This window comes from Agelaius tricolor, unplaced genomic scaffold (genome assembly GCF_023055355.1).
Source record: "Agelaius tricolor isolate 1412-34295 unplaced genomic scaffold, bAgeTri1.0.p SCAF_2, whole genome shotgun sequence".
Taxonomy (NCBI): Eukaryota; Metazoa; Chordata; class Aves; order Passeriformes; family Icteridae; genus Agelaius; species Agelaius tricolor.
In genome coordinates this window covers 9,406,044-9,478,132 of record NW_027269262.1, presented here as the reverse complement: position 1 = coordinate 9,478,132, position 72,089 = coordinate 9,406,044, and the positions used below count along the sequence as shown (strand labels likewise).

General features: G+C 37.8%; 1 protein-coding gene across 5 annotated transcripts; it reads right to left on the bottom strand.

The window, feature by feature from the left end:
* Positions 1-21,577: 21,577 nt before the first annotated feature.
* Positions 21,578-55,429, bottom strand: SLC35B3 (solute carrier family 35 member B3). 5 transcript variants are annotated; one of them, XM_071452273.1, is made up of 10 exons: positions 55,251-55,429; positions 51,638-51,916; positions 50,243-50,364; positions 48,226-48,380; positions 46,654-46,761; positions 44,516-44,613; positions 41,973-42,065; positions 41,458-41,569; positions 38,475-38,544; positions 27,504-37,485 (listed from the first exon to the last, which is right to left on the bottom strand). In XM_071452273.1, the coding sequence occupies exons 2-10, from the start codon at positions 51,836-51,838 to the stop codon at positions 37,335-37,337; spliced, it is 1,110 nt and encodes a 369-aa protein (XP_071308374.1). In that variant the 5' UTR covers positions 51,839-51,916; positions 55,251-55,429; the 3' UTR covers positions 27,504-37,334. The 5 variants fall into 5 exon arrangements, 4 of the variants coding, with proteins under 4 accessions (XP_071308370.1, XP_071308374.1, XP_071308357.1 ...); XM_071452256.1 differs by lacking the exon at positions 55,251-55,429 and adding an exon at positions 55,113-55,232; XR_011683196.1 differs by lacking the exon at positions 55,251-55,429 and adding an exon at positions 55,113-55,232 and having other exon boundaries at positions 37,407-37,485; positions 38,475-39,012.
* Positions 55,430-72,089: the final 16,660 nt, after the last annotated feature.

Below are 72,089 nucleotides of genomic sequence, written 5' to 3'. Positions count from 1 at the left end.
ATTTTTTCTTCTACCTTTTTCTTCATAGAAGAACAATTATTGCACTTACTTATTTCACTGCTTCTCCCCCCTCCCCCACATTTTCCCTCGGACTACTTCTGCCCTGATGACCTCTTTGAAGATGGTTAAAATAATATTCCAGGCTGACAGAAGAACCAGAAAGGGTGACTGTGAATGAGGCTAAAAAAGATACCCCTTGTGTTTATTGGACTGTGGACAGAAACTGTGCTTGTTCAATGAATAAAAAAAAAAGAATTAGGTTCCCTCAAAACAAGAAGAAAAAGGACCTAGAACACTGTTATCATTCACCACTAATGGCATGATATCTTAAATTGCAGAAGTGAAAGAGAATGTCATCTTGCTTCTACTTACTCTGGTAAAAGCATTGACTATTACTCTGTGTGACAGCATTAAACATCAGGAAGAGTAAAATCCTGCTTTTCTGATTTATTTATTGCCAGTTATGGAATTTCTTTCTAATATGCAGTGCCACTGAGGATAGACTGGGGCAATTTTGTTTAGATATAACTTCAAAAATGTTTTAAAATAATTAACAAAAAATCAATTTCTGATGGCTAACATATATAGATTTTAGAGGTTGATTTTTCTGTGTTCAGAAATCTTCACCTGATCAAAGATGGAAAATATGCTAAATACTCAAAGAGTCCTGTTCTTATGGGCAGGATGGAAGAGGAAGGATGGATTAAGGCCAGTTTGCTGTAGCTTCATTTGCAGAGTTGCAACATGGGGAAGAAGTTCGGGGATAGAAAATAAGTCAGGGAATTCTGCACCTAACTGTTTAGATCTTTGATTGAACAAAGGTATTGTTCTGTGATTGTAAAGATCAGCTGCAAGCTTGTGAATTTTAGTAGTGGTTATATTCAGTGTTTCATGCTGAATACCTCTTGTGTATTTCCTCTGTAAAACTATTTTGTTGGGTTCCACACTGAGAATTAAAGTTTTTCCAACACTCAGAGCAGCTGAGCTAGAGCTCTACTTCTCTCATCAGCTGTTATTCCATTTTTATTATTTTATTACAGTGTCTCACAGTGTGGCTGTATCTCTGCAGGAAATATTGTCTCTTCAACATATCACAAGTATTCCAGATTTTGGAAGCAGAAATACATTTTTCAGAACAAATTTCTTCTTCTAACTGAAACCAGAATCCAGAGTTGTACATGAACAAGAAAGAAAGATAAAAGGTTTCAGACTATGGCTTTTCTTCTCTTTTCTAGAGTCACAGGGTGTGATGAGGACTCTGTCAACTGTCAGTAACAACTCTGCTGTGGCTCACAGCAGAAATATATGGAGAATATCACCAAATGATTTGAGCAAGAGTCCTCGAAGAGCTGGTGCTAATGAACATGAGGAGATTCATAAAGGAAGTGAGAGACTAAGATCAGCATTTGCTAATATTTGTAACAGTGTAAATGTAGCAAATAGAAAAGGGTAGAAGATTTTAAGGTAAGCTAACCACCTAGATGTCTGGGCAATTAAATAGAACAGCATGTTAATTCAGAGAAATAGAATAAAGTTAGAGATGCAAAGAATCACAGAAAAAGTCAAAGAATCAGATGTGGGAGTATTTTGTATATAGAACAGTCAAGACAAAGGAAAGGTTCAGGGCATGAAATATCTTTGATGCTATCAGTCCAGCTGAAATACTAAAACCTGGCAATGCAGACAGTGGCTTTCATCAAGAGGAAATGGAGAGAAAAGAAACACAAAAAGGAAATGCTATTACTGTCTTTAGGAAGCTGTAGTTTAGTTTCACAGAGAACAATCATGTTTAATTTGAGGCACTATTTATCAATCAACAAGAAAGCAAACCATGAAGTCTGCAGTGTTTTGTTATGCAGTTAAGAAAGAATGTAGCAAAAATATGCATTTTGTTACAAATCCCTCTGTCAGGGCTTAGCCTAAGTAAATTACATATATTTTGAACTTTTCTTTAATTACCTGAGTAGTCTGGAAAATCTCTTTCTCTGGTTTGAGATTACAGAGGAGGTTTAAGGTAGCTATTATTGAGATGCATATATTATGTATGACCAATACCAGCAGCTGAAGTTAGAGTGAAGTCCTCCAAGTCCACTCCAAGCCAGCAACAAAACTGCTCTTGGACCCACTTAGCCAAGATTTGACAGGCAGATTCATTTTGGCACTTACCAATGTGTCCATCTAATTCTGTTGGTCTTGGGTGTTCTCTGAAACAACCAAAACAGTACTCACCCAGTGACATGACAGGATGATACGCAGAATGAGGATATTACCATGCCACTTTCCAGAACAGATTAGCCAGGAACTTGGCCAAATGTTTCTTACATGCCTTTCCTGACAGATGCATGCATTTACTGAAAAGGAGTCTGCAAGACAGGGAACACTTGTGCTTGTGACTGAAGTGATTAAGTATGCAGGTGTTTCTTGGATTAGGCCTTTAAAGCAGATCTTGCCTAACAGCCGTAACTGTTATGGATGTAACTCATGAATCAAATGGAATTAGTTGATGTATGATAATGTTACAACACTGGCAGAAGAGAGGTACTTATTTTTGCCTTTGAAGCAATAACAAACACCATAGATTTTAATGTCAACTTTAGCCATTATTATCTCAGCAATTTAATTTTATTTAAATTGTTTCATCTTTTTTCTTTTTGGTTAGTTATTTGTCAAAAGCTACCTTTGACTTTCTTTGGAATAGCCGAATATTCAATGGTTGACTTCAATGGTATCAGGTTTTCACTCACAGCTTCCAGCATGGTTTGAACTGACATGCAAATCCAAATTCAGCTGTAAGATTACAGAAATAGGATTTTTTTAGCCTACAGATTGCTAAACTGCCCAAAGCATGCTACTTTCTTACGTATATGCCTATAAGAACATTTTGAGAGCCTTTATTGTGCCTGGGTAATTCCAGCAGTGATAGAATCAGAGAATAGTCCTTGCAGACAGTGTTTATTACAATATATGTAATTGAAAATCAAAGCCCTAAAAGCTGTTTTGCTGGTGGCTCATCAAAACTTGACCAATGGTACAATTCAATAATTCTGAAATTTATTTTTTCCGCTGGTGTTTATCATCACACTTTATAATTGATACCTGGTACACTTTTGCTGTATCAAAACCTATTGAGTTTTCTTTCTTAAATTCCAAGAGAACTGTTGCAATTCACTTTAATATTAGACTCCAAAGCAATTTTACATTTTTCATGTCCAAGTCTTGAAATAGTTTCTTGATAGTTAAATTGGGAGTAACTGCAGCCACTGCAAGGTTCTGAACAGATCCTAAGGGGTCACTGCACTACTAACTACGCTTAGACATCAAACTAGTAGTTACTGAATTGTACTGGTAGCAATTTTATCACTGCAGAATTTTAATGCTTCTAAAAAACCCACAAGTATCTGGGGATAAACTGTGCCACAGCTATTGAGGTACAAGAGTATTCCTAAGGATGGTTCTTAGGCAAACTTGGTAGCATGGAGCTGGGAATAAAAGCTGGGCTGCACTAAGGCAGCTCCATCTGCCACCTTGTTTCTCAACTAACATTTTTCAGGTGACCCTGTCAGGGCACCCATCCTAGAAATAAAGTGCTGCATAGGCAATAGGAACTTTTCAGGTTTTTTTGAATTGGCCTGGTAATAGTATAGCTACACTTATTGCTACAGGTAAGTGGGTGTGGGGAATTGCTGTGCTTTAGCCTCAGTAGCATGATCTATTTCAGAAACTATGATTAAGAATAAGCACAAAACTAGGATATTTTCTACCTGACTTTAGTGGGAATATTTTTCTTCTTCCCCTGAAAAAAAAAAAGACACACTGTATTTTGTTACCTAATATTGAAGAAGGTTCTTCTCCTCTGCTCAAGGCATTGGAATTTGGAACAGGAGCCACAAGACAGCAGGTGGAAGGGAATATTTAGGATCAGTGTTATCCAGAGTTACAGGCAAATGCCTTCTCAGATGTTATGGCCATCTGTGTAAAGCAGAAACCCACTTGAAAATGACCATAAAGGAATGATCACAACAGGTATGTAAGAGGAAAGCAGTCAAACTTACGAGATGCAGTTCTGCTAAACTAATGGGAGCTTTATCCCTTTGTTCAGGAATAACTACAGTTCTCTCAGTGTTATCTCAAAAAATGATTGAGTGAAGTTTGTACCTCATTCTGACAGGGCTAATGGGAAAAGAGGCAAGCAACATATTTTTAAATGATAGTGCAGTAAATGGAAGTGGATCTGCTCGTGTAGTAATGCTCTATTAATTAAGATCATCAGGAGGCATGAGGAAGGAGAAGTAGAAGAGACGGAAATGTTTAAAAAAATTATTCAAGGTATTATTTATGAGCTCTATTTCTAGGAGTGCTGCTAGTGTGGTACCTCTCTCAAAAATAAATGATGGAGACTGGTGCTGCATAATGGAACAATTTACAAATAGAAATGAAAGAAATGTTTATAATTTTGACCTCAGCGACTCCAGTAAGATCAGTCCTTTGCTGCTTTAATATTGTTTCACAGTTTGTGCTGTTAAATCAAAAGGTTATCTATAATACATCTGGCACTATTAATGCAAAGGATCAGGGGTATTCAACAGACATTTATTCATTATTAATATAGATAATAAAGGATCATTTATGAGGTTACAGATGAGATTTTTATCATCAAAAGCTTAAAAAGGGAAATGTATTTTTGCTCTAGGACAGAGATGAAAAGAGTCAGTAATGGGAAATGTAAAAGTCAACATGAAACTGTCAAATTCATTCTTTTCCTGAAGACAGCTAGGACTTGATGGCACTGAATGAAAAACAAAATAAAATTAAATGTTTTTGCTGTAAAACTGCTTTATTGACAGGGAGGGGCTTTCAGTGGCAGTGATGTTTTTCCCTCATACAGCTGAGCTTTCCAATGCTTTTTAAGAAGACCTAGAGTGGGAAAACATATCTGTGTCTCAAGAACTTCTGGAAGCTGTTTGAAATTGAACTTGACAGAGTGGAAGTCACACCTATAAGGCCCCTTCATTTTTAGGTATGGACATCCCACTCATATGTCTTGTGTTGTAGGTGTGTAAATCTGTGCCTTAAGGTGGTACAATTGCAGTTAGTAGCAGAAGGGTATGCATACGTGAAACAGAAGTAACAACAAGAGAAAAATATTGAATTTTTTGCTGTCTTGTAGTTGCTGATACTAAGGAGGTAGAACAATCCCCCAGTGTTACTGAGGTAGCTTATGAAGTGACTGAACTTGATCCATTGAGCCAGTGGACATTTCTTAATATCACAGGACTCATAACATTAGTGCAGACTGCCCCCTGCATTCCCAAGGCTGTAGTTGCCTAGTGAAGTATTGCCTGCTTGAATGGTGAATGCAGGGATATTCAGAGTTATGGCTAAAATTCTCTCCTCGTTTCACCTATCAGGCTTATCTAGGGCAGTTGCTTGAATCAGCTTCTAGGGTTCTCAGAACATTCAATTATCTTGTTTCCCATATGATCTGCAATACCCAAGGGTGGATTTGGAATCTGATGAAGTTGTTTCTGATCTGAGGATATGGACTGACCAGTCTGCTTGATATAACCTCAAATCCTCACTAGGAATAGTGGTGGTAGTAAAATAGAAATAGTTGCATTGGAAAATTAATTTCATTACTTAGATACTTTGTGTTGTCTAGAGTTTGGGTACAATTCTGAAAATCCTCATTTGCAATCCCCTTTTCCCTTGTTTGCTTAGGCCTTTTTCATCCCAGAAAAAAAAGAGTCTGTATTCACCTTGCTATTTGTGAGATCTTACAGAAATTGTGTAGCCTTTTCTCAATCTTGGCAGGCATTATAGAAATGAACAAATATGAGTTATGTGAACCAAACTGGTTTGTTTGTTTGTTTTTAGATTTCTGCTTTTTGCTCACAATTTCATTGAAAAAAATGTTTGAAGGATGTGGAAAACCAGCCCTTTTTGAAACTTGATGCAATAGAGAAAAAACAGCATCATTATCTGATGTGAAAACTGGATCCACTTTCTCCTTCCTCCAAACCAAATAAGGTTTGAATGTTTTACATTTGAAACTGTGAATAACACTTGAATATAAAATAAATATTTTATAAGCAAACAAATTAATTTTCCCTGAAGGTGAAGAAGGGAGAATAATTCCTGGATGAGCTTGAGAACTCAGATTCTTCATCACTTGTCAGAATTTGTTGCAATATGATGTATCACAGGGGGTCAATGAGAAATGGACCAGAACACAGTGGGAATTTCCTTGTCAAACTTACTTTCTTTTAGTCCGCATTCCAGCCTCTAACTCAAACATGATGACAGGTAAGCCCTGACTAATCCAACAGAGCCTTACAAGTTAGCTCCCCAGCTTCATTTCAGCCTTCTATAGATATTACTGTTACCACAATGAGCTAGCAGGATTTAATTTGCACAGGTTTCATTTAGCTGCTGTCCTGCAAAGTCCACTGAACTGAGTTACTTATCTGAGTTACTGGAAAAGCAGCTGTAAGGTGACCACTCTTCAGGTTCTGATGTGGGATTTTTAATCCTTCCACAACTTGTAAAATCTTGTAAGATTGGTCTTCCTTGAATATATGACACAGAACAAAAATGTTTGTAAGCAAACATTTGGGTGCAGGACATCCCTGGTATTGCTGATGAGTTTTAACTTTTGATTATCCATCAGTTTATGTAGAAAATGGAACATTTTGAACAAAAAGTCAATTTAGACAGTTCATCGAGTTTTATAAGTTCCTTCTCCTTTCTCACCTCAAGTCTCTAACAGGAATAGATTAATATATTACAGAAAGTCATTGTTAGTCCCAGGTGCAGCACATTTTGCCAATGAACAGCTACTTATCTAATTAAAGAAATCACCTTAGCAACATCTGTAGTCACTCCTGGATGCTGATGGAGACCTGTGAATATGCACAGATGACCTTCAAGCTGCAGAAGCCATGAGAGGGCATCAGAAAGACAAAGAAGCAAAACAGCTGACAAGTTTGAGAACAACGTGGGCTAAAGTTTTATCTGGGCAGTGCCCTGTATTTCAGTCATAAAACATTAAATCCTACATGATATGCCATCCTATCTGGCAGTACAGATGCCAACGTCTTTTCTAGCAAAGGAGCTTCTTAAAATTCATGAGAAGCAATCAGAAAGACTTTAAAGTGAGAAGAAAGTGATTGATACACTAGGCAAATACATACCTGCCCAAGTCATTAACATTAGGGAGGGAGAAAGGATACCATGGTTCACAGAGAACATGCAGTTTATAGAAATATCTCTGAAAGCATTCAGCTAATTAAAGGCCTGACACAGGAAAGTATTACTCACATGAGTAGTCAAAATGGTAATCAAACCACCACTGTAAGGACAACTCATGAGTAAAGGTCTGCTGTCAAGACCTGAATGAAGCAAATGCGTGAAAAGCCTGCACTGATGATTAAATCCTGTGCTTGTTAAAATGTAATAATTCCAGTGACAGGGAAGAGATTTGATTAGTGTGCTTGGACAGGAAGGCATTATTATGGAGGAGTGATTTATAGTATAGAGAGGCACAAAATTTGCAGATTTTTTTTGTACATATTTAAACACAATCTAAGGGTATTCTTTTTTACAAAGTAAGGCCTTGTACAATTGAAAGCATTCTTTGATTTTACTGAAGTGGATAGAAATTTCTACAGGTTTCTAGTAAAAAAAAATATATCTTTCTTGTTCGTAAATGTTGGCTTGGTGGTTTGATCTATTTATTTTCCATATTAAATGAAGTTCATAAGGACTTTGCTTTTGAATAATTGAGACTGTGCAGATAGGTGGCATAAGATCTGTGCCAGAGTGACTTCTTGTGCTGTGGATTATGAGGAATAATAGTACCTGATAATTGAGTGTAAATTTCATGAAAAAGTCAAATGTAGTCCACTTAAATCTCTGGGAATCTTTCTGCTGCTGTGGTAGACTTTTTTCCAAGTCAGCTGATCTACTAGATCTTCAGACAGTATTTTCTTCTACATTTAAATGTAAATTAATAAGCATTTACTCTGTTATGTATCTCCAATACAACAGCTGTTGGGATATTAAAGGAATAGGAACAAATTCAAAGCAAAGGAAAGAGGAATAGGAATTCCTTCTGTACTATGGAAGCTTGAGGTTCACGTGGAGTCCCGGACTGGACAGGCTCATTGAGGAGAAATCTGGTGATGATTTCATAAACAGAAACTACCTCTGACTCCAGAAGTCCTAGAGTTGCAAATTTTCAGAAAACTGAAGTATATTCAAGACTAGTATTGTTTCATACTTACTTTATTCTTGTACTTTTCCTTATGCATCTACTATTTATCGCCTTCAGAAAAAAGGTATTGGATTAGATGATCTTTTGATCTGACTTAATATAGCTGTTCTTTTGGTCTTTTCTCCTTTTCTGGTGTGTTGAGATAATTTTTTTCTTCTCCCCTGGAGCTCTTGGCTAAAGAATGCCCAGCCCTCTGGGAGCAGTGCACGTGCACCTTGCTCATTGCATGGGGCTGCTTAATGCAGTCAGGCTCTTCAGAGACTTCAGCTGTCAAAATCTTTCCAATTCTTGACAGCAGACTTCACAGAGGGTTTATAGAGATTTGAGAATTGATCAAATTTGTGCTAAAGGCATATATCTAGTATGTTTTTCCCACTTTCCAACTTTTGCACTAGAGCATAAAATGTGGGGCATATAATCAGCGAATAACTGCAAGATTCTTTTATTAGAACCAGAAAACCACATTTTCTCTCAAAAATATTTAGCCCTTTTTGCTTTAAAACTATTAGTGAGGCAGATTCTTGCCCTGAAAAATCATTTCATTACAATTACTTAATTAATTAAATAAAAAGGTGATGCAAAAATGAAAAATATGGTCTCATACTGGAAGGTGTTGGACAGATTTAATAACATATGTCACAGGTACCCCCTATACTTTGAGTTATGCTGGTTTCTAAACCATACAAGTTAGTCTGGACTTCCAGGGCTCACAGTCTGTAGAACAGTGCAGTTTAAATTGCTTTTAGTTTAGTTAACAAGATACAGAACTGGGGTGAAGAAACTACAGACTGAAAACAAAATAAAATAAGCAGAACAGGCTAAGCTTGTGCTGTTCATGACCATCCAATACCTTGAATCACGCTCAGCTTCAGATTCATAAGGTAGGATTACAGAGAGGTACTCCTATGGTAGTTCTACATATTAATTTCTGTGAGGCTGGGTTGAGGGAAGAAGAGGAATGAACCCTCTGAAGCCATTTTTGGGGACTACATGCTCGTGAGAGATTGGACATTTTGCAGGCTACCCAGAGCCAGCAAACACAAACCAATTTTGCCGTGCAGAATCCCTGGTCTGGCCAGCCAGCCCACAATACACAGATTCACAGCCCCAGGCAACAGGAGGATATGATGCAGGTATGAAAGTCACACTATATGACATGGTGCCATAGAAAGCCAGGCCTTTTCACAGCTGCAGATTGTGAAACTTCTGGCTGCTCACACACCTCAATGGAGTCCTGTAGTCTAGGGTCAAGTCTCTGTCTCTTTGAGAGGGATTCTGAGTTTGTAGCCTGTAAGAAGGCTAGTAATAAATTTCTCCTAGTCCTTCTCTTTGTAGTGGCAGCCTGGTTTTGGTGGGAACTATTCCTTAATGGGTGTTAATGTAGCGTAGGTCCCATTATGATTATGATTTTATGTGAGGCCAGAAATACAAGTAAACTAGTGACTACATGATGGTAGTAATATTTTCTGGGTAGTTAAGAAGAAGACAAATAAAATATCCAGATCTGATATAATTTATTCAAATGGTTTTCACTGGAAAAATATCTCTTGATGTGCAGTTGCTGTGGCCTAATCTAACCTTTTTCTTGTGAAATGCTGTTAAAACAAACAATGGTTCAATCAGCTTTGTGTAGACAAATAGGTGGCAGAACCCAGAGAAGTTATAAACTCTTTATAACAGAAAAGAAAATCACCTGTGTGGAGAAAAAAAAATTGTTTGTTTGTTTGTTTGTTGATTTTTTTATTCTGATAACAGATAAAACAAGAACTTGTTTTGTAAAATACTGTAGTGCCCTACTGAGGTATATGCAAAATTAGGAGAAAAGCAGTCATTCAGTTAGTTCAGTTCTCTTTTCATTCTAAGTCAGGATCTCAGTTTTCAATTTCAAAGGAACTCATTTTGGTCCACAAACCAAACAGAATTTGGACAGTATATCGCACTGGAATAAGCCTCTGTGACAAAGAGGTATTCAAAGCTCAGTGAAGTGAGAAGTATATTAAAACAGGTATATCCAACATATCCATGTGCATTCTTGAGATATATATCTATATATTTTTTATTACTAATACTAATAAAGGCAGGGCACGGGTGCAGCAGGCCTTAGTTTCTGTCTTTGGGGACTTTCATCTTTAATATAGTCTCTTAAAAATACATGCATTGCTACATTTTTCATTACCCTTAATTTTTTCATCAATCACGTTAATTTATACAGGGGGCACTTAATAATAGCTAATTAACACTTATGACTTTTTAAATTAAAAGACCTTTGGAGAGATTACTGCTGATTGCGAAAAGGTTTTTGTTCCTCCCATTAAAAAGAGAAAGAAAGAAAGACTGAAGATCTGGCTCGGGTGTATGAGGGGAACTTCTCTCTTGCTTCATTGATCATACAACAAATGAAAACAGCAAAGGCCTGTGCAAAGGCAATACTGCTATTAGCCTACACTCCTGAAAGGTGCCTTTATTTTAAATGATTATTAAGAAGCATATATATTATTCAGAGTGACCTTTAAATAGCTGAAAATTAAATTATAATTTATTGGGGAGATAGCTAAACCCATGTAGCTATTATTATAAAAAAATCCCCATGATGTCATGTAATGTCCTGAAAATATATTTTTATTATTACCAAATGAAATGAAGAGAGAAAAAGCGTTGAATTTTGACAGTGGATTATTGCAATCTCATGGATTGCAATAATATTTTTAACAACTCCCCTGTTATTACAGTGAGAAATAGACCATGTTTAGTTTTTGACTGCAATCACTTTTGTATATATCAGAGAGCTGTTGGGATTCACACCGCTTTCCTTCTCTAATAATGACAGTATGATTCCTTCCTTTTAATAAACAAATGTGTCCCTCGAAATTGAGCATACGTGCTAAACACTTCCAGTGTTCTCTAAATATCAATGATCTGGCCAGAAAACTTTGAAAGCATCAAGTGAGGACTTTTTTTTCTTTTTTTTTGGTGGTTGCTAGTGTCATTGTTATAATAACTATTACTATAATAACAGCAATATTTTATTATGATGATGATGATGATTTTATCCCACCAATTGGGATAAAATCCAATCTCCATTGGATTTTATCCCACCAATTGGGATAAAATCCAATCTCCATTCCCTGACAGAGCCCACAAAAATACTCAGTGTCTGGAACACCTCTAAGATTCTACCTCAATCTGGTGATGACAGGAGGGAATCCAGTCTAGAAGGACAATATTCCATCTGTGAGGTAACCTCTGACCACCTCCCTTGCAATGGCCTCCCTCCAGCTGCCCAGGGCCCGAGGGAAGGCTGTCAAACACACACAGTGCTTCCTCCCAAGTTCACCCTTGGTCATGATGTACTCTTTACAGGTGAGCATATCTGGCTGCCAGTAGCAACGACTGTTTTATGAATATCTTTTCTAGGTAAGATGAAAGCAGACTCTTACAGTATAAAAAGACCAACATCACCCCTGTTTGGGAGTTTCACTCCTTTTTTTAGGCACACAGCAAAAGGTGCCACCCTGGTGGCAGCAGCATTCTGTAGGCCACATCTCACAGTAAGGCCTGTGTTTCACACAGTCTGCCTATCATGAATTCAAATCACATGGGGTGGTTTGCTGCTGTACCTCAGACTCAATAAAAATTGAAGCTAATTGAAATGACATCAATTGCTCCTTGTAAGGTTTTCCCTCCATATCCTTCACCCTTTGCAGCCCTCCATCGGACTCTCTCTAATACCTTTATATTCTTTTATATTGTAGCACCCAAAACTGCCCCCAGCACTGGAGGTGAGGCTGCCCCAGCTCAGAGCAGAGCAGGGCAATCCCCTCCCTTGCCTGCCTGGCCATGCTGTGCCTGATGCCCCCCAGGACAGGGTTGGCCCTCCTGGCTGCCAGGGCACTGCTGGCTCATGTTCAGCTTGCCACTGACCAGGAGCCCCAGGTCCCTTTCCATGGGGCGGCTTTCCAGCCTCTCATTCCCCAGTCTGTCTGTACATCCAGGGTTGCTCTGCCCCAGGTGCAGAATTTGTCACCTTCTGCAGTGTGATGCCATTTCCTGTTTCACCTATCCCAACCCCCCAGGTGTGCCAATCTCTCCTTTCCCCTCCCCCTTTGCCGTCCTGCTAAGAGCTGTCCATCAATCTTAACATTCCAGGAGGGTCGTGGTGTGGTTGGCAGAAGTTCAAAAGATGCCCCTCAGGTCCGGGCTCATTGGCCTGTCCAAGTGTCTTTATCCCTTGAGCCTTCCCCTCCTCACACCTGGTTGGCCCTCAGCTGTCCCTTCCCCTCCCCCTGTCCCCGGGGCTTAAAAGGAGACGGGACCATGCGGTTGGCATTCTGTTGGGAGCTGTTACAAGATTCAGAGGTCTATCATCCTGGAATAAAACTCTGGGTTAAAACTCTACGATAGAATCCTCTCCTGTTTCTCTTCACCATCGCCTGAACCTTTTCCACCAGAGGTAAACTGAGTTTCTACTTTGCCTGGATTTGTTCCAAGTGCCCAGCTGCAGCATCCAGCCAGCCAAAGGTATCTCTGAGGTGAAAACACCACAGCTGCAGCCTTTGGTCCAGCAGCAAGGGTCAGACGAGGCCAGGCACGTCCCACCCGGAAATATTGGGATTAATGTTCCATAACCTTCCCTTGTGGAATCTCATACAGCTGGTGCTTGCCAATTCCTCTAATTTGTTAAGGTATCTTTGCAGGACCTCTCTGCCCTTGAGGAAGTTGACAGCTCCTCCAATTTAGTGTTATCTGCAAAATTAGTTAGTATTTCTTTAAGTCCCACATCCAAGTTGTTTATAAAGATATCAAGGAGCACAGGGCCAAGGATGGAGCCCTGCAGAGCCCCACTAGGGACTGTGCTACACAAGGTGATGTCTCAGCTCTCTCACAGCTGCAAAGTGGAGGAAGGAGACAGCCAACAGGGGTGCCAGTTCAGAGCACTGAATGCCTGTTTTCCCTTTTCAATCAAGATTTTCTGCAGTAAAGGAGTACCAAGTCACCAAAAAAAAAGATGGGAAAATTATTCTCACATGCCAAGACAGTCTTAGATGTGGAGCAGCAGGAGTCAGCAGTAGTGTTAACAGAGGCAACATGTACCAGCCCAGCTGAGCAATGGGACTTGAAGTGTGGTGGGGGCATTTGCTCAGTTCTCATTCAAGGAAGGAGGCCAGCCTGTATCAGGCATCAAAGCAGTGTAACAGAAGAAACTCCTGTGAGAAGGTAGTAAGGCAGTGCAGCATGGCTCTGAAATTGCCTCACATCTCGATGAACTGGAGCAGGATTTACATATAAATGATGTCAAACAAACATATTCCCCATAATGCTTTGCCAGGAACCACCTCAACATTATTCATTTTGATATCACTCCACGCTGTGAAAACATGCATGAGCCAGAAGAGCTTTACTGTGTTCTACAGGGTAGAAAAAACAATTATAAATAAAACCAAAAAGCAAATAGTCATAATTATATATTGGCAATTTACTTCATAATGGCCCACATAGTTGCAACCAACATTCCTTATGTCAGAATTTCATGCTACAAGTGCCCTCACAGTTTAAAATAAAACTGCTCTGGTATGCTCTGTTGAATTACCAAATAACTGAATAATAATAATTTAAAAGGAATTTGAAAAAACTAAGCTTTAATTTACAATGATTTGCAATTGAACACTGAAATTTTTATATCTCTTAGGTTCTTTAATCCACATTTCTCAAAGGTTCCTGATTTTTTCTCTCCCTACAAACAGACAAATATTTTTGCATCATTATCAGTAGCAGCACCAGTGATTCATACTTACTTTACTCTCTCAGAAAGCCTTACATGCTCTGCAGATTGAAGTGTATGAAATTCTGACCCTGCATATAACAACAGGCACTGGATACATCATCTGTTACAGATCAGGAAGAAGGACATATGTTTAATCTCAATTTTCTGCAGAGAGAAAGGTTATAGCAATACTTAACACAACTTGTGACAACAAATATTCAAGGGAAGATGGAATTCATGGTTATTGGTAGTGTGTTCTTGAGAATGGATTTTTTCCCCATACTATCTTCATAAGTAAAGAGCAAAGACACTTTGCCAACTAATTCATCTCTCTACTTACCTTTTCAACAATTTAAAATCATCATCCCTTGTTTTTTATATGAAACTAATAGACATGGTGAAACCCCTGTTGAATTTCATATAGTCTTTGGCAAATCTTCCCTTTCTGGGATTAAATCTCTTCTTTGTCTCTTTTTGGGAAGCATATGGACATTTAAGGTTTAGAGTGAGTAGACAGTTAAGCTTCAGAGGCTTAAACCACATGTTTGACTCAAAGTGGAGTTTCTCCGAAGGCTTGGCTGTTTTCCCCGGAGACTGAACATCTGTTTGATCTCTACTGGAAGACTATGCGCTGTGAGATCCCCTTAACTGAAGATGTCCAGAGCATCTATATGCTGCTTCTGGGGCTGTGTGAACTGCCTTGTCCCCAGGAAGCACTGCTATCATGGCAGTGCATAAATCAGAACTGGAACTTTGATGTAAATGGGGCTGAATCCATTAATTGCTTTAAAAGTCTTTGTGATTTGCATTGTCCCAGAGGACATGCAGTTATAGTGATTCAAAGATCATACCATGCTTTGATGTTGCCAGGGCTGGATTCATTATTGCCTGAAATTGTAAGAACAAAGCTTTACATGGACACTGGAAATTAGCTGGGAGCCAGTGCCAGGATGGGAACCATGGTATTTCCTTCTCCAGGCTTAATGAGCCTTGGAAGACCCTGGCACTTTTTGGGTACACAGGAATTTAGTTTCTTTTCTGGATTGCTGTCAACCTGGTTTGTGAAGTATCAGGTTAACAGTCTGTGCACGAGTCTGCCTTATTGCACACATGAGGCAGTCTCTCTGAACATCTTTTAGCTGTAAATCACCTTTCAGCTCTGTGCTTAGAGTCTCCAAAAGCTACAAAGATATCTTTGCTCACAGATAGATCCTTAAACTTCAGAGTTCAAGTCCAATTGTTCAGAAATTGTACTCAGACTTCAGAGTCCAAAGCTGAACAGTATGTGCAAATTTTAGTTTAGCTCTGTGGACCAGAAAAACAAGTCTATTACTTTCCCAGGATTCAGTTATTCATTATACTGTGTAGAAAGCTAACACACATGTAAGAAAGAAATTTTAGTTTCTTTCTTACAAGAATTTTATTTCAGATTAATTTTGTAGCCTGTACAGAAATAATTTTAAAATATACACATAGAATGGAAAAATGGGCAACAAAGTAACAATAATGAAATCAATAATAATAATTGTAATTAGCAATTCCTTTCAGTTTTCCAGACTCGGCAAGGGAGGGTTAAAACAGTTTGTACCAATTATTGACTACAAGATCAGCAAATGACTGCATAAAATTTCCAAAATATGCCTTCAAGCTTCTATTATTGATGTTGTGCCCCAGGACATGCACATATGGATTTAATTGTCTAAAGTGTTTTATTAATTAAATTGCTATGATTTACCTCTCCCATGTTAGCATTTACAGTTTATGAAACAGCTCGTAATTAGGAAATAACTATACTGATGTTGCTTGTTTACTTTGCAAGCAATACATAATAGTGCCACATTCCTCTTTTTAAACCCACCCTCCCAGGCTACCATTTTTTCTAGCCCGATTAACAGGCATCTGCTGCTGGTGCGTTAAATTGCTTTTTGGATATGTTTAGGGGCAAAGATAACTGCCAGGGCTACTGCCGCTGTTGGAGTGCACAGCAGCATCCTTCTTCCTAGTCTGGAAGCTTCATCCAGAACTCAGTGAAGTTAACAGACCTCTTATATTGGTGTGTTTTGGATCTGTCCCAACAAGATTAGTCTTTTTTTCCCCTAAATACAGTATCATGTTGATTGTGGAACATCCTGAATACTCTAACCAGATACATACTGCTTTATTCTCAGAAACAAGGTTTTGTGTTTTCTTTACTGGCTCTCAGAAAGATTTTCTAAGATATTCATGAATAAATGCCCTGAAGTTGCACAATTGAATTTATCCAAATGAAAGAGAGGCTATAAGTTTAATGTGTAAGAATATTTGCAAATGAATAGATCAAAGGTGCATCAAAAGGTTACTTAGCTGATGGAATGGATAATCCATCTCTGTCTGAAAGTTAGTATCATTGAATTTACAATTAAATTCTATAGTCTCAAAATTTTGCACATTTGACCAGAATGGAAGAGAATGATCTCTTGAGTAAAATTTGCTATAAAATGTCACTTGCTAGCATATATAAATATTCCTACTCTTTTTCCATTCTCCTACTCTTCACTCTGGGGTATGATCTTACATAGGCATGGCCTCTTGTGCTTCCATAAATTCCAAAAGCCTTTAGAATCCTTGCTGATGCCAAATAACTCAGTACTCTGCTCTTACCAGCTTCCTGCTGAGTTCAGGGAGAGTAGGGATGGGCACAATGCAATTGATGGCATTAATTCAACTTAAATGTGTGCAGGCTTGTTTGTCATGCAGGCTAAAACCCACATGCATCTTTGGTTGAAAGTTGCATTTAAAAAAAGATATTCTGCAAAGGAAAGAAGATATGAGGGATGGGAAACAGGACTTGAGATGTTCATATGGAAACTGGGGCTTTCCTCTGAAAGTGAATTTAACTCTTCAAATGAAACAAAATTCTTGCCCTGCTTAAAGTTTCATTTAATTGGTCTAGCAGTGCAGTAGATACCTGGGTAGTGTCACATTTTGGATTCCCTTGCCAATGTAATGTTTAATAGAATTCTTTCACCAGACATCAGAATATAAAGCGATCTTTCAACTACCATCATTGTTCTTAGCACCTTGGACTGTTTTAGTGATTTTGGTAAAACATGAGGTTCTCTTAGAAATTTTTGCTGCCCTTGTGGCTTATTGAGCCTTTGGTGTGCACTGAATTATATTTCAAAGTGGTACATTAATAAAGGGGCTTTTGTGAGAGATCATTAAATGGGATTTCCTGACTCTGTTGTTTCAGCTTTGGTTCTGTTTGATGAATTAGTGAGGTCATGTTCATCTTCAGTTGGGCTGATAAGTTAGTTTCTTCTGTCTTCTTTGCTATCTCAGGAATGGAAAATTTCTGTGATCAAGCAAAGCACTAGAAGAGAGTTGAAACCAGATAAATAGGGAGTTTTCAGGTGGAGCCTTATTTAATGTCTCAAAATGTTCATCAAAATATGATGTTCTGCTAAGTCCTATGAAGCCTGCTAGGTAGGAAACATCTTTGAAAACCAGATGCTCATTGTAGGTGCAAAAACCCTGAGAATCCTGACCAAAATACCACTGTTCCCTCAGAGGCAGACTCCCATGTGACACAAATATTCCTTATTGGAGGCCAAGTTTTTCAAACGTTAAGAAATTAGTCTCATGATGGTTTACTCTTGTAAGTACACTAGTACTCTTATTGGTACAATCACAGTTATGGAAATAGCGATTTCATATGGGTCAGGATAGATCCTCCTGCATAAAACTGCTGGCAGAAAAACAGAGTCTAATCTTTTTCTGCCATTTCCAAAGTTGCAGTGGACTAAGAATATGGACATACCCTAGACTTATCTATCTTTAGGAAATGTAAAATGGTGGTTATTAGTCTACACTTGCAGGAGTACTCAAGCCATACCAATTTAGTGTTATCTGTTCAGGCCCTTATTCCTCTTTGATTGATGGAGAGTGACAGGAAGGTGATTTGGGTCTAGGTTATTGCTGTAGAGCCTGGGAAAACTCTCCTGTGTACAGAGCTGGGTACAGCCATGTTCTGTGTCAGCTTTTCATTCCATCTGAAAATCAGCCGTGCACACCTACTTGGTGCTCTGGTTTTCCTAAGTGTAAACATGAATGACAGCCAAAGAGTCCCATCGCATCTCACAGGGGTCCTTACCTGTAGCCACTGCTGCCTCTTGGAGGAATCCCTCTTTTTCCACCCACTGCTGACAAAGCCTAGAAAGATATACTGGAAAGCACAGCTTCCTGCTCTTGAAGTGGCAAAGTTTGCTTTCCCCCCATCTGGGAAGCTTTGAGTAGACTGTTCCTAAACCATGTCACAGGCTGTTCTCTTTGTGAATGCTAATGCACAGAGTCACCTCCTTCACCATCACGTACATGCTTCAGGCATCTCACACCTTCACAAGGTGATTTCATTAGGATTCCAATTAAAAGCCTGCGAAGAAATATCTCTGTTGCTCTTTTCCCTGTAAATATTGTAACTTCGGTTTGCTGCTGGAATTTCAAAGCCTGTATCTGTGCAATTAAAGTACCAATTAACTGCTTTTCAGTTTCATTTTCTCATTCACTTCTGGGTAAACTCCCTTACTATAGCTAATAATAATAAAAAAAGAACTAATCAGAAAAAGAGAAAAAAAAAAGAAGAAATGCATGAAATCCTCACAGATATGATCTAACCTTTATGGGACTCAGAAAACCACTTAGTACCAGCACTTGTTATAATGTTGAGCTCCATGAGGGCAGCAGCGGTAAACCTACTACTGCAATGTTTTTGCCTCTTTAGAATATTAATTGATTGAATTTAAAATGGCAACATCAGTGTCAGCATGACATCTGAAATCCCTACCATGATTTTCAGCATGTGTACAGAGCATTTCTGGCTGGAGCAGCATGTGGACAGCCTCTGGCTGGTGCAGATCTCTGCTTGATCTCTCTGCTTGGCTGCTGGAAGCCCTAAAGTGTTTTCTTCCCCTTATGGAACAACCCACCTTTGCTGTAATGGACAATGGAGCAAGCAACAAGCACTAGATATAGGTAATGCTGCTGTGCACTCCTGCACCCTGTTGAAGCTGTTTGCTTCTCAACTAAAAATGACAGGGAAAAATTAATCTAGTATGTTTTAACAGGAGACTGTTTTTAAAGGCATGCATACATATCTTGCCACCAAACAATTTTTTCAACAATAAAATGTAATTCCTAACTGAAGGCTTGATACAAAGCCCAAGAAAATCAAGGAGAGTGATTTCTCTTCACTTTGGGCTATGGATGAAACCCTTCAAGCAAAGATTTTTTTTTTTCTCTCATCCACAGCTCATGTAAGTGACTTGTAGAAACTCTGATCCAAAAAAGTGTTCCATAAATTGTCCTTTGTAAGAAATGAGGAGCAGAAGTTTTTTCCATGCCTTGTCACATCTAAAATATACCTGAAGCTGTGAAGTACTGTATATTACTGTTGCCATAAATGTAAAAAGATCTCACCTGTTTATATGCAGGACCACATGTTCAGAAATGCTTATCCTGCACAGGAGGACCAAATTAGATAGCCAAAGCTGTGAGACCAGTCCTTGGATGACATCAGTTGTAGTCCTCTGGTGGCCTTAGGGCAGGATATGATGGCTGTGGATCCATCCCATGGCTTCTAGTGTCCATCACCACATTAGTCCATATTTACAGTGGTCTCTTTTCTAAGCCACAGATAAAGGTTGTCATTTCAGGTGCCCAGAAACAGAAGTTAAACCCTTTTTTTGAGCCTTTACTTGAAAATTTAGCCTTCTATATGCCTCTGCCAGGAAACCATGAATAAATGCTATAGTAACAAGGAGGTTCCAGCACAAGTGGAAGCTACACTTGACACCCAAGAAAAGATAAATCCATGTCATTTTCCTCTTCCGTTTTATCTCTTGCGATAATATTCATTGGCCCCAAGTGACATATTGTATGACTGCCTTATTTTATTAAGCACTAAGCAAAACCTGTATTTCTCCAGAGCACTGAGGGGCCACCAGTGTGAATGTCATTAACATGCTAAAGAGTTCTGCTTCAAGAATAGTGTGACCTGTTCGTTTGTATGTTAATAGAGCTTAAGTCTAGAAAGATTGGAAGGCAGTCCTCCACCAGGCATAGGCTCCTCCTGAGAACAATGGACAGGGCTCCTGTGAAATAACAACAGCAATGATAATAAAGTTGGTACTTTTTATCCCCCTTCTATGGCACCTTTCATTCAAACAACTCCAAGCATCCTGAAAATTAATTAGGCCTGACAGCAATTCTGGTACATTGCATTCCCAACAATCTGTTGTGGGATCTGAGAGAATGTAGATGGGAAAAGAGTGAGATTTGCCCTAAACTCCAAGGGAAGTCAATGGGAGAGCTGTGGATAGAAGCTGTAGTCCCAATTCATACTTCCCTGAAGTCAGACTATAAGGCAACTTCATCTATACAGTGCAAAGAACACGGGGAGTTTAAAAGATGGAGAAAGAAATTTCTCATAAATAGAGTATCCATATCAGTTATTAACTTTAAGTCTGGGTTCCTGAAATCAGCTTCTGTATAAATACATAAAACTGCCCTGCTTTTCAGTGACACTGATCACACACAGCTAGATCTCAGTTTAAGTCTAGGCACCTCAGTATGAATTTAAACTTTTGTTGAAAGGATCTGGGATTCAAATTGGAGGCAATTCAGCATCATAGCTAATGGAATCTGGTTATTTTCTTGATGTACAACTGATCTGTCTGTGTTGTAGTTTAGGGTGCAACATGTCTGTATTATACTAATAGAACCATAGGTCTATAATAGATCTGTTTTACTCATAGGACCAGGTTATGCTGCAAAGACATTTGGCTGACAGGCGGAACCACTGCTGAGAGCTCCAAGTCCTGTGTGGCTTCAGTGGCATCACCTGAGTGCAGGAGTGACAAAAGTCTGTGGAACTTTTCTTCATACTGATCCAGGAACCTGAATCCTTCTATAGGCACAAATTTGTCCCCATTTTGTGGTTACATCTCTCCTGTAGCTTATCCCCTATTTAAATGGATATATAAGTGCACTCCTCTCAGCAATATTAAATACTTTTGAAATAAACTCAAAAGACTCACTGCAGAGAATGGAAAAGGTTATCTCTGCTTCTTACCCCAATTTCTTTGTCACATACATAGAATTAAGGGGAAGGACCAAATCAATTTGTCTTCCTCACTGGGTCCAGATTTAAAAATACACCTCCCCAGGAAAGCTGTGAATTGCACATTCCCAGCTCAGTACTTGCTCTAGACAGCTTTTTGTATCACACAAACAGTGTAAATGGGCTGACTGAAATTTAGTAGGGCAGGGCAGCAAAGTCTAAGTTTTGCTCTGTCCCCAGATTTGCATGTTTTGCAACTCAAGACATCCTTGATTTTCCTTATTGGTCTTTCATAGGGACTGATAAACCAAACAAAGCAGGTGCTTCTGTGTAGCAGCAAAAGTTACATCTTTAATCAGAAGGAGATTATGTGGCTCAGCTCTGTACCTGTGCATTTGCTGTTGTGCTGTAGTGGATGCAGAGCAGACCATGAAACCAACAGCATCTTTGCCCTGAAGAGCTTTTAATCTGAGGGACAAGGAGAAACAACCAGTCATACATATAATTACTTTGCCATAGGAATAAGGCAGTTTCATCTGGCCGATTACAAGGATAAGTATTTAAATGAAGAATTCAGGGAAAGAAAGTAATTGCTTTATTGAAATAATGGCAGGTACCTGGGAGGAGATGCATAAAAAAGACTACAAATGATTCATTAGGCAGGAATCAGAAGAGACCTCAAACGCACATCAAGGAGTTTTTCGCTGCATTCAGATGAAGCCAAAAGTTGTCACTTTATAATTACAATTTTTTTTTTTTTTAATTCAGATGGAAAGTGTGTAAAACTGCTGCATAATCTGCACTTTTGGCTCTCATCCATGCCATGGTCTAGCCACATTGTGTAGAAATTCTTCCTGTTTTTCTTCAAGGATTTCCTATTTTCTGCTAAGGATTAATGTCGTCTGTCACTCAACAATATATCAAATGACCTAATTTACCCAGTAAGGTAAATATTAGACAATGACCAGAAATACCACTTGGTAAAGTAACAGTAGAGTCTAATAACAAGGGGTTTTATCAAAACAAAAAACCAAAAAAACTAAAACAAAAACAAAAACAAAAAAAAAAAAGAACACTGGGTAGTTTCCATTTGATTCCTTTTAAGGTTGGAATGGGTTGAAGTTTACTTGAATTCAAAGAGATAAAATCAACTAAATCATACTCTGTCTGTGGGAATTAAAGTCCATGTTGTCTAATAAATAATAAAGGGAAAGTTTTGAAAACCCAAGAGATGTGAAAGAAAAAAAGAAGCATAATGATTAAAAAAGAAAGAAGAAAGAAGAAAACAAGCAGAATGGAGGAGACCTAAAATAGGGAAACTGTGAGAGAACACAACATTTTGGAGAGGGCCTTCTGTAAATGATATTTTTTGGGTGCATCTTCCATATATGTTCACATCTTGCAGAGTTCATTCAGGCTAATTGAACCTAGAATGTTTTTAGAGGTTATTTTGCTAATTACTATATTCAGAGCTTCCCATCAACCATGCAAGGCTGTGCCACTTCAGGCCATTTGATATATCTCAGCCTACTGGTAAAACTAGCAATAAAATTTACTTAACTGATAGAGTCAGATCAAAACTAGCAATACACTGCTAATTGCAACAATCCAATTTAGAAGTGACAAACCAGCCAAGGAAAAGTTAAGCATCAGCACATGATAGCATTTTTGACCTTCTTCTGAAGGGCAACACAGCATTTTGGTAAAAGTATTAATGTGAGTTAGATTAGGGTTACAAGTTGCTCTGGGAATTGCCTGTCAGCTAGAAGTAGAAGAAATGATGTCTATTTTACTGAAGTCCAGAGATATAAATTTTGTTGCAGGTTGTGTGAAACAGTTTCCCTAGAGAAACAAACATTTTTACATTTTTACATTATTTAAAAATGTAGCCAGGTTTCCATCTTGTTAAAGAGGGCAAAACCCCTCCAAAAGCTCCTGCATGAGTTCCGTTCTCAAAGGGTGACATAGGAGCATAGTATGTGGTGGTGGAAAAAAAAAAAAGGAAAAAACAGAGAATGTTTAACATTCAGAATTTGTCCACAGCTGATAATTTATTGGAACTCATCTGTAACAAGGTCTGGCACTGATTTATAAGTTGATTTGAAAAATAAATAAAAGTGATAGAAACCTGCATTTGGTTTTAATGATAGACTGTTGCAGCATGAAAAGTAAGGATATGAAACATTGCAAGGAAATTAGATATTATGCCCTGAAGACAACTGCAGCTACCAGCCCATTAATTGTTAGATATTTATTATTAAAAATTTCTTTTCATGAGTGACTGCAGAATATTTGCACTCTTAAAGTTGTTGAGTTCTGACATGAATGAAGCATATGAAGCTCATTTTTTCTCCCCTCTCTGTGTGTCCGTGTGTTTGTGTTTGTTAAGCTGACAAGGTAGCTGACCCAAGAATGTGATGAATCTTTCCTGCACAAACCAAACACACAAGTCCTGCTTCTGAATTGAGACTGAATAGAATAATGAATACTGGGAAGTTTGCTACTGTTCTGAATTTCAATAGCAAGGGGCTTGGCAGTGCTTGGAAAATAGTCTTTCTGAAAGTAGAGAGGGCCCAGCTCTGTTTCCAGTGAGATGAACAGCATCCCCCAAAAGCTTTGACAATCAGAAGGATAGTGTATCATCTCCTGTGTGTTCCCAGAGCTGAAGCAATTATACACCAAGTGCTGCAGAAAAGGAGAGACAGGTAATGAGTCAAAACCAGCAGTGTATATTTAAAGAGTAAAAAAGAAGGGAAATAAAATATCTCTTCAAAAAGTCCTCAAAAGTTCTTGGCAAACTGAGGCATTATATCATGCCTTAAAAATACAGAGGAAATCCAATGAAATGAGCTCTGAAACAAACCAAGTTCATGGAAAGGCAAGACTTTCTAACACATCCTCCTGCTTCTCCACTCCCACCTTAGAAAACTGCCAGCAGTGATGGCCTTGTGACAAAGCAGTATCTAAAGAAAAGAGCACACACAGGAGGCACAGGGAGGTGTGTGAGTGTTGATTGCCACATTGACCTGCTGAGTGCTGACTGTGGGTGTTGACCTACCTGTAGGAATACAGATACTCACATGCCCTTTCTTTTAAAAGTATTTTGAGGAGAGCTAAGGAAAATGGGAAAGGCACAGGGAGAGAAAAAACATAATGTTTTATTATTACGTGGTTGTTAGATTGTGTTAATATCTAGACTCCCAAAATATTGCCTACATACATAAAGAGAAATTGTCCCCATTTCAATCTGCCTATGATTTACCTCAGAATTTCCTATGAATTATTAATAGCAGTTATAATAATTAAGTATGCTAATAATGTGACTACAGAGGCTTAGTAGACGAAGATAGGATTTAAAATCCTTGCTACTTAGATTGTCTGAGGCAAACCATGATGAGCCTGAACAGCATTTGGATCATGAGAGGCAGCTATTGACTCTCACCAGGAAGCAGTACATGCCTCCTTGTTCCTCTTTTCCCTTCAAGGTTGTATTAACAGTTTATCAGCATTTCTCCATCCTCATTTCACTTGGAAAACACTCTGTGAGGTTTCTACACAACAGGACTTCTGAAAGCAGGGATGTGTTCAGCTCCTGCTAAAAGGTCTCTGGTACTTCATCCTTGGGATGTGAACATTTCTCTCTCTATAATGAAATATAACTTACATTCTACATTACTGTTCTTTCCTTGCTGATATTTCTGAGTGGTTTCTAATGAAGATAAAATCAGGGAGGCCAAGACTTCCTCTTCAGAACATGGATTTAAAAAGAGAGGAACATTTTATGCAGTGCAGAAAAAGGCAGCTATTAAAGAAGATTCACAGTTATAGGCAAATATATTAATAGTGGGGTTAGCTCTTGAAATGAGAATTTATAACATGCTTTAACCTAATCCCTCATTAAGATAATTTATTCCCACCCTCAAGGTCTCACATCACAGCTAGCACTACGCAAATAATTAGTAACAAACAATTAATTTGATCAATTTCAACTCCTCTTTTAAAATGAATTGCTAGCCAGTGCAGTACAATTTTCTCATATATATTTATAATTTAACATTATTTTCCATTTTTTGTGACGTATTTGTAGCCTGTTGTTTATCCAGGAATAGTTGGGTGCTTGACAGTAGCCAGTCGAGGCATTTTGAATTTTACTTGCTGAACACCCATGCTTTGAGGATTCAAATATTATTTCCCCTAAATTGAGTACAAGAACCTTTTAATCCAAAACTCACAGATGACAATGGTAGCTCTTTGCTCTGAGGTCACATTGCCCAAGAGACTCACAGCTTCCTTTGTAGTAAGATGAGAGGGAGACCTGTTTTTATCCTGCTGCTGAGAGAGCATTCCTGCATAGTGAAGGTTGCAAGCCTAGGTGCTAATTAAGGAAGCCTTAGGAAGTTACTGCACCAGAAGCATTTCCTGATGAAACTCTATCAAGCATCCAACACTTGCTGAAGTACTGACTATGCTTTTTGCTCATCTGCCCTTCTGCCTGCTGTGGAGAAACCTGTGGGAGTCTAGTTAGTAAACGTGGCATCCAGAGGACTGAAAGGCTGTGAAATGAATTGGGGTCTCTGACACAGCCCTATCTGGGCCACCACAACAGCCCTGGAAGGTATTTTCAAACTACTTTTTTTCATGTTATATCAGTCAGAATGAGAGCAGTTATCAAGCTAATGAAATTAATAAAATAAATAATTAATAAGACAAAGGAAGAGCAATACAGAGGTTATGGTACAAAGGCACTGGGCTGGGATCCAGCAGGTCCACATTAGAGTCACTCTGTTTTCTTTTCCTCTGAAGTGGGGAAAAATATATTGTCATTTTTCACATGAGGCTGACTGCCTGTTGGTTTGGTTTGCTTCCCATGACAAAGGTGACTTTGCACCACAGGGCTGTTTGCAAGGCAGAGCTGGGTATGTGTTACCCCAACACAAACAACCAGAGCTACGTGGTTCAAATAACCTCCCTAAGACAAGCACTGTAAATCCAGAAAATTCAATTGAAGTTCCACTTATGAAACTATGGGGAACAAAGCAGAGAAGGTATGTAAAGCCCTCAGTCTCACCTCAGAATGCAGAGACGTGAAGCTGTAACTATTCAGTGACAGACAGGCATTTTAGATCTTCAAATTAAAGACTTTTAAAACACCACTATGCATTTTTCCTTCAGCGTTTTATCCTTTGCATGCTTCGATGCAAAGCAGGGAAAAGGTGTGGGCTGTTTGGGATAGGAGGGCAAAGTGATAAACTGGGCTGTTCTGGTTGGGGATACTTATAACCTTCCCACAAAATTTATATTCTGTACATTTACATTATCAAAATGTGAACTCAAATTTAATTTAGCTCAAGACTCCTTAGGATAAACTATTAAAATCCTGTTACATTAATGCCAATTAAGAAACTCTACTAAGTACTAGCACTTAATATTCCTAATGAAGGCACCATTAAAATTTAAAAATCCTGAACACTCATGCAGACTTTTACTCCAAAAAAAAAAAAAAATGGCTAGAGCAAAATCAGAGGAAAACAAGTATGCATTTTGACAATTTTTTCTCCCATTTACTTGCTGTTTTAGAGGACTTTCAGAGTGGCAAGATCTTAAAAGGACAGGTAAAACAAAATCCTGGTATTTCTCTGGATTGAGAATGCTCTCTGGAACCCCTGCTAAACAGCCATGCCAGCCTTATTCTGGAGGAGTAACAGAAATGTGAAGATCAGATTCCCAGGTGCTGATGCTCCAACTATAATGCTAGTAAAATATAAAGAATAAAATTGGAAAGAATATTTTGTGCTGATTCTATTTTGTCCTGTAAAACTGGTAAGATACAATGCACCTTTAATATAGGACCTACATAGAGACCTAATTCTTTTATTTCAGTTCTCTCCTAGCTATGAAACTGCCCAAGTAAATTATGTTCCACAATGTGGTGGGAAAGTGCCCATCTTCTCATCCTCTTATTTAAACCTCCTCTATGAACTTGTAACATTACAGCCTTCTCAAGGAAAGGGACTCCAGGAGTCAGGATGACTGGTGTGGTAACTGGATCACTGGATAAAGATCTATTCCAGCACTTAACTAAAAATGTAACATCTTGTCTCAGATCAAACAGTATTTCCAGTAAGACTGAATTGTTTTTTCCCAGCTTTTGTTGTTCCTACCTTTTCTATCACCAAAATATTCCCTACACTTTCCCTAAGGATGAAATTTGTCCTCAGCCCAAGCCAAATCATACACACAATTACTCCAGTTTGGCTGTTGAGTTTGAAGGAATTTAAATTGCTGAAACTCAGCCCCAGGGAGGAGGTGGTTGATCTCATTTTGTGGTAAATTGTATGTTTTTGCTTTTCTTCAAGAATTTCTTCTAGTCTCAATTTGTATACACAGTTTCTTTAATTGTTGTCCATGCTGCAAAAACACACTAATTTCATGCATATTAAACATATGAACTCATACAAGTGTGCTGTTCTCCATTGGCAAGGCAAGGTCTCAAATACTTTCTTTTTCTTCAGGAAAGATGTTATTTTTTGGCAGAACAGAACTAACTCTGTTTCAACAGGAGATCCCAAAGATATGAGATTCTGTTCTCTTCTGAAATGTAAGTAGCAGTTACAGTCTTCTTGCAGTGAAATAACAATACATCTGCAGTCCATGCAGCTCATATGTGTCAACAGGCTTCATGGTACACTGTGCAATGCACTACATTCAATAGGATTTGGACAAATTTGTAGTTAATACACTTCTTGCAAACTAAAAATACAGATTTTCACAGATAGCTGTGGAGAAACAGGGCGTTGTGTCTGAACAGAACTTTATTAATACATTGTTTAAAAAATAAGATGCAGTAGTGCCAGACACAGACTTCTGAGCAACAAATACAAGTAAATCACTTGGTTTGCTTTTGGATACTAGAATTCCAGAGGCAAAGAGATGAAATTAAGTTAGACTCATAAGTGTCAGTTATTTCACTGTCAAAATAAATCTGCAATTGACTATATGGTAGTTAAGAGAGCCAGAATGTAGCTCACACTTTTAACAGAAATGAAATTATACCTGATAGAAAAATGTGTTGGTTTTGTTTATTGGTAGGATATTATAACAAGTACAAATTCAGACTTAATATTAACTGGTTTAGCAGAGAGGGGAAATGTTCATCCCTACAGCAGTGGGCAACTCACAGGCTACTGGTACTGCAGTTTTGATAGCTGGATATTAAAAGACCACAAGCAGGGGGGCTTTGCTGTGATTTTTTCACCATTTTTTTCTGCTAAAGAGACTGCTGAGGTTATGAGGCTACACATGTATTTAAGGAAGTATTGGCTGCATCCCTCTGCTCACTCCCAGATATTCTCCAGCTCTTTGCAAAATGTAACAGTACAGGTCACAGACACATCAAAGCTGCTGCAAAGTATGGAAGAATGTGATTTTATAATGTCAGCTATTCCACAGTGACATCCCATGTGCTCAAAACATATGAGATAATTTATGGGTTTTTCCAGTGAGAAGTGTGCACAGATGGGCAGTTCCTACTGTGTGGAATTTTTCTGAGTCTCACATCACAGGAATTTGTGGACACAAACTCTTTGCTGTCTATCATCCATTTTAAGGAGCAAAACATTTACATATTTTTGGGGATCTGGTCCTTATTTTTAATAATTCAAGAACTTTGCACAAAGAAACATAGTCCATCTTTGCACAAAGATACATAGTCCATGTATCTTCTGCTCAAAAGGAGAACAAAATGAACATTCAATAAGGGCATAGTTGCCATGGTGAAAGGAATACAAAACAACAAAAAAAATCCCGCACAGTACAAAATTAGTAACTAGGATGCGAGGTTTTTAAATGTATTCTCCAGTTATGAGAAACTGAAAAGGGTAAGGGGAGAGGAGCAAATATGGAGATAAAGCCACAAGCAATTTAATGTGGGTTGCACCTCTGACTAAAATAAAACAACTTTCTCCCAAAGGCTCACATCCCCATGTAGCTACCTCAGCTCTTTTTCTGTTGCTGCCTTAAAACATCAAAGAGCAGAAAAATCAAGCTTTTTGCAAGAAATTACAGAGGTAATGGATGTACTGCCAGGCCTCCCTGCTGTGGCAGTTTGGAAAGGATGATGCACTATGCACCATCTTATTTGCTGTTGTGATGAGTTTCAGACATGTACCATTATTTACTACATGATGTTGAGAAAATAATGCAGGTTAGCAATTCTCTTGAAGAGAGATTGCAATAATAGAAATGAAGATGGACAAGAAGACATGCAGTTTTTACTGTGAGTCTCAATAAATAAACTAAACAGAGGATAAAAGCCTAATATTGAAAACTACTTATAAATAATCCCCTGCACTATAAAATTCTAATTAGGAAAAATAAAACAAATTAAAAAGAATCAATCTGAACTCCCTAAACTGTGCAAAACACAAGTATCTGCATTTTCTAAAAAACACACTTTAACACTCTAAGTCATTAGCAGAAAGAGAACAGTTAATCTGATCAAAAAACCACGGCCCCAGAGGAAGAAATCTAGCATATTGAGGAAATTGCACACTAAATTATAAAAGGCTCCCTTTAGCCACTTGTGTACCTACCAAACACTTTTCAGTAATTTTCAGTTTTGCACAGATGTTCTCAGATTTGGAGGACCTGCACTGAAGATGACTGACAGAAGCCATCCTTTTTCCAGTCACAAAGTCTCAGCATACCCACATCAAGCAACATACATATTTAAGATTAATCTGTCTTCACTGTGGATCTCCATAGACAGGAAGAGAAGCTTTCCACAGAGAGAGGCAGCCTTATGCTCTTCAGTAGTTGTTGAATTTGATATTTTCAGAACAGTAGAGTAGTAAAGGCTCAATAGTATTTAAATTGTCTTCAATTCCTTTGAAAAATCCCTGTCCTGAGCCTTAGTTTGATTACTGAAAACTGCTTTGTATCTGTCACATTCAACGTTATGCAATGTAAAAGTAGGATGGCCAAGAATTAATACTTGATTTTCATTCCTTTCTTTATCCTACCCCAGTGCAGAGTGCAGAAATATAATCTGGTAAAAGATGTCACATTGCACCTTTCCAATACACAGCTACACCTGTTCTCCACGCAAATTTAGCTCTCAGTAGGAAGAAAGCTAGCTCTCTTCAATAGTGATATTTTTACTGAGATGCCAAACTATGTATCATTTGTACACAGCCTATGCGCTTCAACTTCCTGGAAAAAAACCTGAATTCTCATCAAAGATTAGATTCTATTCAAGCTGTGATTTGATGCAAAATTTACCAAGTCTAAGAGGGTCGATTATTCAAGCAGCCTTTACCTATGTGCCTGGGGATCCAAAAGCTTCAGGCAATAAGTGGTCTCAGACCTGGCAAGCATGCAAGCATGATAGCTTAATCTCAGGCTGTTTTAATCCCAGGAAAGATGAAGTCTGCAAGCCAAGCTTGTACAGCCAGGCATGAGCTATTTATTAAGAATAAGGAGTCCAGGGAAATTGGGTGTGACTCAAAGTAAGGATTAGCTACCTTTAAACCAGTTCTTATCTACAAAGTTACACAGAATTTATTTTCTTTTATATATTTCCTAACAGTCTTCATTTGAAGAGGCCAAGCACTCACTCAATTATTTGTCTATAAACTGCACTGCACAGGACAGTGCAAACTAGGTATACAGCACTACCAGCTGTCAGCTTGAACTGCTTATTAAGGGCAACTTTTAGTGTATTTCTCACTAAAAAGATTTTCCAGTACCAAAATTTGGATAGTACATAAAATGAATAATCCTAACTTAAGGCTAAATCAACAAAAGATTAAAGGCATGTTAAAGCCTAAAGAGCTTAAATTCTGCTTGTTGCTGCCTGAAGCCTATACAATCTCTTCTTTATGCATTAAAGCCTTCCAGGGGCCTCAAATCGCCTTTGAGAACATAGACTAGTTTGGTTTAGAAGAGACCTCTAAAGGTCACTTGGTCTAACCCTCTGCAATGAGCAGGAACACCTTCAATTAGATCAGGTGGCTCAGAGTCCTGTCCAACAGAACCCTGAATGTTTCCCGGGATGGGGCATCTACCACCTCTCTGGGCAATTGTTCCACTGGTTTGCCACTCTCATTGTAAACAGTTTCTTCCATATATCTAATCTATATCTACCCTATTTTAGTTTAAAACCAGTACCCCAGCACAACAGTCCCCAATAAAGGGTTTGTGCATGTTCCTTGCAGACCCCATTATGTACTGGACTTTTGCACAGATCTGCTCCCATGAATGCCTGTTACTACAGAGTTGTACTTAAGTGGAGTTCAGACTCAGGTTCTGAACAAGTGAGAGGGCATCTACTACAGCTGTCCAGGTTCATGCATAATGCTGACAAGAAGGCAGCAAGCAGCATAGCAGCACTTCCAGTGTACCTGCAAATCAGGTGCTGCACTAGAGCAGCAGAGAGCTTTGCAACCTCTAAATGTAGAAAATAAAAAGCAACTTTGAACTCCTTCTATAATGACGATATCAATTTCATCTACAAGTGTCTTGCATTTGCTCAGTCGCATACTCTTGTTTTGCACTGAGCAGCAGTTACCAAAGGAAGGTGTCTCTCTCCCCACGGGATTCTGCTCTGGAGGTACTCCCTGTGTAGCCAGAACCACACTATCAGGCGTTTCCAGAATGGCGCTGCCAGCTCCAGCAGTTACTGCAGCCAACTCAGAGATACTCGTTTTAATCATATTTATTAACAATTTGCAAACATGAGAAAAAGTGGAAGATAGACAAAGACAGCAAGGTTAAAGATCAGAGTGACGGAGGTTGGAAGGTGCCTTTGCCCCTGCTCAAAGCAAAGCCACCCACAGCCAGCTGCCCAAGACCATACCCAGTTTTTGAATATATCCAATGATGGAGCCTTCTCAACTTCTCTGGGCAATCCATGCCAGTGCTCAATCACCTGCACAGTAAGAAAGTATTTCCTCTATTCAGAGGGAACTCCCTGTGTTTCAGTGTGTGCCCACTGCCTCAGTGCTGTCATTCCTGGCTCCCCCATCTTTGTGTCCTCCCTTCAGTGTTTGTACACATTGATGGAATTCCCCCCAGCCTTCTCTTCTCCAGGATGAAAAATCCCAGCTCTCTCAGCCTTTCCTCACAGGTGAGATGGTTGAGTCCATCATCTTCTTGTCACTTTGCTGGACTCTCTCCTGTAGCCCCATTTCCCTCTTGTGCTGGTGAGCCCAGAACTGGTCACAGCACTACAGATGTAATGAAAATTACAATGTGAAATTTTACACTTAAACGTAAGTAATAAAAAAAAAGGAAGCATAAAACTGAGAAATCTAACAAAGAAAACATCTAAAAAGTAGAGACAAGCATTACTAACACATCTCAAAAAAACTAGCATAACAACACAATCCAGGTGTAGAGAAGTGTTAAGTCAGCATTGTATTCTAAGCCGACTATTTGTGCATGAATATTCTTTATTGAAATAGTCTTTGCTTCTCTACAAGAGAATGGCAAAGTGATACAGACCCCACAATGCATCATTATGCTTAATTCCTCATGTGATGACAATTCCTCATAGTTTTCCCATGGCAGCAGCTTTTGACTAGTAGCAAGGTGAACCAGTCACCTTAAAGTGAAGGATATTATGCTTCTCCTAAAACTGCTACTGTCCAGCTTGCTTCCACAGAGGTGCTCACAGAAAACAACAAATCAACAAAAAATGACAATGCAAAAAACTTCAAATAAAATGCAGAAAAAGCTATTTTATGGCTGCCTTATTTTCCCTTTAAATTGTACTTGTACAGAACAAGGAAAAGAAACAATTTAACATCTCTAATGCTGGGGGTAACAGAAAACTGACCTTACATTGGTACCATTTCATTTAAAGTACAGACGGGCTCTGCTGGACTTGGGGCACATTGGACTTAGGGTATTAACATCTATTCCTTGCTCATCAGACTTACCAAGGCAACTTTGGGCAAGATACCATTTATGCTACATCTCTGAAATGGAGATAGGGCTTTCCTGCCTCATAGGCAAGACTGAAATTATTCTCTAAAAGCTGAAACATCAGGAGTTTTATATTAAATATTAAAATTAATATAAAGACTTTAAAACAGGTAAAATGTAAAAGAAAACCCCTTCCACTAAAAAATTCTGAGCTGTTAACTAAACCATATAAAAAACCCCTCCAGAAAAAAAGTATTAATCCATTTAATTACTTCCTTAACTTGTGAAGTTTACTTATTATTTCCTGCCCTCCAGAGTATACATGCAATTTTATACCTCTTTTCAGAACAGTAAACAACTCAAAAAGTTTCCATGATTGAACAAGCAGCAGTCAAACATGAGAGAGGGGCTTGTTTGTGCCTGGGAGCATGGGAGGCAGAAATATAAGAAACAATTAAGACATACCAGGTTAGTGAGGAAGGCACTTATTAAAGGGAAAAAAAGAGCACTTGAAATAATTTATTTCCTCTTCCTCTAGTTCTCGCAGGCAGGCAAGGGAGAAGAGAGATTTTCTTGGAAGATGGAATGAGGTCAAGGAGTTAACTCATATGTGCACTCATCAAGACCTTTCCAAAAATAATGAGAAGTATGAAAGATTTTTTCATGGAGAATAAAGGATTTAAAGTAATCACCCAGATGGTTATAAATGTTATCAAACAGAAAATCTGGAATGTGACCAACCTACAACAGTGTGATGTAAGCCCTTAAATACAGGAATACAATCCTGAAACAATCCACAGAGCATAAACAGAACATGTTAAAAAAGAATTTCACATGCAAAAGCAAGAAATACAATTAAGGAAGTCAAGTAGGAAAGATATAAAGCCCAGGCTTTAGCTTAAAAAGTTTGGTAAGTTCAAAGCACAGGAGTGGTAAAACAAGATGAAGACAAACAGTTTAATGCAAGATCAGGAAACACTGTAGGTTTGGAGGGCAGGGCATTAGTTCTTCCACACTTGTATTCCCACACAGGTAACTGTGTAATCAGCAGTTCGGCTGATACTGAAGTACTGAAACACTGAAGAAATCCACTGCTCAGTCAATTACTTCATTACTGAAGTGTGCCCAAAAAATTCAAAAATGTAATATGAAAGCAACTGCAAATGCATGCTGATTTAGAAAAACAGAGCTCCCTCAGCTATCCAAAGGAGGCAGAAGCAGGTATCACAGAAGTAGATTCCTGACATCAGAGGAGATACTGGTCAGACTTAAATTTTACTCAGAATTTCAATGCTGTTATAACTAATTCCTACATCATAGACTTTTTTTATAGAGAGGAAAAAGTTGTGTAGCACAAGAATAAAAAGCAACTAATTCACATTATATTTAGATAACAAATTTTCTGGTGAGAGAATTGATTGGCTTTTTCCTATAGTTTCACCATGCCTACTGCAGAGCCCAGGAAACAGTAAGTATAAAATGCAACAGTTACTATGACCAGCCTTCAACACTGGGAAGGGTTAACCAATACCCCAATATAAGTGCTCTTACACAAAAAATAAATAATTTACAGGTACTTTGTGGACAAGCCCTTATTCATATTTCATAGACGACACAAAACCAACATACATACACAGTACAGAAGACTCAACCCCAAAATTTTGTAGTAAGAATACTTGCAGGTTTGGAAGGTTTTCTAGCTTGCGTGCACTACGAAGCTTATTAAAAAAAACCCCCACAAACAGTAATTCACTGAAATGAAGGTTTTCTTAAAGAAGGCATCAAACTGCACAGACCATGATGTGTGGAAAATTATAAACTACTCTCATTTGTGTGTGCATTTTCTTTAACACACATATTGTTGATTGGCAAGTACTAGACTCATACCTATGAAAATAAAGGGTTAACTCTTAAATCTATGCTATTAACAGTAAACCTACAATATCCATTTGTATATAAAAATAATTTTGAAGTACACCAGTAAAACAAAACATACACTTCTACAGTTAAGAAAATGATAAAAAAATAAATCAAAACTTCCCCTAACGATAGCTCATTAACTCAGCCCTGTATACAATAGAAAATAAATTAAAAGGTGAATTATTCTGATTACTATTCTCTTCAAAGAGAGACAATAGAGACAAAACTGGATTATATTAGCTATCCAGAAACATACATACTATATTTGAATTCTAGTCAGAAACTTTGTGAGTGACTTCTCATCTATTTAAATAAAACAGATGCCAAATGAATTATATTTACTCTGACTTTCTGCATATGTTGTAGCTTTCACAAAATTTGTTTTTCTAAAGGTTAATAAAGTTTAGCAACAGGCAGAGATTACGGCTGGCAGAATGAGGACTGTAAAATTATCTTAACCTCACTGGAAAGACCAACTTCATTTACTGAAAAGAATGCAAGGGAATGTAAGAGTTGATAAGTATTACAGGGAAAGAAGTGTATCAATCCCCTCGATTTGGTCAAATGCACTCTTACACTTGAAATTGGAATGCTTTATTATACCTTACCATAAAACTTGGGCTGCAACATGAAAATGGACAGTCATGGCAGGCCATCTGTCTCCTTCAAGGTGTCTCTGTTCATCAAATTCTTACCTCTCTACCTCATCCAGGACACAATCATGCAGGAGCTGGGAATTTAAAACCCGAAACTCTTCCATGCAATAAATTCTCCTGATTTGGCAACAGTGTGCGTTGAGAAGCTTTGCTGACACCCCAGAGAAGTGTCAGCACTGGAACAGTGCAGTTATGTCAGCACTGAATACTTCTCTTGTTCATCCATTTGTGCTCAGCTGGCTGTTACTCCATGCTCTATTCCATAACATATTTAACATGGCAGATGCAAGCTACCAAATAAATAAGAAAAATTTAAGGCACATTTTGTGTCTGTGCTTTGATTACAAGCTCCTTTGAACAGCAATTCTTCTTAAGTGTCTGAAAAACATTTTGTATATCTCTAATACTTTCATCAACTAGTATTTTTGACAGAAGGCCATCCTGTGAGATTTTTTAATTCTCAGTATGTTCTTTCTGACTATATATTTCTATTATCTAATTAATTTGTGCCTAAGTTGAAAGAACACACACCAAGATGCATCTAAGGGACACAATAACAAAAAAACCATGACCATGTAAGAACAATGATTTGTAAGGTGATTAGTATTTTTAAAGTGCTGTTGTTAAATATATAAAATGAAAGGATGGCAAGTGATTCAAAAGCAAGTTGACTATAAAAGAAAGAGCGATAAATGGACTTAGTCTTCCTAAATTCATGATGAAAAAGACAGACTGGTAGCACATTGTCTCCTCCTGTCACTGAAGAAAGAAAACTGTAATCTGTACCCTAATCCTCTTAACATCATCAGAAGACCACACAGACTGACATAATACATATTCCAATCACATTAGCTGATGCTGTTATTATTTACCCCCATACTGAAATTGAAGAATTTTGATTTGATGATATAAATTTAAGAACTTCCATGTCTCTTTATACCACTATCATAGAGAGGGCCACAGGCCACTAAAAATGATGTATCTGACCACAGATTAAGCAAATAACAGTTTCTTACATCAATGTTTCCATCTCACCCCATTCAAGCTTAAAAGCCCATTTCCTCCTAGCAAAAGCATGAGTGTTGACAGCACAAACTCAATCTCAGTTTTGTGACTTGCAAGCAATACTCAAAAAGAGGAGCACTAGGATTTCAATAAAAATTTCAATTATTAAAATAAATATCAAGTTCTGTGATGATCTAAACAATAACTTAAACAAACCCCAACATTTTTATTTAAAATGTAAAAGAGTGACAACATAATGTATTCTAAACCTTCCACCTTTGAATTCACGATTTGGTCAACCAGTTGGTGATTAGTACAGTATTACATTTAAATTACCCCACCTAGACAATTAACAAAGAACCACTAATTTCAGATCAGCCACATGGCCAATATTATTAAAATGCCCAAACCAGTCTTCTACTGTGTCTCACTTGAGTGCAGCTTCTCAGCAGTTTGCCAGGAGCTGCTGTCCTTCATTGCTGATAAAACCATCTGGCAATGGCCTACAACACCATTTGTGATGAATTCAAGTGCTCTGAAGAAAGGGCTCATGGAAGTGTGCACTTATAGCAATCTGCAAGCAGACAATATGCCTTCAGCTCCTTTGGTTTTAATAACATTCCCTTTGGAAAGTGAATCAGTTGAAGACTGTTCTAATAAAATAGTAAGTCAAAGTCTAGACAAGGCATGAACCACTGTCTATACAGTTTGTGACAACGTCCTTGATTTTCTTTCTTCCACACTTTTTTTCCAAAGACCAAGCAGTGAAGGCAGTTTGATTTTGTCCATATTCTTACTGTAAACATTAAGAAATATACCAAGGACAACCAGTAAGCCTGACCACACGTACCTAAAGGGAAGGCAGAGGAGAGGGAAAAAGTTAGCATTAGCACTTCATCTTTAGCAATTACATACCAATATTTATGGATTAAGCAAACCTCACATTAAGAAGAGAAGAGTTAAAGAAAATTCCCCCAAAAATCAGTGGGGTCTGAGATAGAACTTCCCAGAATCTTTATTATTACTATCCTTCCACCTTTCTTTATTCCTGTCCTGGCTGGAGAACTTATTGAAATGCACTTATAAGTTAAATAATAACTAAATAGTATCTGTTCTTTCTCATATGAATAAAATAATCCTGAGGGGTTTTAGTATGTTTTTCCTTCCTATGATTATGAGAGCTATACTGGTCCAAAATGTTTTCTCACTCCGTGCCTTATATCCATTCTTCCCAATGTAGGCACATTTTTTTTCAGCTCTCCATTCTTTTAAGCCTCAATATTTTTAGCTGTAGCAAATTCCATTTGGGATTTGCATGTAAGCTTTTTCTTAAAGCAATTTGTATATAGAAATAAAATAGAATTTTATGTTGTTTCAAACCTGGAGCAATTAAAATCAAAGTAGCAACTTAGCTGCATTTACTCAAACATTTGGCACTATAATACATCAAGATAATACAGTTATTTAAAAGGGCTAGCTAAAAATTCAAATTTGAGCTTATAAAAGCAGGAACAATATCATAATGGAGAAAATCCCTTCCTTTACACAAGTTTTCCAACACAGAGGAAGTACCCAAACAATTTATAATGTATCATAAGCACTAGATATTAATTTTCTTTGTTGTCTTCCAGACCTTTAGAAAAATGTAAACTCTTTTCTCTAGCATGATTAGAATCAACAAGCCAGTCAAAATTTACAATAGATTGCCAACATTTGTAGAAGATATAAAAAGACAAGCATTAAACCCCGAATATGATTAGTAAGTGTTGGTATATTTTGATGATGAACATAATTTTTTATAAAATACTTTATAAACCACTAAAAACTGTAAGTACTTACTGTAACGTGAATGGCTTTGCAAAGAACAAAAAAGAAAGCACAATGGACATTGCTTTTCTTCCTGTTGTTACTACAGAGGAAAACAAGTATTAACCTCTTTAAGAATTCAGTTACAACAAAAGAACATAACAAAGGCTTAGCAGGTAACCTCATAAAATAATTGTCTCACTAAAATGATGATCACACCCTTGGTGCAAACGCAGATTGCAGTGCAATGCAAAACAGCACTGGAACCATGTGATTTTTGGAAACAAGTACACTGTGTCAGTAGTGCCATTTCAAGTCACACTATTCACAGCAAGGAAATTTCCAGAACAAGACTTGCTATTTAATAACTTCATGGTAATCAATCCACAGTCTCTGAGAGACAGACAGACATGCAAATAACTGATGATATAAACTCATCTGTTAAAGCTTGGATGTAGACCAAAGGTCAAATATCTTGCTGTTTCCGCCTCATGTTATTACAGCTCCATGGTGTTTTGGGCTCTATTTTTGAGTGGAATGGGATTATCCTCTCACCATTCTTTTGAAGTTACTGAAAATTTCCATAACAGTGGAATTACAATTTTGCTTAGAAGCTTAAGAGACCAAGAATGTCTGACTTCAGTGACTGCATTAGGAAGTTTCCCTCAAAACCACTAAGAGACATTCTTCTACACCTAATCCGTTCACTAAAAAGAATCAAATAGTAAGAAGAGTGGAGAACACAATCTGTTTTTAAAATAGAGATAAACTCTTTGGTTGCTCTGAAATTAATTATAGCCCCAACAATTTTTTGAACAATTTCAATGCTACCTGCAATGAACAAGGATAAAGCATTACTAATGAACTGTGTACCAGGAAACCTATATAATTTATCACTGAAACAAAATCAATAAATCACTCAAAGTTGTAGAAAATGTTTAAAAACAAAGTAAGAAAGCACACAAGTTTAGCTATGGAGGCTAAGGGGCTGAGAAGGTGTTATTTTATGTAATGGCACAGAGTTCTCACTTGAGAAAGACCCTTGCACAGGGTGCAGTACGTCTGCACCTAAAGAATATTATTATTTTATTATCAGAAAATATTTTGCTTACCATGAAGTTCCTTTAACTATACCAGACTGGAAAGTCCTATTTGTGTAACTACATCCAAATTAGTCTTACTGCAACACACTGGCAAAAGGAACCAATGACTACTGATGTATTTCCACAGTGCTTTGGCTAGAAAAGCAAGTTTCATTCTTCCCAGCTCTACCCCACAAACAAATATTCACTTAAGAGTGTTTTATAGTAGAAGAAACAGCCTTCAGTACTGCTACATCTGCCCCAACTTCAACTTTTTAGTAATAATTTTCTTTTTACATTTTAAGAAATTTATGCACATCAAATAAAATGATTTTCTATTACATGAAAAATTAAAGAAGAATGAAAAAGGAAATTGAGTTTTAATTAGAAAACAGTTTACAAATGAATAATTTAAAAAAATGGTTAAATTACTTCAGTTTTTCTAATTACAATTATTTCTGTTCTTTCAAATCAGTTATTAATTAAAATATTTATGTAACCATTTCCTTCTAAATTAAGTGCCTTTTCTTCTTTTTCCCAATTAAGTCTGATAATTTCTCATTCTGCTAATAGAAATACAATTTTCATTAAACTCTTTCACCCCACTCCCCTCAAGAAGAGGGAGGGTGGATGGGGGAGCTGGGAGGGACAGTAATGAATGTGGTGTTCTTCCAAGGAACAATAAACATTTTCATATTGCTACAGGCAAGACAGAAAGGGCTCAAGTGGTAGAATTGTCAAGGTCAGGCATAAGAAAACTGGGGAAAGGTTTACTATTCTACAGCATTTTTAAAGTTTTTTTTAGTACAGTCAGACTTTTTTTTTTTTAAGAGGTATTTTAATACATGAAACAAGCCTCTCCTCTGGGTCAATTTCCAGTCAGGAGAGCTACTGAACTTGGTTAAAAGCAAATACAGAACAGATATGCTGCATAGGAAATAACTGATAGGAAATCAGAGCATGTAACCCTCAGGTCAGAGAACAATGATGTATTTTCCCTTCCACTACTGTGAATGAAGTAGAGCATCACCTGACAGAAACCAGGGTGTCTTTTAGGAGAAGAAGAAAGGCAAGTAGCTACATGACATCTTGCTACACCTTTCCCCCCACCAGGTCCTTGTGACTAATGTTTGTAGTTTCACATGCTTAGAAACAATGTTACTGCCTACTATGCCCTTATAGAACATCCTTACTTTTTCTTTTATATTTTAATTGATACATGTCTTTTCCTTTCTGTATTTTCCTATGAAAGCAGGCTGAGAGACTTGGGATTGTTCAGCCTGGAGAAGAGAAGGCTCTGGGGAGACCCTATTGCACCTCACAGTACCTAAAAGGGGCCTGCATGAGAGCTGGAAAGGGACTCTTTACAAGGGCATGTAGTGACAGGACAAGGGGGAGTGCCTTTAAACTGAAAGAGGGCTGCTTTAGATGAGATATTAGGAAGAAACTCTTTACTGGCAGAGTGGTGAGACACAGATTGTCCAGAGAAGATGTGTCTGCCTTATTCCTGGAACTACTCAAGGCCAAGCTGGATGGTGCTTTTGAGCAAACTCGTCTAGTGGAAAGTGTCCCGGTCCATTGTAGGGGAGTTCGAACTAGATGGTCATTGAAGTTCCTTCCAACCCAAATAATTCTGTGATTCAATTTCAACCCCTCCACTTAGAACAGTGCTTGCTTCTGCACTAAAACATGGCATGGACTATATGCACAGGTTTACTTAACAGGCTCTTCATGGTTGAAACTGTGGCACAAAAAGAATCAGGAAGATCTCAAACACATTCTACCATGTGAAGATCCATGCTACACAAATCAGTCAGCACAAAGAACAGAAAAAAAGCCAGTGTAAGAACTATTCTCAAAAGCTCTGTCCTACATAATAGAATAGGATTACTTTGTTTTTATACAAAGGCAGTAAAAATATCATTTGTTCATACCTGTTACAGCGAGAAGGGCACCAAAGATTTTAATCAAAGCTAGAACAAAGGATATGCCAAAATACCCAGTCAGGGAGAAAAGGAATGCATAACCATAAGTCTGAACTGGATGCTGCAACAATAAAAAAGCTGGTTAGGAAAATGTAAAACAAACCCTGAGGTATTGCAAAATGACATAAAACTACAGACTTTAATCAACTGCTTGAGCAATAATAAGCTGTTCAACAATGCATTCATGCAAAAATCCTTATTTAATTTTAGTTAAATAATGGAAAAATAATAATGAAATTATAAGCTCATAAGTCTGGTCCTGTGATTTTGTTGCTTTTAAAACATTACCCTATCTAACACATCAAAGACTGAAAAGCTTGCTTACTGTATGAATTATACAAGTTAACCTGTTTACATGATGAAAATAGAACTTTAGAGAGAGAAGTGGTAAGATTTTCTGAATCATACAGAGCAAGGTTTTCCAATGAGGTTCTTCATAGAAAAAGGGAAATCTTTACACCTACCTTTGAGCAAAATGTTACTGCAGGGCTTAATCCACTAGTGCATGTTAATCCAAATAAAATATACACAAAACCTATTGAATAGGAATACAAAACCTAGAATAGTGTAAGAGAAAATAATTACTAGGTGATACTTTACAAAAGGACAAAATTAAATGCTTTCAGATGCTTGGCCTTATTAATATGCTCAGCAACTCAGAGCTGAATTTGAAGGGTTTGATGATATTTTTACTAGCATTTATATAATAGTTGATGTACAGTGAAAAGCCAACATTAAGTGTTAGACACATTCTTCCTACCCACAACAACATAAAAAGATTGGAAAGCTAGCCAGTTAATAATATCCTGAGGTCAGTGTCAACTGTGGTAAATCCTTCAGGTTCAGGATTTCACAGCCTAAATAAAACTTCCCACAACTATGCCATTTAATAGTCTGAAGAACATGTTACACATATTTCATTTTCTGCTATTTATCCAGCAGAGTAAACACCTGCATTACATTAAATGTGCAAAGGGTAGCACAGAACCGCCAGAAGTGTCATGTAAGTTTCGTCTGTGTCACTTCACTTCACATGCATGGCACACATGCATGGTTATAACATGCAGGATTTTTAAATATGACCAGTTTTGGCCTAGTTGAGTGCTCAGAACACTCAGGAAGCAGGTAAGCTCTTTATTTGTCTGCACCCTTACTCAATTAATAGGTGCACTGAGCAACAAAACAATCTTCATCTAGCCTTTCCCAAACTAAGCCAGAAGTAGAAACTGGAACTGTCCATCCATCCATCCATCCATCCATCCATCCATCCATCCATCCATCCATCCATCCATCCTCCCATGCAGCAGGAGGCATTCAGCTGTTTGGGCAACATTTAGTAGTCTTTTCTTGTCAACAGAACTATTCTACACAATACTGGCTAGAACATGCTGATCTACTATGCTTTCAAAACTCAGTGTCTTGTTATATCTCAGTTATTGAGAAAAAACTATTAAAAATTGTTAGCAACTCCATGAGACAACAGACCACTTATCACTGCTCTATAATAAAGAAGGATGCATACATGCATACATCTTTTCTGTTTTCACAATTGCTTAAATCCAGGGCAATTTCCAAATGTGACAAAGTAAGAGAGACCCTGTGGATGACAGGTTCCTTTATTGTTCAATTTTATTTCCAGATCACTGTCCATTAAATATGATCTCCAATTCAGATTCAATTTTTACCCACAGTCTCAAGTATAGAAAATTATTTCCAAAATTCTGCTTGTACTTCTGCGCTGAATTCTCTGAACTAAATCCTGAAGTGGAATGTCTAAACCACGAAAAAAACCTTTAGATCCTAAACCATTACACTCATTCCCTATAAAGTAGTATGAGTATACAGTATGAGGACCAGCATTGTCAGACTAATGCAGAATAAAAAGCAAAGTCCTGGAGACAGCAGGAGTTTTGTAGGTAAGGCAGCAACGACTGTCAAATGCAAAATGGGCAAGAAACAAGCTACAGATAGCACTTTGGTTTTGGATTTTGGAAATGACAGCCAAAGAAGGCTCCATCAGGTCACATAGCCAAATCTCTGCCCCCAGCAGACCTCTGCAGTGAACACTTAAGAAAAAGTACAAGAATAAAAACAAGAATACAGTGGCACTTTTAGGTATATATTCTTCCACTTTCCAGAAACTTGTAGCTCAAACTTCTCAAGCCATCCTAAATCACTTCTGGCCTTAAATGAAGATGCCTTCTAAATTCTTCTCCATTTCTGAAGCTATTCTCATGAGAAATTAGATTTTTCTAGTTAAATATCAAATACATGCCAAATATAGAAAACAAATTTCAGTAACTTTTTACCTGTGACATATTCATATCATGCCTTTTATAGGAAAAGATTTACTTATATTTACTCAATTTCAGAGAAAAAATATGCCAAATTCAAACAAGTCTTGTCTAAAAAGAAAAATAACCTCAGACCATATGAATAGATAATCTGCATTCCAAGTAAGTATATTAAAAAATGGAGCAAGACGTTATCAAAATTGTATTTCAGTGAATCAGGAACAAAAATATTCACCCAGAGTTTTACAGATCTCAAAAGATTTTAAAAAACCCGCCTCCCAGGTGCTAGCACACTCTAGAATATAAAGTATCGCAAGTAAAGTAAAGCAACATGCTCCATGTAACACATGCCCAACTACACCAGAGGAACAGTGTGTATTTTTCAGAGATTAAGTGCATGATCATACAAAAAGCACTACATTGATCTCAAGCCTGCAGGGTAGACAAAGGAATTGTTGATAGAAATGAGTGTTTCTGTAGCTATATTGTATTTGTATTTGAAGTTGCACTCAGAAAGCAGCACCCTTGAAAAATTGAAAATGAAACAGAAAAATCAGCAGAACTCCTCAGACAAACAGAAAACCCAAGAATAGTACACCAAGAGCTTTTCCCTCCATAAGCAAGAGAAAAGCACATTAAGTCCCATGCTTTGTCAATGGAGGCCTTGCCTATGATAAAACATGTTCTTTTAAAATTACAAATGTGGTATTTACCATTTCTGAATTAGAACCATTGTGCAACTTCATAGCTTTTTCCTGTACGTTTCCTATAACTGCATCTGCGCAGAGGGCAAGGGATATTAGGATCACACCTATTAAAACAAACAAACAAACAAACAACATTCTTCAGAATATTCATTGCAGAATGGTGGCAAAAAGGAACAGAGAAGGAATAGAGAAATAATAACCAGCCCTTCCCTATAAAAGTCAGCAAAAATATTTCATTACATCAGTACAAAGAAGTGCCCACCTCCACTCTCCCTCCACCAATTAACCCCTGAGCACTGTGTGTCTCTAAGCTTGATGGGAACATCTGGACATTGCTATAAAGAAGCCAGCTGTAGTTTTTGTAGTAACAAGAGTGACAGAATATCATTTGCAGTTAGTTAATGAAGATAAATAACCAGAGAAAATACTCTTTTTCAGTACTTAATCCCACTTTTTTTTTTTTTTTCCTGACAAAGGCAAATAGAAATGTTAGATGTGATGATAAAACAAATGCAAGAGGATTGAAAAGTAGAGATCTTTAATTACTGAAACATTAATTTAAAAGAAAAACTACTGTTCAGGTACAAACTCCATGGTTTTAGGTTACCATTTATGCTGACAAGGAAGTCACTATATAGTCACTACTGTAATGAGCTTTCCAATAGCAAAAAACCTGATAACTCTAGTCATGTCAGTCACAGCTAATTTCCCAACCTACAAACTTTCATGACTATTGTATTTAACGATGAACACAGGTTGAAATAAACTTTTCCTAAGTATACAACATTACAGAATAGACTAATCATCAAAATGCAAATCAAAACCCGCTCTAGTCTTGGTTCCTTAAAAGATCATGTCAGGGAAGAAACTAGAAGACTAGAAACAAGCAGTGTTTTATTTTCTTAATCCTATGTTCTTACAGTCAGAGGTGGAAGATTTTAACATTTTTAAGGCCCAGGAAGTTTAAGGTGGTGTTTTCTTGGAAAGAACTTTAAACCAAGGTTTTTAGTTTGGGAAGCATTTCCTTTCCAAGGCCAGACTTTCCAGGTCTCTTCATCCTTCAAGATTATCAGGCACTGGACAAGGTATAACTCAATGGAAAAGACATGATAACATGAATAATATTGGTAACACTAAAAATATAGGTATCTCATCTGCATGGATTCAGCTCTAGTCCAAAGATTAACAGCTCCAGTTCAGCAATTCCACTCTGTAAAGTGAGGGATGAATGTCTCCATGGGCATTCTCCATCATGATTCATGTTCTGGCCATGCTTAATGGCCCAGGCACACCAGTGGACAAATGCATGGATTAGCACTGGATTGAGATGAAAAGGTTACCTGGAACCTGAAGCACCAGTGCACATGGAGAGGAGAAACGTGGAGAACAAGAAAAATGTTAATCTTATGCCCATTACACATTTTGGAGTGTGAGGAGAATTGCTCCAGTCATTGTGGCAGTGCTGAGCAGAAGCAGCAGCAGCAGTGTCATGGATAAGACCAACAGTGTTTTATTGGATGTAAAGCATGAGTAAAAACAATTGGAAAAACTGGACCCAAATTAGTTCTAAAAGAAATCTGCATAGAAACAGTTCCATACAAATCAATGGAATGAACTCAGGAATTCAATTACCCTTTGTCATTTGACAAAGAAATTAAGTTTTTCATTCCAAGCAGTTTAAAATCCTTGCTTTGCTTCTGACTTAGATAGTATTAAAAGGTTAAAATGTGAGAACTCCACCTAAAAACTACAGCAAATCTGACTGTGATCATCCGTTAATATAACGTAAATGGTTGTGAAATGGAAAAATACTTAAAAATTTAACTAGAAAAGACAACTTATCTTTTTAAGTTTTAAAATATTCCAACCAAATTTATCATATTTATTTTAATATATATGTACTAGGGTAAGTCTTTCTTGAGAATATATGAGACATTTCAACCAAGAGGGTGTAGTTCCTGGAAGTTTTAGGAACACAGGAATTTAAACTTCTGCCACAGACAGAGTTCTGCTAGAGCAAAGCTACAATGAAACTGTTTTCAGTAGGATACCTGAAGGCACTCCAGCAAGAACTCAGAACTTCAATGGAATGCTTATGGTAGGAAAAACCAAACATTTTTTTAAACTCTAAATTATGTTTTTACCTGTCAAGTTGAAGTTTGGTGCAACTGTGCTGTCAGCTAAAGTAAACCATATTAATCCAAGGCTCATACACAGGGCAGCAGACACGTCTACAATATTGTAACGTTTTCCTACAAAATACAAACAGCAAGAACAGACTGTTAGTACTCAGAATTTCATGTTTATCCTGTTTAACTGACTAGAAGATTACAGAAACATTGTTCCAATGTCATTCTTCTATTTAAACAGAAGACTCAATGCTCTGGTCTTTCACAACCAGACTTAGTTTCTTCCACAACAGAAATTCCTACCACAGGGGAATTACCTGATTTTTGTGATCAGCTTTGGTTTGAGTTCACAGTTACAGCACTGACACAAAGCACATCCTCCCTGACAAGGCATTCCCTTAGCAACTTCAGGACAGCTTAGATGTTTCTTAACACTTTTGCCTCACACAAGACATTTCAGCTGCCTTTACTGATCAGAAAGAAGTCAATTCCAAACACTGACAGACAACTTTGGTACTCTGAGAACTCTACATTGTCTTATAGTTTGGGAGAAACAGCTTGTGGAGGGGAATGGAAAAAGAAAGTAAGGGCATGAAAAAGCAGGAGTCAGTATATCTTGTTTAAAATAATGTATTCTTTGCTCAGAAGCTGAGCTTTGAACATAAGCTTCCAAGGGAAGTTTGTTGAACTGAATTTTTGTAACAATAATATTAAAAAGAAATAGCTTCTGAGACTACAACACTACTACAACACAATAAAAAGTTTCATAAAGCTTTAGGGAAATACCAGTCACTTTGCATTAAAATGATAAAATTACTTCTAATAAAAGGTAAATACTGTGTAGGCATGTACATATGTAAAGTTGAAAACTCCTCTGAAAATTCAGTTGTTTTTCAACCAGAAGGCCAGAATTACCTACAGAAACAGAAATACAGCATTCTAGATTTTCTTTCATTATACTTGTCCATGTAGAGTGTTACTGACTAAATTTTTGTGTATTGAACACAAACTTTTATAATATGCTTAACCCTTCTAAATCCAGAAACACTGAAGTATATTTATTCACATAACTACAAACTTTTTCTGTTTTTCTCCATATTCCATTTTCTCTTATTGGAATATGCACTATGACTTTAGGACTAGCCAAGGACATGCAAAATCAGGTGTATTTCTGATTAAACATTTAATCAAAATTTAGGAATTAATCTTTTCAAACAAGAGTAAAGATTTTCTTCACAACTCATGGTTACATTCTTTTTTCCACTTCAAGTTTTCCATTTCAATATTGAAATTGTTTCATTTATGAAGTGATTTAGATTAGAAAACAAACTTAGACTTCTTAAAAATTAAGAAAGCTTGTGTTAAAATGAAGTTTTGCAAGTGACCAGTAGAATGTTTTTCCCCATATTTTCTGTTGATCTAAATATATTTGTACATTTTCCCAGAAGATGCTTCAGAAATTCTCATTTTTCCTCCTATAGAAAAATTCTACCAGCGGAATTTTAAAAAGTACAGGATTCCACCTATGATTGCCTCCCAAAGAAAGAATTTTTAAAAAAATCATCTAATAGCAAGATTAACACTTACCTTGTATAAAAACCCCACCTATCATAACTGGAATCAGTTTACAGCATTTGAAGATGACTTGAGTAGGGTAATTCAGATATCCTAAAGAGGTATTTGACAAACCCATAGTTCCCACTGTCAAAAATGCTATTATCATGTACGTTTTGCCAGGAATTCTACAAAACATAAACATACAAATCTTGGCATTACAGACTCATCTAGAGGAGATTTAGCTTGGAAAATTCAGTTAAAGAAATACTTTTGTAATACAACCTCAACATCTTCCTCACTGAATTTCATTCAATAGAAACTTAAAAATGCACAAAAATCTCTGATTTCATATTTAATTTCTTTCAATTACTGCAAATAAAAAGCGAATACAAGACAATAAAAACTTCATGGCTCATGAAGTATTCAAGAAGTAATTCTTTAACCTCCTTCTGAGAAGGTATGCTATTTACACAAGAATCAAGACAAATGTTTCAAAGGAAATGTGGAAGATTGGTATACTGAAATAACCTGGATCTTTGTTCTCTCACAGGTCACTGTGACAACTTCTTTGGTGAAGTTTTCATATGAACCTTGAAATTTTTAAAATGAAGAAAGTTGAAAAAAGTACCATTTTTTAATGAAACTCAATGAAACTAAGAGAGCAGTGATTCAGACACCAGGAACAGAGGGGCTTGTTGGACATTTTCAGATGTTTTGCTCACAATCTGATGAAATTACCACCTGACAACAGATGATCCAACAGTCACTTTTGTGCTCACTTTGTGATTTTTTTACAGTTACTGCTGTGCATATGTTCAGCTATTTTTCATGCATACTCAGAACCACGCTAAGAACATAAGGAGCTGTCTTGCTGCAATCTTGTCTTATCTGTAACTCATTATGTGATCTACACATACTCTGAGGCATGCAAGAAAAATTAAAAATTTAAGAAATATAGATTTCTGCATGCCTACAAGAAGATGCCTAGGTTATAGAAAATAAAATGTAAAATATATTTCAGATCTACATTTCCAAAACAACTTACTCGAAGGGAAATGCTCTGTAAGCATTTCCAACTGGTAATAAAATCCCATATATACAAGTAACCCAAAAGGTAACTGTGCAATATTATCTGATTCATCTCAAAAAGTCAGGTAACTTGAAATACAAGCTGTCAGTGTTTAAAGTAAAAGGAATAATTTATCGAAGTTATGCTGTTTGGCTAAAAAAGAATTTTATAATCTGAAACCAGTATATGCAAAATCATCCAAGGCTGACTCCAGGTAAGGAAAACTAGTTCTGTTGAACTACAATATGAGGCAACTTTAAAATTCATGTACACCATGACAGCCTGTATTCAAGTTTCCAGAGTGCCTCAATAAACACTTTGCAGAGACTATAGATGGGTAGGAGGCTGCAGAATGGCTACACTGAGTCAGAAAATATCCCATTTCCAGTGGAATTTAGAAATCAAAAATTTCTTTGGTCCACTGCAGTGAAAACACAGAACAGTTTTGTGGCAGAGTGGTATGAGTGCTGTCTTAAATGAAAACCATGACACTTCAGCACATCCTTTGTAGCAAACCCACTCAGCTACATGGTAAGCAGAGAGCAGACCTCTGACATTCTCCAAGACGCACAGCATGTAAGAGGAATCTCTTGGTGAGGAGGTGCCAATATTTGAGGAAAACATATTCACTGACAGATGGCTTCAAGTGCTGTGAAGTGTATTGGCTCTATTCTAAATGTGATAATCCCAAGCAACACATACGTGACTCAGTCTCTATCAGCCATATTAAGGACACCATATGTTCTGTAAGTGGGACAGTGACAGCAGAGTCAACAGAACTACTTACAGGTCCAAAATCCAAGTGGGTGCTTCTAAAATATTCTCTAACATCATCCAGCAAATTCACTTCCTTTTATCTACATAACTGCTAGCAATGCCTCACAGTACTCACATTCAAAAAACAGAAGTTAAATTTATGGTAAGTATCAAATACTTCTAATTTCATGGACAGTGCAAAATGCTTGGAAAAACACATACCTTCTTCTTTTGTCCTGAATCAACTGCAATTCTATTAGTCCAAAAATGGAATAAAATCCAAATTGCACTAAAGTGAGGTACCAACCAAAAGGTTTAAAACCTTCCACTGAAAATATCAATTCCTATAAAAACAAAAACCCACCACAGTCATGTACACACACCAAAATATTAAATGGACAAAAAAGAATTAACAGACCTTTTCCCTTGATGTACATGCAAATCTAGCCTTTGCAGTTGCTGGTTATTAACTAGATTTATCTGCCATATGTAACTTGTGAAAATATTGAAAAAGAAAAGACCATTTAGGTTCTCCAAAATGAAAGAAGAAAATTTACTGTTGTTGTAAATACAATAAAATTAATGGATCAATTCATTAGGGGAATACATTTGATGCATTACTAATTATCTCATATTACAGATGGCTTCCTGCCTGCCTTTTTGCTGCTCTTCCGTTCATTTGCTTCAGTAGACCATTTTTATTCAGATTTTATAAGTATCTCCAGATAAATTTAATACAAATTTTCTCTAACAAACATGCTTACTGATAATTTTCAGCTGTTAGGAATGCACACCTAATACTGTGAGTGCCAACATCAAACAGCACATGTGAGTTCATAAAAATTTGTAGGCTGTAGGAATATTTCAAACCAGAGCAATTTGTTCTGGAAAAATACATACACGTCATAAAGACTTATGTAGGTGTATCAGTTATAGAAACAAAAGGCTACCTAATATCTGCCTTTTTGAGATTCTGCTTTTAATTACTGATCATGTTCTCCCAACTCTTTTGAAGTAACTTTATGTTTACAAACTTCTCAGCTGCTTTTGAAAACTGCATTAGAAACATGATTTTTAATGATCAAGTTTTTTAATCACTGCTTTATTGAGAATACTCAATGAATTTAAAAATAATTTTAAAAAGGGAACAGAAATGTAGCTGCTCAAGATAAGAGAGAAAAGATTAGCAGAATGGTGAATGTTTAACTAAAATGGCATAACCATTATCCTTCGGCTTAAAAAATTACCATAGCACATGTTTCAGCTCTGTCCTGAGAGCAGAGAGAAAAATAACGTGACTGTAACTGTACAGTACTCATGGAACTTAAGGAGATCTACAGGTTTCAGCATCAATGAAGACTTTGATGTATCTTGCACACAGAAGTAAAAGATCAAGTTATGAAAGTCCAAGTGATCTAAACTTTACAGGCACATGAACCATAATGGCAACTAAGATTATATATTACTTTCTGCTCTTGAATACTGAAAGGCTGACTTTGTAATAAATATTTAGTTTAAAACATCTACATATATTAAAATACATACTATATTATTATGCTATTGAAAAAGACAAGGGGTAGGAGGAATTGGCCTAAGACACAAGTTCATAATATTTACCTGTAAATATCCATAGATTAGATAAAACATAAAAACTCCAGAAACACAGATGAAAAATTGGGTAGGTTTGCTAAATTTGCTGAGATTCATGCCAAGAACTACAACATCATCTACTGATTTGATATGGGGAGACATAGCTTGAGATTTGGAAGGTACACTGATGGAAATGTATTTTCTCGATGAAGTGAATTTCAGATCCATGGTTCCTGGCTCGCTGCATTCGGGGCTATTGTTGTCTTCTGCCTGCTTTTCTCCTTCTGTGTGTTTTCTGTCTGAAAGCTGAAAGAAACACTGAAGTCAGATGGGACACAACATACAGCCTTCCAACAACAACAGTAAATGAATGTGACATTTACAGGGGAAATATAAAGGTTTTAGAGTTTTGTCAAATTGTTTTTACTCACAAATTTTACTTATCTTTTCTGATGTCCAAAGTTAACATCAGTTAACTTTATTAACACCAGAGGCAAACAACACTTCATGAAAGCAGTTTTGCTTCATTCCTACACTCGACATAGCAAACAAATCAGACAATCAACCCCAAAACACCAGCAACAGAAAACCAGCTTGAGTTTCCCAACATCTCTAACTCACAGGAGTTACTGCTTGGGAGAGAAGTGATCTTCATGAGCAACAGTGAATGAACTGGGATTGAAGCACTGTGGTTCTGCTGACCTTCCTTCATCTCCTCAGCAAAACACACCAGACTAGCTCACAACATGGGAAGCCTTGCTAAAAACTACAGATCTGAGCCTATGACCAGTTAAAAGCACGGAAGCCTAAGAAGTTATCCCCTCATCCTCATGTTTATTCACTATTTCCCGCACTGTTCTTCAGAAAAGAACATGGAGACTGAAACAAGCAGATTGAGATGCCAGTCTCAAAAATCAGTCTGTTTATCTGATGAGGTCTATGATATGGCAATCTCTTTAAAATTTATCACATGCAGCTATTTCCACATGTAATAGAAAACAAAACTGGATGACTGAAGCCTACAGAAGGAATGTAGCAGCTTAGTATACTGAGATGCAAATAATTCTGTTCTCCCTCACAGCAGACAGTAAATATTTGATGTTTTTTTTTAAAGATAAAACACACTGGTCAGCCAATTGTCCCAAGATTTTTAAGTGTAGGTCAGCATCAAGTTCCGTGAGCAGTCAGTAATTACGCTGTGTTTGTCCCAACCGTTTAGTGATTTGTTTTTCCCAGCTCAAGAATAATTCTCCTCATCACACATACATAAAAAAATGCTTTCCCCATTGTTTTCAAATTTAAAATGTCCCAGTACATTAACACTAGATCATGCAAACACTGTAGTCTGCAAGAACACTGGTAAATAGAATATATCCTACAATATTAGAAATTTTAAGGTTAGCTGAAAAATTAAGTATTAGTATGAAGCTTGCAAGGTGCTTATGTTTTCTTTTTCATATGAGCTACTATCAGGTTGGAACAAGACTCCTACTAGAGTTCTGAAAGAACATCTTGGGGAGTATAACAGGTGTTCAGGGACCATAATAATAATTTGGGCTTATATTCAAGATCCAAAGTGAGAGATAGAAAGTTTACCTCTGCAGATTTTTAGCTAATCCCAACACGAAGTGACCATAAAACAAAGAAAAAGTTTTAGACTAATTTTAGTAAAACCAGAAAAGCACTAATGTCAGATAATGAGGCATGAGTGAGCCTTCACATACAATATAACAGAGTTCTGATCACCCTCAGAGAAAGATTGGAAGAACAATGGCAAACAAGGGTTATCAGGATGGAGGAGCAGGTTGCTCATGTTAGGAACTGAAAAAAGATGAAAGCATAACTTGTCTAGCCTAACAAAACCGCAATGAAAATGAAATAGACCTGCTTTCAAGACAAGTATGGAGTACCACTAAGGAGAAAAAACAGCTTTAAGGACAGGAGAATGAGAACAAGTGGGTAAGAAGTGATCATGAACAAATTTACACTTTCCAGACTATCTGGTTAGCTCAGGAACTGGCTGGACATTGATTTAAGAGTGATCATTTTTACATCACCACTTATGGTTTGCTTCTCTTTTCCCATATTTTTCTCCACTTCTTAAAAAATATTTACCTCAACCCATAATTTTTTCTACTCTTCCTTTCCTCTCACCCCACCCTTCTGAGGGTAGTGAGGAAAGAAAGCAAGTGGCTGTGTAATGCTGAGCTGCCTAAGAGCATTAAATCACACAATTAACATAACCTTCAATTTTCAACTATTTCTATTAAAAATATTTCCTCAGGAACACCATCAGATTTTAAAGTCTCTCCACTTAATTTTTTGCAGATTACTGAGTCTGTCATGAAAGTGGTAAACTGTGGAAAGTGGAAACTGATCACTCCAAACACACTCACAACCATCCATAAAACTATGATACATGGTAATTGTTTTTCTCTGCATCCTTCAAAGAAAATTACTTAACAGCTGAAGAAACTGTAAATGTATGTATTAGAAACAGTCTCCACCAAGTAATTTCATTAGCAGTAGTGACAGAACTCTTCTGAAATTCAGTGACTTGTCAAACTGCCATTTTTCTAAGCATGAAAACTGTTATTCCTACTCCTCTCATCAAAATTCCTCAAGCACCTAATTCACGTCTTGAAAAAACATATACCAAAAATCGGTTTTATGAAGAGTTAAGAGCTGTCCTGATTTGTGTAAAATACCAATTTCCCTCTCTTCTTTCTCCTCCCTTGTGTAAAAGTGTAAACAACATATTCTTTAGATCAAAGACTTCCTGCTTCTTCCCCTTCAAAAGAAAAGTCCCTAGCAGGTCAGTACTTCAACCTACCACACAAAATAGTGATTATTACATGAAGGAGAAACAAATGAACGAGTAGAAAAGCAAAATTTCCTCTGCCTCCAAAAAGTTACCAACTTGTACTAAGCATGGAAAAAACATCATGAAGGAGCTCGAGCCTTGGTTGGCCAAGATTTTTTAACACTGAAGAACATCTGTTAAACCCATCATCTTGGCAGAAACCAGGGTCTTAGTCCGCTCAGAAGAACTGCTCGCCTGAGACACACCAGGCGAGCTCCACGTTGGCTTTGGCCATGACCCTCCGGAGACCGTGCCAGAAATGCCTGGTGGCAGGACAGCAGCTGGCACCGCAGCAGGGATGCGCCAGGTGACAGGGAAGCCAAATTCCATCTGCGGGAAACCTGAGCAGACACTTCGCTTGACGCTACCTGCGTCCTGCTCCGGAGGCAGAACAGGGAAGGGAACAGGGTCTAGCAGGAGCCCTGAGCCTTCCTTCCTGCTCGCTCGCCTGCGCCAGGTGTGCCCTTCCCGAGCGCCTGGCAGCTGTCCCGGGCAGGGCTGGCACAGCCTCTCCAGCCGCCACGGGCCGCCATTCCCCGCCCTTGCCCCGCGAAAGGGAACCCGCAGGCCGGCCCAAACCCTCCCGACACTCAGTGCCGGCCTCCTCCCGCTCCACATCTCGTCCCCGGCGCCCCTCACCGTCGCGCCCATGGCCCCCTGATGCCGGGCGACGCTTCGCGGGAAGCGACCCCGCCTCCTTCCCGCTCGCCCCCCGGCCCTGAGGGAGGAGGAGGGAGGGAGGGAGGGAAGGAGCGGGGAGCGGCCCCGCCCCCGTACCTGTCCGGCGGGCGAGGAGGGGCACGGCGGCTCCGGCCGGCCGCTCCCCGCCAGCGCGTCCCGCCCGCCCGCCGGGATCGCCGCCTCCGCGGGCCCGCGCCGCCGGAAGTGGCGGCCGCCCGGCGCCAGGGGTCGGCACGAGCAGCGAGCGCATCGACACAGCGTCCCTCGCTCGGCGCTCCGCTACCCGGCCTGAGGAGGGCGGGGACGGCGCTCTCGAGCCCGCGCGCGGTAGAGACCGCCTACCGCGCCTGAGGGGCGGGGCCGGGCTGGAGCTCGACTCAGCGTTCCCGACTTTCCTACAAAAAAACCCAAACGGTTCCCGGCTCTCGGCTGCCGGAGGCGGCTGTTGAAGGGCTTCCCCACGTGTCTTTGGGGGAGATCACAGAATCACAGAATCGTTAGGGTTGGAAGGGACCTCTGGACATCCAGTCCAACCCCCTTGACAAGGCCGGGTGACCTAGAGCAGGTGGCACGGGAACACATCCAGGTGTGTTTTGAATGTCTCCAGAGAGGGAGACTCCACAACTTTCCTGGGCAGCCTCTTCCAGTGCTTTGCCACCCTCAATGCGGAGAAGTTCTTCCTCGTGTTGAGGTGGAACTTCTGTTTCAGTTTATGGCCATTGCTCCTCGTCCTCTTTCCGGGCGCCAGTGAAAAGAGTCTGGCACCAATCTCTTGGCACCTGCCTCTGAGATATTCGTATGCATTAATGAGATGCCCTCTCAGTCTTCTTTTCTCCAGACTAAGGCCCAGCTCCCTCACTCTCTCCTCATAAGAGATGCTCCAGACCCCAAATCATCTTTGCGTCCTTTCACTGAAACCTCTCCAGGAGCTGCTGGTCTCTCCTGTACTGAGTAGCCCAGAACTGGGCACAGCGCTCCCGATGTGGCCTCACTAGGGCCGAGCAGAGAGGGGGAATCGCCTCCTTCCACCTGCTGCGCACCCCTTCTCGGTGTCCCCCAGGGCACCGCTGGTGCTGCTGGCAGGGCAATAACCCCGCTGTGCCCTGCCCCGCCAGAGAGCAGCCGGGAGGTGGGGAAGGAGCCCAGCATGGCAGGAGCACCGGGAGAGGCTGAGGAGTTCCGTGCCTGCCCGGGCTCCCTGCAGCTGCCAGGAGGAGTGACAGGGTGGTGTCCCCTCGCCTCCCACGTGTGCTGCGGTCAGGCGCTGCTGTGGGTCCGCAGAGACTGGGACTGCCTCAGTACTCTGGAAAAGCCTCCCGGAGCAGGAGATCGTATTTCGCACCACGGTGACATCAAGATTGTTTGGAGTCCTGAAAAAGTTTTTTTTTTTTCCGAGGTTTGGTTGATGCTCTGCTGTTCTGATGTGAGCAATGAATTACCCACGCAAAGCTGCTGCTTTCATTAAAAAAAAAAATAAAAAAAAGAGAAAAAATGCGTTTAGAGAGAGGTATTCTTGTGATCATTCCGCATGAGGCTGCACGAAGGAAATAATAAAAATATTTTATAATGACAAGTGAAAAGGTAAATGAGAGCAATAACAGCAGAATGCATAGAGCCTAATGGCCAAACGAATCAGGTAAAGAATTTAGAAAAAAGGTAGCTAAAGGCATTTTGGACAAAATGTGCAAATTAGATATAGCTTGAAAATACATAAAATCCAGTTATTATTCATATCAGTCTATAAAATGGCAGTGCTGTGTTTTCTGTAATTATGTGCAGAGGTATTTAACATTATACATAATCACTACAGGACAAGAGATACATATTTAGAAAATTCAAGCTTTTATGTTTACAGTGTTTTAGAAGTTTTTTTTTTACCTTTTCCAACGTTAGTGTAGTAAATCAGTGTGTATTATAGATAGTAGCAACTTTTAACATCATATTTTTAAGGGTATTTATTAACTGACAAACACCAAAAAGAAAATGTGCAATGGTTACTTAAAATAAATAAACAAAAAATTGAACCCCTAAAACCTTTTAGCAACTAGCTACTTCTGAGAAATGGGATTAGTGATTATTGAGAAAAATACTTGCAGCCACCCTGGGAAGTTCCAGTGCTTCTTGGTTCAAGTTTCCTTTACGTGATTGAGGGATATCACATTTAGCAAACACTTGTGCTTTTTTGCAACAATATGGATGGTGCTTCTCACCATCTCTGTGACAGAAGTAACTTCCCCAGTAACTCGAGTAAATAAATTCAAGCTTGCATGTGATCAGCTGGGATTTTCAAGTTTCGTGTAAATAAATTCTCTAGATATGTCAGCTGTAATAAACTTTACTGTTACAGATGTAAGTGGAGTGATTACACAGGAAGTTCCACCTGAACGTGAGGAAGAAGTTCTTTTCTGTGTGCATGCCTGAGCACTGAACAGATTGCCCAGAGAGGCTGTGGATTCTCCTTCACTGGAGAGATTCAGGATTCTCCTTCACTGGAGATATTCAAAAGCCGTCTGGACCTAATCCTGTGTAATGTGCTCAAGGGGACCCTGCTTGAACAGTGTACTTGGACTAGATGACCTCCAGTGGTCCTTTCTAACTTTACCTGTTCTGTGTTTCTCTGAGTGGAGGCAGGCAGATAGCAGGAAAAATCTGATTTAAACTGCACCACTGAGTGTGATTGACTAAATAACCTGTAGCTGAGTGGAAGGAACCTGAGTATGTGAGGCTTCTTGATTAGGAAGAGTATTGAGGAGAAACGCACTGGCAGATGTGATCTGATATTCCCTCATATCTGAGACTTGTTGATACCCTATTGTATTCTTTGTTTTTTTAATTCAGAAATGTAGAAATTAGGCTGCTTGATTTTGGGAGGTCTCCTGCCTGTTGCTAAACAGCATATATCTTGCTGTTTGCAATGTATTTTTATATTTCTGTTATCTGGATTCCATCATTCCAACTGGAAAGTGGCAGGTATGCTGGAGAATGTTCTCTTTAAATAAAGCAGAAGAGTAAACGATGAGTAGAATGTTTATTATTGATCTCACAGATGCTTTTGCAGTCTGCAATATGAACACGTATGGATTACTGGTAAAGCTGGAAAGCAAATTACATTTTCTTTTATCGTTTGTAAAAATGAAGTTAGGGCTTATGAAAGGCACTGGATTCAGGCTCTGGGGACCTAACTTCTCTGTTTATCCAGGAAATAGATGTTGTACATCACAAGCAGAGGCAGTGGAAGTATTAAAGATCTCAAAGTTCTCCCACTCTCTGTCTGTACTTCTCCATCCTGACCTACTCAAGGTACCAATAGGAAAGCTTAGTCTGTGCACAAACTTACTCCTAATTTTTTTTTCTTCTGGAAGTTACACAGTAATGCTGTTGACTGTAGTTTTATTAACAAAAGCTTTTGTTCACTACATTGAACACTACAGTCTAATTTAGAAATGTTAGGTCCATAATAGGCTTTGTTGCCTTTGTTGTCTAGTCTAGATTCTTTTCATGCCCATTCAATATGAGCAATTCTAATTTTTCTGCAGTGAAATGGTACCCCTGTACCCACTTCCCATACACCAGATTGGGAATTAATCAGAACAAAGGTGTTAGGCACTTCTTATTTTTGAAGAGAACATAAATATGAAATATTTATAATAGGTACACATCTTGCATTTTGTCAATGGGCTTTGGACAGTAATATCTTTGTGGCATAATGTGTGTTGCTATTAAGAAATTAAAGGAGTAAAAAATATTTCCTATGTGTGACAAAATTACCCAATACAGTGTGCAGGTATATCATGAGTGACACAAAGATCCATGAACGTTTTCACTAGGGTTATAAATAAAATGAAGCTAATGAAGTAGAACAATGAGGGGCATTTCCTATATTTCAGCATGAAAGGCAAATTAACACCCCTTTCAAATGCTTGAACCCACCTCTCAGAGATGTGTGTTATTTGGATAATTTTTTTAGAATCTTCTGTTGACTAAATCAGAGCATAAGTCAATCAGGATGCAGTTTGTGAGTCTTGATACAGCTAAAGCTGATATAATTTATTTTTTTATCATCTTTATCAAAAATGGTGGGGAATTACATGCAAAGTGACCAATTTTTCTGTGAATTTTGTTTTAGGGTTTACATTTGAGACAAGTATTACACAAAAGTAAGTATTTTGGTTAGATGAAAATGTGTTTGGCTGTCATAACTGGTCCTCTGCTGACTTACTGGGAGTTAGGTAAACCTAGAAGCTTGACTGGCAGAAAAAAGAGCAGCTGTTTACCTCTGTAGCATGGGGAAAAGGGGTAAAACAATAATTTTCCTCTCCTGTTGACAGACATAATGATATTTCTGGTAATTTAATACATTAAAATTTTTCTGCCAGCCTTGTACAGGTTTTGATTGCTGTTACTCTGAGATGCAGTAGAATATGAACAAAACAAATAAGACACACACACAAGAAAGACTTGATAGGCTTTTTGCTTGGAATATTTTTAAAATTAGAAATAAGTGCCCATGAAAACTGAGGATGGCTAGCTAAGTATCACAATAGCAATGCAATTAAAAATCCATATGTTTTAATATATATGTTATCAAAATGTGTATGTTGTTTAGACTTCTGTAATAAATGTTTTCTGAGTACTTTCCTATAATTTTCTCTACTTAAATTCCAGCTGCAATGATTTTTCTTAGCCTAATTTTAAAAACCGTTTCTAATGTATTCCTTATACTACTGCATTTTACTGCCTCAGAACCTAAATTGTGGCTTTAACAGTAACAAAAAGCTCTATGATTATAGAATACAAAGCTTGGAATGTGTGATACATCACTTCATATTCAAGGGAAAGCTATTGTATCTAGAATTATAAAGTTAAATTAAAGTTCTGCCTTCTGACATTACAAAGTACTGTAATACTGATTTTTAAATTTTTAAATTGCACTTAAAACATAGAATGTAGGGCCAGACAGATAATCTATCAAGTGTTGATAGCAGTCTAGATACAACTTCATTATTTCTGTCTCGTCACTGATGCATATAAATGCTAGAACTTAGAAATGCATACAGTAACTAATTTGCTCAGAGAGAGTGGGTGTCCAGATGTATATTCTACAACTTATTTGGAATAACAGTGTAGGAAATTTTGCAGTCATAACTGGTTGATATCAGAAAAATCATGCTTAAATAGTTTTGTACATCGTGATTGGAGGTGGTTGAAGCAACTTTAACTGCTCCGTTGAGGTCACAAGCAGCCTTCTTTGAAATAACTTCTTTTTATTCATACACAGTTGTGAATGGGCTTATGACTTGGTATTGACAGCATTACACTGATGACACTCCAGATCATGGGAGTAAAAGTGGTCTCACTTGTGCCTGCAGGTCTTGTGTTATGCTGGCAGAGTATGCGCTAGTGAGACAGGTCAATTGACAGAAAGTTTCCTGTAAAAAAAAAATTCTCACTGTCCTATTGCATTGTTTTTGAAATAATTTTGGGCCTTCAAGACTATTCTATAATAATAGAGTATGTTGTGGCTGTGCAAGATTTGAATTCAAGCCCTGCTTCTGAGAAGGGAAGGTGTGATGGGTGTTTTTTCTTGTGAACATTTCTTGAAGTATAAGATGTGGAAGGTTTGCTGAGTAAGGATGAAGCTGTTTATATGTCCTGGGGATATGTGATGTGTGTTTTGATAAAGGTTGAGGGATATCTGAGTAGGAACCTAAGAACAAGTATTAGGTCAGACCAAAGGTTTGTTTAGTCATTCCCTGTGATGGAGTCTAGGGAGCTGAGGATAGGTCAAGTAATCCCTCTCTTAGCATAGGCCCAACTTGGGCTAGTAACTTTTGTGGAGGCTGTGTGTAGATTGTTTAACGGCATCTAGTAGACATTTCCTCCTACACTTGGTCTATTGCTTTGAAGTCATTCAAGTTTTTGGCCTCTCTAATGTTCAGTTAGGCAGCTGTAATGGATTATCAGTCTTGATCAATCTAGGACTGAAAAGTACAGTGGAGGTAATGGAATTTATAAGTGAAGTTACCACAGAATGGTTTGGGTTGGAAGAGACTTTAAAGATAATCTAGTTCCAATCATCCTGTCATGTCAGCAACACCCTTCCATTGACCAGGTTGCTGAAAGCCCCATCCAGTTTGGCCTTGAATGCTTCCAGGGATGGGCATCCACAACTTCTCTGTTGTGTGTTCCAGTACCTCATCATAATCACACGAAAGAATTTCTGCCTTATATCTGATGTAAACCTACCTTCCTTCAGTTTAGAGCCATTCCCCCTTGTCCTGTCACTATATGCCTTTGTAAAAACTCCCTCTTCAGCTTTCCTGCAAGGCCTCCTTTAGGCACTGGAAGGCTCCCCTAAGGCCTTTCCTTAGGCCTTCTCTTCTCCAGGCTGGACAACCCCAACTCTCTCAGCCTGTCTTCATAGGAGAGATGCTCATGATAGTCTTCATGACCCTCCTCTGGACTTGCTCCAACAGATCAATGTCCTGCTTATGTTGTGGACTCCAGAGCCTGGACACAGAACTCCAGATGGGGTTATACTGCACTTCTACTGGAGTAGAAGTGCAGAATCACCTCCCTTGACCTGCTGGTCACACGGCTTTTGATGTAGCCCGGGTTATGATTGACTTTCTGGTCAACTTGTTGAGGGTGTGCTCAATTCCCACTGTCCATGTCATGTACGAAAATGTTAAATAGTGACAGTCTCAACATTGACCCTTGAGGAGTGCTCCTTGTCACTGGTCTCCACTTGGACAGGAGCCATTGATTGCAATTGTTTGAGTGTAACCATTCTTTATCCATCAAATCAGTCTCTCTCCATTTTAGAGACAATGGCATAGTGTGGCACAACAGCAAATGCTTTGCACAAACCAGGCAATGGATTCAATTTCTGCAAAATTCAAGTGATCAAAGCTGTCAAAGCCAGACATTTCTGTAAGTGCCAACTTCACCCTTTGGCTTATTCTTTGCTAAAAGGTTCCATGTTGGGTTGGTTTGTATAATTTAGTGTCACCAGGAATGTTTTCTGTTACAGATGTCCTAGAAGGCCTCTAACTATTTTATTTACATCATATTTTACTTTAGAGCAATGCTTTAAAAAATTGTTACATAATAAGTGTCTTGTTTGTCCATGCTTAAATTGTTGTTATTGCTATGATAACATCTAGATTCTTTCAGCAGACAAAGCTTGAATTGTAGCCAAATTTGCATCAATTTACAGCAAATAAGCCTCTCTAACCAGGGGAGATTATAATATGGGATAATTTAGGAAAAAAGTAGAAATATATACTAATTCATATGATGCACATTCCCTTTGGTGTAGTGCGCCCTCTGCATGGTCACGGTTTTTTGTGTGTCTCCTGCTGTGTGTGAAGAGAATGCAAGGATAGCTGGAACTCCTTTGTCTTCTCAAAGCTTGAGGTTTTCCTGCATTGTTGGTGTTTTGTTGGCTTCTTTTTATTAGGATTGAGTATATTGGTAAATTTTCTTTTTGCTTTCTAAAGCATTGGATTTTCAAAATAGGGTAAGTTATTTTGTATCCAAAGTCTATCTAAAATGTTTGAATGAAATAATATTTTGTGGCATAATAATTGCAACTGACAAAGATAAATTGATATCTAGAAAGTTGTGTACAATACCTTAAGTCTTGTCCTGTGTCTTATGTGACTTCATGGCTTTCTTAAAAAATCCTCATGGATGCATCCAGCATCTAACTACACAGGGATCATGCCCAAATGTGTTCTCAGCTCATTACACAAACAGTCATGAGAGGACAGTGTAAAAAGTGTTTTAAATACTAGATAATAGCAAGAAATTGGAAAAAAATAGTAGAGTCCAAAATATTTTGGATGTAATTTTTTTATTAAATTTTGAATTTTATTGAATTTTGAGTTCTGTTTTATAATTTTTTTTTCATATTTTAATAGCCACTGAATTACTCCTGTAGGCATTAGGTAATTATAAAGCACTACAATTCTTTGGGTATTTATTGAGTTACCATAGGTACTTCATTTTTATTTCATTTTTGTTAACAATTCATGCACTAAATGGAAGGGAAAAGTTTACTGATTTTGCATGAAATTGCTAATTCCACAGTCTGTGAGTACCCATTACACCATGAAGCAAAGAATATATATTTTTTTTAATCTTCTACAAAAATAATACATTATATTTTTTTTGAAAAGCAGCACTATTTTTTGCCTTTTTTTTTTGGAAATAGTAATTGCAATAAAATGGCATACCATCTCCAAATATGCTGAAATGTCAGACTATTTACTGCCATAGTAGAGATGTAAAAATAAACTAGTTTTGCTTTACTGAGTAAACAACCAAAAATATGTTGTATATGAATATGTAAGTGTCATTTATATGTGGGGTGGCTGACTTTTTCCCATCTGTCAAATCTACACAGATTAAGAGTCTGATGTAAATGTCAATATGAATCCAAGTATGACAGCTCTATTTATTTCTAAACATGATGTACACTGTGGTGCCTGTTTCTGTAATGAAGTGTGCCTGAAAATTAAGTGTGTCATAAGCATTCATTTAAAGAAACAGCCTACAGTCTGCTAAAGACATCATATAAAGAAAAATATCCTTTTCAAGAGGGGAATTTGTTACTTGACTATTTTAACGTGAATTGTTTCTTTGCAGCATGTCTATGTCTTTGGTAGCCAACCTGATTACCCCATATCATAAAAATTTAGTACCTTTCTACTGCAGTAGTTACTGGGTTATTGTTCATTTTGAAGGTATAATCAAGTCCATAAATTGCTAACTCTGCTGCTGAACTTAGGCCAATAATCTAAAGTCTTTTTTTCCCTATGGTCTATCTTACAAGCTTTTTTCCTTTGCTAAGCAGTTTAAACTGATACTTACAAATAAGTGAAGCAGCATTATAACATGCATATTATTCTCAGTTTAATACAGTTATATTCTGATTGCTTGGATATGTTGAAGGTAGTGTATTTCTGCTTTTTTTTTTCTTTTCCTGAACCTACACAGCATTATTATTTGGGTTAATCTGGCCAATTCATCCAAAGCCTTCAGCATGTTCTTTATAGATCCAAATCACATTGCAACATGGCGAGGTTGCAGTGTTCTTGGGCTCCATTAATTATATTGTTTAGTGATACCTGGAGCAGTAGCATTATTAATGGTGTGTGAGAAAGATGAAAATTACTTGAGGCACAAAAAGTAGTGGCAGAAATTCCTTCTACAAGCAAGAATCAGCCGAGTTCACTGTAAAGCAGTAAAGATAGTGTTAAACATTTTTTTTTTAGGCAAAAACTAGTGGCCTTTAGTTCCTGTGCACCCACTGCATTTAATTTTGAAGATTAATCAATTCTTTTAAAGAAACAGAAAAATAAATTTTGTAGGTTCATTAACATAAAGCAGTGTTCTTTTAATGGTAATGGCTGTGGCAAATACTTTGACTGGTAAAATTGGTTAGAAGTATTCTGTTTGTGTGAGCAATAATCTCAATTGGCCATTCTTAAAACATGTTATACTACAGTTGTATTAGAAGAGAACCTGGTTGTACAGAAAAATAATTTCATGGTCCTTTGCTTGTAAGATATTACACTTCAGCTATCTTAAAGGCCATTTATTATAAGAAGTATCTAGAACTGTGTTAGTTTGCTCCCTATTAGAAGCTCTTTGATAGTTCAATCACCAGAACAATTTTCCCTAACCAGGATCATTGTTCTTGGCTGAGATGTCTGGACATTTTTCAGTGACTCTTCCAAAACAAAAATATATTTTTTATTTGTACTGAAGCAAAGTTCCTTTGTGTAATTTTCCATGGGATTCTTTAGTCTCTTAATATTCAGTGTTTTCCATGCTGGAGTGTCCACTTAGGTCTTTAAGTTGCTCGACTACAAAACTGAGCGTCTACTCAGGTCAGTTCAAAGGGAGTGTAGGGGTAGGCATGACCTTAAGGGGTGAACACTGATGTTTCATGACTCACACCATTCATTTTTAGCATTTTCTATTATGAAAGAGTGAAAACCATTTTGTTTACTCATTTCCTGAAGTGAAAAGTCATCTGCATAGAAATGTGGCCTTTTAGTCTAAGCATTTATCTGTAATACTTTAATCTAGTACAGTGTCTGATAATTTCTGAAGCTGATGTAAGGTCTCACAAGTAGTCTTTCAACACCATGCTGTTTTTATTCCAGCTCCTGTTTATAGGTGAGAAAACTGAAGAAGTGAGTGAAGCATTTATAACACAGTGGGCAGTAGTACTTGTACTGTTGTAGCTCATTAATTCCTTTCACAGCCCAGTGATCATTGTCCCAGAATGCTCCAGCTTTAAGGATGGTTTGACTTTACTTTGCCAGTTAAAATGTAGGCTGATTCTTATCATATTATTTTTTAATTTGTTGCCAAAGACAGGCATATTTGTCTTTGTTCTCAAAATTTTGCTAGCTTGATGCATTTATCACCTTTTGTTTAAAATTTACTCATATAAGTATGTTTCTGTTCTGTGATTTATTTTATTTTAGAAATATTTGCGCATGTAGCATAGTCATGGGAAAAGTTTAATTCAACCTGATTTTCATTGGATGACATTCAAGAGTTAGTCAGGATCATTAAGGCTTCTCTGATTGTGAATGTGAATAGTACTACTGTATAAGTAAATTTTCCTCCTAATAGTTTGTGCCCATTTCATTACCAGAACATGAAGCTTGTAGATTAAGTAATGAATTTTTAGGAATTAAAATGCAACTGAAGATTGAAGATTTCAATTTCTGTAAGGTTTGTTGAGGGGTAAAATGTCTGTTTCCCACCAATCTGGAGGAGTCTGAAACATTTATCTACATTTGTGGCCATGTGCTTGAACACTATTAGACTCAGCAAATGTTGCCTGAATTTAATATTCTTTGGCAAAAATATTTTTCATTTCAAGCAATTGGATTATCAGTGTGAGGTCACTAAAAATAATGAGGTGTTTTCACCTACTACTGAACTGAAAGTCTGGTAGGAGGATGCATAGTTTTCCCTGCTGCACACAATACTTGTCAGTCTGTACCTGGACTTCTGCTAGATTTAATTTTCCTGTGCTTGAGCCTTGTTTGATGCTTTCTGCTGCTCTGCAGACCTAGAAAAAGACTTTCATTCATCTGTTTTGTTGCAAAAATGCTTGGGTTTGGTTTTTTTTAAGTGAAAGTGCTTTTTAATCTGCTCAGCAAGGCACATCTTGATTCCATATTTTCCTGGGCAATGGATTTGGGTACATCACTTGTTGTTCTTCAGAGTTGAAAGTGACTAACCTAATTTCAGCTATGAATGTATTCTCCAGTATTTTTTGCTCACTTAGTTGTTTTGGATATTTGGCTGCTTGAACAGAAGGGAAAGGGAGATTAGGGATGCTCTTTTCCATGCCCTGGAGAGATGTGCCTAGAGGCAGCTTTTGCATAGTTTCTGGTGATAAGTGAATATAAAGCTGACAGACAGCAAGGTATTTTGCTGTATGTTTGTCATGAACATAAAAGAGTCTGGACAGTCTTGATGGAGCAGAGAAGAGTAACTCAATGGTTATATTCCTAATGTAATTTGTTACATAGGCATGTCCAAAGCTTTCCAAACTCATTCAAGTTCTGTTATTGTTGACCACTAAATAGAATTTGAGGAAGATAATGCATTCACAATGAGTGGAAAATGCTTAGTTGATTATTATTATTTTTATTTTATATCCCTTTCTTATGTTAATAAATCCTCTGCAAAAATATAAGCACCGTTTCACAAAAGCTTGTCTAAGAAGTGGTATTTTCAGAAATGTCAGTTGCAATCTTTGTTTTCTTCATGTCAGTTTGATAAAGGAAAGGATAATCTGCACTAGTATTTACTCTAGGCCCCCTGAAATTTAAATACAAGAGTAACTCTTAATAAATGACCTTTGTTAAACTAAAACTGTGTTCACATGCTGAGAGTCAGAAGTGCTGGGGCCTGGACTGGGGGGATTTGCCAGTGGAGAACAACCACCAGCAGTACCATCTCAGGATGGTGACTGAACACGAGCTATTAAGGGGACATGGCTTACCCCACAAGTCCTGTGCCTTTCCTCTCATGGCAGTGGCTGACTAGGAAACATACTCTTTTTGGCAAATTCTGTTGGCAGGAACAAGGAGAATTTGCATTCTTGCATTTCTCAACATGATTTTGATTGCTAGACGAACTGCAGTATGCAGGAATGGATGATAATTGAAATTTCCTCACAAAGTAAGAATTCTTGGAAAACCATATTACATTTTGAAATATTTGTTAAAATTGCATATTGATTTTGTAATTCTGTATACTTCTAATAGAATAAAAATTTGGGAGACCTTCCCCAGAGGATGCTTTTCTAGTGCTTGCTTTATATAGTAATGCTGCAACTAGATGGTCTTAGGTCTCAATGCACAGTTATATGTTCTGCTTTGAGGTAATGGTTAGCAATTCTTTTATGAGGAAGGCAGCCTTAAGAATAAAAGGATACTTTTAAACATCAGGTGTGAGCCCACTCTTCATGTCCTTTATCTAGACTTGTGGGTCATATTTATGCATGTCCATCCAAGATTCTTATACTAGACTTCGTTGGTGTCACATCTCATTGCAAGTTTTATCTATGCAAGAGGTTTGGACTGAGTAGGCATCATCTACTTCCAGACTCTCTATTTCCATAATGAGTGGCTCAAGGAAGATTTTTGTCTTGTGTAAGAAGAAGAAAAATCTTTCCACGCTCCTACAGAGCAGAAATGTACTGTATGATTTTCACAGCCTCTTTCTTGACTAGCATGTTACTAAAGACAAAAGCAACCTTGTTAAACTTGGTATGGATTATTTCCTTCTTGGTGGAGTCCTTTCATATGGTTGCCTCAATTCCAACAGTGCAAATTTCTGTAGCTTTTTATTCACGGGAAATGCCAGCATAGCTTCATAGGGAATTGACACCAAGGAAACCAGATTAAACTGTATGGTGTTATATAGACATATGTATAAATGTAACAAGGTATATAAGTCTTTCATGCCTTTTTGAGTATTAATTGCCCCAGAAGACTGTCCCTGCTCTATCACAAGGCTAGAAACAAAAAACATTTTAGAAATTAATGCCATGTAGTTAGCCAGCACCAGGACCCTAAGAACTTTGAAAGTATGAATAAATGTATTCCAATTACTGACTAATGCAGGTAATGGGTTTATGGTACTTAGAGGGCTGGATCTGTTCCCTGACAGCCTGCAGACATTAGGGGCCCCTCATGACCAGCCTGCAATGTAGGCATTATGGAGTGATTTTTACTTTACTGCCTTTTCCATCAGATCATCCCCTCTCTTTCACACACAAGGTTAATTCACTTCTTGATCACATTATTTCCTCGCTGCTCTTTGACAATATAAAAATTCTGAGTGGACAGCTCAATCCCTCTTCCATCTCAGATTTGATTGTTATGGTATTGCCTGGCGTCCCTCAGAGGCCTCCAGCAGCCTTTGCTGCACTTTATGACACTTAAATGGCTGGGCTACAATTTCTCCATCTATTCAAGAAATGCTGTTAATAACTCATTTTCAAAGAGGCCCTTCTTTATGTCTTGGCATTAAAGGATTTTTTATTAGGTGCCAGGATAGGTGACACACAGCCCCAGTAACCAAAGAGTTAATTAATCTGTTGAAATTTATTGCCTTTTATACTGCACTCAGTGTGACAGTCCCTAAGAGAAACAGATACTATATTTACAACTGAGCTGAAATATTCAGTAATATAGTCTGCATACTGACCCACTCCATCAGTGTATGCCTTTTGCTGGAGTACTCATTAATCAACTAAGATGGATTTGTGTAATCTGTCTTCTTTCTTATTCTGAGATTCCAATAAATATTGAAATAATAATTTATTGATTACTCTGCAATATAAATGTGTAGTAAAGCCACCCAAGATATTTGCATACTAATGCATTTCAAAGCTCTTGGCATTCTGTAGGTATGAGGAAAAGAGAGATTGTAACAGGGGTTAGGATAGAATTCCTCTGGAATGTAGAACACTAAATTCTGTGTTAGCAGGATGTGGTGGTCCTCTAGGGTAATTTTTGAGATTTTATATTGAGAGAAAACATAACTTGTATTGCTGGTCTTTCTTTTGGGTGACAATAAGCACAAGAGTGTGTGTTTTGTTTTTGCAAACAAAAATTTTTCAATTCCTTTTAAGTGAAGTGTTTATCAGAAGATTCTGGCTTTGTTCTTTCTAAAAATAACAGTCTGGGCTGCCCACTATATTGAAGTCCTGCTGTAAAGGATGTGTGTGTCTGTAATATGCATGACTCAGTGCAGCAGATTATTTGATGCAACTCTCCTGGGAGTTGAAATAAAGAAGGTTCTGTCAAGGGAGGGATTATGACAGCTTCTGGCATAAATTAGAGAATTTATGTGGAGTGCTGTAATTCATTGCAGCCTTTCTTCAGCAGTGGCATGCAATATACTATGTATCTGCCATAGCACTGAGATCCAAGGTTTTCATACACCTAATCCTGCTCTGTACTAGGGACTGGCATGGATTATAAAGCGGTTTTGTTTACTCTGTGTTGCCTTCCTGTGGTAATTTCTTCCTACCTCCTTCTGATTTACTCATTTTGCTTGTTTATCACATTAGTAGTGGTTAATCCAAGCAGCTCTGCTTAACTACTAAAATGTTCTGTCCAAGTAGAGCAGTTTGCATTCATTTCCAGAACTAATCTCTTTGTTTATGACCTTGTGCAGTACATAACACAAAATAGGATTCAAACTATGATAAATTTTAATTGTTTTCAAAAAACTGCTGCACCAAAAAGTTAAGGCTGGACAATCCACTTGGAGTATCACCTGAGGAATATTGAACGACTCTTGTGAGGTAGTAACAATGTTCCTCTTTATGCTTTGTTTTCTCTTCCTCATTTCTTTATGACTATGACAGCTGGAAGCTGCCTTACAGTAGAAAGTGGGACTCTGGTATTTTTGCCAGAGAAAGCTGAAAGAGAAAAGCTTAGCAAGGTTTTTCCATTTCTTGGAGATGTATTCTTTTATCAACTTCGGTTAGAATGTTTGCCTTTACTTCATAAAGGCTTCTCCCTTTGCCAATAATGGAGAAATTATTCGGTAACATTTTCCTCGCTGCCATTTAGAAAAAGCAGGTCACTGTGCTTTCTTTGAGTATGCCTACAAGTAAAAAAGTCTGCTCTGGCAAATCTTTTTCCCAGAGGAAGTAGGAGAACCAGTCAGTATGCCTTATGATTTCCACTTCACTTTCTAGCATGGTCTAAATTTGTTCTAAAGTTTCAGTGGCCTCTTTAGAAGACTCTACTGTCTCAAACACTGAGAAAGACCAATTTTCCAGAATTAACACAGAAATACATCCTTTAGAAAGTAGGTTTCTTAATAAGAGATTACTTATGATCATCAGCATGACTGTCATGTGGTATATGAGATATTTAGTTCTGCTTAGCACTTATGCTATAAATTTAAGAGTTTTCTCTCTCATGTGTATATGGATAACAGCTGTGTGAGACTTTCAATGTAACTGTTGATCTGTAGGATAAACATGTCCATTTTGTCCTGAAGAATCAAATGCAAAATTTAATAGCTGCTTATATTTTCCAAATTCCAAAAACGTTACTGAGATGGGAATGTTTTGTGGTTTTTTGCATGTGAAGAACTTAATCTGCTTCCAAGTCCTCTGCTTTCTTAGTACTTTGGTACCAATCAGTATTACCTGTTTGTCTAGTATTGAACATAGCATATTCTTACTCATGAAAACCATGATCATGAGTGGAGTTTTGCGGGATAATATTTTTCCTTGAATAGTTCAGGAGCCCTTAGTTCAATTCAATCACAAGTGGTTTATGCAGCACATTTCAAGTCTCCATAACAATTTTTCATAGTTTTGGGTAACTGCTTCTGATCGGAATAACTGAAGTATAGATAAAATTGTACTGCACAGGATTTGTTTTCTAGTGTCTTGCTGATAAGGTTAACCAGATGGTGAAGTATAATCATCTAGGCAGTACCATAGATCATCACACACACTCACAAATAGACAAAACCAGAGAATGATAAATTTTCTGTTACTTTTATTTGTACATGAATCAAAAAAGGCTCAAAACCTACAGAAAGCCAACCTTTTGAAACTAAAGAAAACCAATGCCATTAGTTTCTATATTTCTGTCTATAGTTCAACATTCTATAATTAATACTCTAAACTTGTTGGTTGCCCTTTTTTCTTGAATGAAATTTCACCTATTGTGAATTTTATATCAATTTTCATGAATGTGTATTCTCTTTCATAATTCATGACATTAAGTATCTTAATAGCAAAAGAAAAGCAGTTAAAAATAAATTACTTAGTATGGAATTTTTTGTGCCATAAAAATCTGAAGTCAGCTATTTAGGAAGGTCACAGGATTAAGCTGCTTTGCACCATGATTTGGCTAACCTCAAAATTGGGTTAACAATAATAATAATAATAATAATGCTGAAAATATACAAATTTAGTTTTGGTTTTGAGGGTTTTTCCCCCTATTTGATCGTTGTTCTCAGGAGCAGCAACTTCTAGTGATGGCAAAAATACCAGCAATGGTCTTAGGGTATCTGGTGAGATTGTGCATTTTGAATGTTAAGTTATCAGTTGTTTCTTTAGTCAGCAGCATTCCCCAGGGTGGTCTGGTGATTACACAGGCTTGATATAAAAATGATTGCAGCACAGAGCATTGCAAGATGCACATCAGTCAGTAACTGTGCTTCTTCAGCCACAAATTAAGTTGTATTGAGATTGACTGTACTGATTGGATATGAAAGACTTGGGGTGTCATGAGATGTGTTGCTGCTCTGCTCAGCGTCGTAGGAATTTTGGTTCAATGAAACCCTTTTTGGAATGCAAGATCAGGTCTGGTATCACATATATTTAATTATGTTAAATATTGTGGGACTGGG

What these genes read in the sequence shown, in the direction of transcription:
- SLC35B3 (XM_071452256.1), bottom strand. An exon ending in AGGTGGGGTTTTTATACAAG is followed by an intron (nt 46,762 to 48,225) that starts GTAAGTGTTAAT and finishes TGTATTTTGTAG; the next exon opens with GAAAACGTTACAATATTGTA. An exon ending in CAGTAACATTTTGCTCAAAG is followed by an intron (nt 41,570 to 41,972) that starts GTAGGTGTAAAG and finishes TTATTGTTGCAG; the next exon opens with CATCCAGTTCAGACTTATGG.